Source organism: Rhinoderma darwinii, unplaced genomic scaffold (genome assembly GCF_050947455.1).
Source record: "Rhinoderma darwinii isolate aRhiDar2 unplaced genomic scaffold, aRhiDar2.hap1 Scaffold_41, whole genome shotgun sequence".
In the NCBI taxonomy this organism is placed as follows: Eukaryota; Metazoa; Chordata; class Amphibia; order Anura; family Rhinodermatidae; genus Rhinoderma; species Rhinoderma darwinii.
In genome coordinates, this window is record NW_027463673.1 from 346,496 (window position 1) to 418,584 (window position 72,089).

A 72,089-nucleotide genomic window follows, 5' to 3' on the forward strand; every position below is an offset into this window, starting at 1 on the left:
TGTATATAGATCTGCCTGTATATAGATCTGCCTGTATATAGATCTGCCTGTATATAGATCTGCCTGTATATAGATACATCTGTATATAGATCTGCCTGTATATACATCTGCCTGTATATAGATCTGCCTGTATATAGATCTGCCTGTATATAGATCTGCCTGTATATAGATCTGCCTGTATATAGATCTGCCTGTATATAGATCTGCCTGTATATAGATCTGCCTGTATATAGATCTGCCTGTATATAGATCTGCCTGTATATAGATCTGTCTGTATATAGATCTGCCTGTATATAGATACGCCTGTATATAGATCTGCCTGTATATAGATCTGTCTGTATATAGATACGCCTGTATATAGATCTGCCTGTATATAGATCTGCCTGTATATAGATCTGCCTGTATATAGATCTGCCTGTATATAGATCTGCCTGTATATAGATACATCTGTATATAGATCTGCCTGTATATAGATCTGTCTGTATATAGATCTGCCTGTATATAGATCTGCCTGTATATAGATCTGCCTGTATATAGATACGTCTGTATATAGATCTGCCTGTATATAGATCTGTCTGTATATAGATCTGCCTGTATATAGATCTGCCTGTATATAGATCTGTCTGTATATAGATCTGCCTGTATATAGATCTGCCTGTATATAGATCTGCCTGTATATAGATCTGCCTGTATATAGATCTGCCTGTATATAGATCTGCCTGTATATAGATCTGCCTGTATATAGATACATCTGTATATAGATCTGCCTGTATATAGATCTGCCTGTATATAGATACATCTGTATATAGATCTGCCTGTATATAGATCTGCCTGTATATAGATCTGCCTGTATATACATCTGCCTGTATATAGATCTGTCTGTATATAGATCTGCCTGTATATAGATCTGCCTGTATATAGATCTGTCTGTATATAGATCTGCCTGTATATAGATCTGTCTGTATATAGATCTGCCTGTATATAGATCTGTCTGTATATAGATCTGCCTGTATATAGATCTGCCTGTATATAGATATGTCTGTATATAGATCTGCCTGTATATAGATCTGCCTGTATATTGATCTGCCTGTATATAGATCTGTCTGTATATAGATCTGCCTGTATATAGATATGTCTGTATATAGATCTGCCTGTATATAGATCTGCCTGTATATAGATCTGCCTGTATATAGATCTGCCTGTATATAGATACATCTGTATATAGATCTGCCTGTATATACATCTGCCTGTATATAGATCTGCCTGTATATAGATCTGCCTGTATATAGATCTGCCTGTATATAGATCTGCCTGTATATAGATCTGCCTGTATATAGATCTGCCTGTATATAGATCTGCCTGTATATAGATCTGCCTGTATATAGATCTGCCTGTATATAGATCTGCCTGTATATAGATCTGTCTGTATATAGATCTGCCTGTATATAGATACGCCTGTATATAGATCTGCCTGTATATAGATCTGTCTGTATATAGATACGCCTGTATATAGATCTGCCTGTATATAGATCTGCCTGTATATAGATCTGCCTGTATATAGATCTGCCTGTATATAGATCTGTCTGTATATAGATACGCCTGTATATAGATCTGCCTGTATATAGATCTGCCTGTATATAGATCTGCCTGTATATAGATCTGCCTGTATATAGATCTGCCTGTATATAGATACGTCTGTATATAGATCTGCCTGTATATAGATCTGCCTGTATATACATCTGCCTGTATATAGATCTGCCTGTATATAGATACGTCTGTATATAGATCTGCCTGTATATACATCTGCCTGTATATACATCTGCCTGTATATAGATACATCTGTATATAGATCTGCCTGTATATAGATCTGCCTGTATATAGATCTGCCTGTATATAGATCTGCCTGTATATAGATCTGCCTGTATATAGATACGCCTGTATATAGATCTGCCTGTATATAGATCTGCCTGTATATAGATCTGCCTGTATATAGATACGCCTGTATATAGATCTGCCTGTATATAGATCTGTCTGTATATAGATCTGCCTGTATATAGATCTGCCTGTATATAGATCTGCCTGTATATAGATCTGCCTGTATATAGATCTGTATGTATATAGATCTGCCTGTATATACATCTGCCTGTATATAGATCTGCCTGTATATAGATACGTCTGTATATAGATCTGCCTGTATATAGATCTGCCTGTATATAGATCTGCCTGTATATAGATACGTCTGTATATAGATCTGCCTGTATATAGATCTGCCTGTATATAGATCTGTCTGTATATAGATCTGCCTGTATATAGATCTGCCTGTATATACATCTGCCTGTATATACATCTGCCTGTATATAGATCTGTCTGTATATAGATACGTCTGTATATAGATATGTCTGTATATAGATCTCCCTGTATATAGATACGCCTGTATATAGATCTGCCTGTATATAGATCTGCCTGTATATAGATCTGTCTGTATATAGATCTGTCTGTATATAGATCTGCCTGTATATAGATCTGCCTGTATATACATCTGCCTGTATATACATCTGCCTGTATATAGATCTGTCTGTATATAGATACGTCTGTATATAGATATGTCTGTATATAGATCTCCCTGTATATAGATACGCCTGTATATAGATCTGCCTGTATATAGATCTGCCTGTATATAGATCTGCCTGTATATAGATCTGTCTGTATATAGATCTGCCTGTATATAGATCTGCCTGTATATAGATCTGCCTGTATATAGATCTGCCTGTATATAGATCTGTCTGTATATAGATCTGCCTGTATATAGATACACCTGTATATAGATCTGTCTGTATATAGATCTGTCTGTATATAGATCTGTCTGTATATAGATCTGCCTGTATATAGATCTGCCTGTATATAGATCTGCCTGTATATAGATACGCCTGTATATAGATCTGCCTGTATATAGATACGCCTGTATATAGATCTGTCTGTATATAGATCTGTCTGTATATAGATCTGCCTGTATATAGATCTGCCTGTATATAGATACGCCTGTATATAGATCTGCCTGTATATAGATACGCCTGTATATAGATCTGTCTGTATATAGATCTGCCTGTATATAGATCTGCCTGTATATAGATCTGCCTGTATATAGATCTGCCTGTATATAGATCTGCCTGTATATAGATACGCCTGTATATAGATCTGCCTGTATATAGATACGCCTGTATATAGATCTGTCTGTATATAGATCTGCCTGTATATAGATCTGCCTGTATATAGATCTGCCTGTATATAGATCTGCCTGTATATAGATCTGCCTGTATATAGATACGCCTGTATATAGATACGCCTGTATATAGATCTGTCTGTATATAGATCTGTCTGTATATAGATCTGTCTGTATATAGATCTGCCTGTATATAGATACATCTGTATATAGATCTGCCTGTATATAGATACGCCTGTATATAGATCTGCCTGTATATAGATCTGCCTGTATATAGATCTGCCTGTATATAGATCTGTCTGTATATAGATCTGCCTGTATATAGATCTGCCTGTATATAGATCTGCCTGTATATAGATCTGCCTGTATATAGATCTGCCTGTATATAGATCTGCCTGTATATAGATCTGCCTGTATATAGATCTGCCTGTATATAGATCTGCCTGTATATAGATCTGCCTGTATATAGATCTGTCTGTATATAGATCTGTCTTTATATAGATCTGCCTGTATATAGATCTGCCTGTATATAGATCTGTCTGTATATAGATCTGCCTGTATATAGATCTGCCTGTATATAGATCTGTCTGTATATAGATCTGCCTGTATATAGATCTGCCTGTATATAGATACGCCTGTATATAGATACGTCTGTATATAGATCTGTCTGTATATAGATCTGCCTGTATATAGATCTGCCTGTATATAGATCTGCCTGTATATAGATCTGCCTGTATATAGATCTGCCTGTATATAGATCTGCCTGTATATAGATCTGTCTGTATATAGATCTGCATGTATATAGATCTGCCTGTATATAGATCTGTCTGTATATAGATCTGCCTGTATATAGATCTGCCTGTATATAGATACGTCTGTATATAGATCTGCCTGTATATAGATCTGCCTGTATATAGATACGTCTGTATATAGATCTGCCTGTATATACATCTGCCTGTATATAGATACATCTGTATATAGATCTGCCTGTATATAGATACATCTGTATATAGATCTGCCTGTATATAGATCTGTCTGTATATAGATCTGCCTGTATATAGATCTGCCTGTATATAGATCTGCCTGTATATAGATACGCCTGTATATAGATCTGCCTGTATATAGATCTGCCTGTATATAGATACGTCTGTATATAGATCTGCCTGTATAAAGATCTGTCTGTATATAGATCTGCCTGTATATAGATACGCCTGTATATAGATACGTCTGTATATAGATCTGTCTGTATATAGATCTGCCTGTATATATCTCTGCCTGTATATAGATCTGCCTGTATATAGATACGCCTGTATATAGATCCGTCTGTATATAGATCTGCCTGTATATAGATCTGCCTGTATATAGATCTGCCTGTATATAGATACGCCTGTATATAGATCTGCCTGTATATAGATCTGCCTGTATATAGATCTGCCTGTATATAGATCTGCCTGTATATAGATCTGCCTGTATATAGATCTGCCTGTATATAGATCTGCCTGTATATAGATACGTCTGTATATAGATCTGCCTGTATATAGATCTGCCTGTATATAGATCTGCCTGTATATAGATCTGCCTGTATATAGATACGTCTGTATATAGATCTGTCTGTATATAGATCTGCCTGTATATAGATCTGCCTGTATATAGATCTGCCTGTATATAGATCTGCCTGTATATATCTCTGCCTGTATATAGATCTGCCTGTATATAGATACGCCTGTATATAGATCCGTCTGTATATAGATCCGCCTGTATATAGATCCGCCTGTATATAGATCCGCCTGTATATAGATACGCCTGTATATAGATCTGCCTGTATATAGATCTGTCTGTATATAGATCTGCCTGTATATAGATCTGCCTGTATATAGATCTGTCTGTATATAGATCTGCCTGTATATAGATCTGCCTGTATATAGATCTGCCTGTATATAGATCTGCCTGTATATAGATCTGCCTGTATATAGATCTGCCTGTATATACATCTGCCTGTATATAGATCTGCCTGTATATAGATCTGCCTGTATATAGATCTGCCTGTATATAGATCTGCCTGTATATAGATCTGTCTGTATATAGATCTGCCTGTATATAGATCTGTCTGTATATAGATCTGCCTGTATATAGATCTGCCTGTATATAGATCTGCCTGTATATAGATCTGCCTGTATATAGATCTGCCTGTATATAGATCTGCCTGTATATAGATACGCCTGTATATAGATCTGCCTGTATATAGATCTGCCTGTATATAGATCTGTCTGTATATAGATCTGTCTGTATATAGATCTGCCTGTATATTGATCTGCCTGTATATAGATCTGCCTGTATATAGATCTGCCTGTATATAGATCTGTCTGTATATAGATCTGCCTGTATATAGATCTGCCTGTATATAGATCTGTCTGTATATAGATCTGCCTGTATATAGATCTGCCTGTATATAGATCTGTCTGTATATAGATCTGCCTGTATATAGATCTGCCTGTATATACATCTGCCTGTATATACATCTGCCTGTATATACATCTGCCTGTATATACATCTGCCTGTATATACATCTGCCTGTATATACATCTGCCTGTATATACATCTGCCTGTATATAGATACGCCTGTATATAGATCTGCCTGTATATAGATCTGCCTGTATATAGATCTGCCTGTATATAGATCTGCCTGTATATAGATACGCCTGTATATAGATCTGCCTGTATATAGATACGCCTGTATATACATCTGCCTGTATATACATCTGCCTGTATATACATCTGCCTGTATATAGATCTGCCTGTATATAGATCTGCCTGTATATAGATCTGCCTGTATATAGATCTGCCTGTATATAGATCTGCCTGTATATAGATCTGCCTGTATATAGATCTGCCTGTATATAGATACGCCTGTATATAGATCTGCCTGTATATAGATACGCCTGTATACTCCACAATACTTTATTTTCACCGCTGTCGGGTCCTCAGTTCAACTTTTCTTTGCCTCCTGCGTTTTTTTGACTTTCCCGGGGATTCAGGCGACCTCCTCTGATCTCTGCGCGTCTGGTTCCGGGGAGGACGGATCGTGGGATTTCGCTCCAGTTCTCCGCTCTCCGGGCCGGACGTCACCGATTTGTTGTGCTCAGACTGAAGCCTCTACTACCATCTAGTGGCCAGCTTTGTGAACTGCGTCCTCCTAGTATTCAGCTCGCTGTGTATACAGTCATGTCTTTAGATCCAGATGTCCAGTGCGGATTCTGCTCCTAAAAAGACTTCTCAGATGGTTCAAAAAGTTCCCTCAAATGGTGGAAAAATCCTCCAAACCTTTCAGATCCTTTGCCCCATTCATTGCCGCATAATAACTAGAGATGCCTCCCAGCCGGACTCGGGGCTTATCGGGCAACCTCATGGTTCACGGCTCCTGGTCCCCTATAGAGAACATGATGTCCTCCCATTACAGGGAATAAGGAGCGTCATTTTCTTCCTATAATAGGAGAATCAGTGACAGTCACAAAATACTACGGCGACCTCCGACATCAGGCGTTACGGTCAGACCAGTCCGCAGAGTTAATCAGAGCAGCGTCCCAGCTTCTTCTGTCGGCTGAGGAACATCTTCTCCTCCTCTCGGCCGTATATTCTGTCCAGCAGGTGGAGCGGAGGCCGGACAGGACCAGGAGAAAGGTCTCCGCAATGTTTCAGACCATCAGATGTTTGGGCGGCCCCGGGAATAGAGCTCCTGATGACGAAACCGAACACCGGAGGTCCGATATGCTGCTCCCTATGTGGGAGGACGTCGTCTTGCAGTGGACGCCGCCATGTCGATTCCTTGGGAACTCCGTACGTGTTCCCTCCTGTTGCGATGATCCAGAGAGTTTTGAACAAGATTTTGAGTGGATCAGGTCCCTGCCATTGTGATAATTGCATATTGGCCCCAGGGGGCCCCGGGGAGTCCGGTTCTCCCAGCTCATACAGACGAGTCGGGGTCAGGTCCCCCTAAGAGACGGGATCACGACCATCTCTGCCCGGAACGTCCCAGACTGATGAGACCCCCATATATTCCTCTCCGCCAATCTGGAGGCTCGGCATGAATACGATCATTGCTGCAGTGGAGAAAGATTTCCGGAGTCTCAGGTTTCATCCTCTTATTCTAAGGCCTTGTTTACACGAGCGTGATATACCATGATTTCCACGCGTGTCGTACGGACCTATGTGAGTCTATGGGGCCGGGCAGACTGTCCGCTGAAAAAACCTCACGACATGTCCTATATTTGTGCGCTGTTCTCGCATCACGCACAAGTTGAAGTCAATGGGTGCGAGAACTTCACGCAGGTCACATGGAAGCAGTTCTGATTCGCACAACAGCAGGAAAACTCTGAATGTAAACAGAAAAGCTCCACGTGCTGCAAACATCCAAACGGAGTGTCATAATGATGGCGGCTGCGCGAAAATCACCCAAACACGCATCATATGGGGATGACACACGGAGCGCGCAAAATGCACACACTCGTGTAAACCCGGCCTTAGACTTCATCAATCTCCTCCGGGAGAAAGTCTCATAAAGTCTCATCATCCCCTCCAGCAGTTTAGTGTCGGCCTCCTGTCAGCTCGGACTCTCTCTTTCTTAAAACTATTCCCAACTTAAGACCCAGAGAATTATAAGCGGTGTCCCCCCAGACTCCCCCCCCCCGGACCCCCCCAGACCCCCCCCCCGGACCCCCCCCCCCCCCCCGGATCCCCCTCACCCAGGTGATTCTGACAGGCCGGAGGCAACGCTTTTTTTATATGTTATTTCTTTTAGTTTGATATCAAAATACATCTTATTTATTTGTGTTCTCGTGTTCTACTTTTCACTTCTCTATGAGGGCTGCCATTTTTTTTCCATCTCTCTAGGTGTCGATTAACGACACTTAGGGTTTGTTCACACGTACACGTCCAATACGCCTGAAAATACGGAGCTGTTGGAGGCGTATTTACGTAAATCGAGGTTAAAACACCCGAATTACGTCCGTAAATGGAGTGTGTGAACCCAGCCATACAGAGATGGAATACAACACATACAGAGATGGAATACGGCACATACAGAGATGGAATACGGCACATACAGAGATGGAATACGGCACATACAGGGATGGAATACGGCACATACAGAGATGGAATACGGCACATACAGAGATGGAATACGACACATACAGAGATGGAATACGGCACATACAGACATGGAATACGACACATACAGAGATGGAATACGGCACATACAGAGATGGAATACGGCACATACAGAGATGGAATACGGCACATACAGAGATGGAATACGGCACATACAGAGATGGAATACGGCACATACAGAGATGGAATACGACACATACAGAGATGGAATACGGCACATACAGACATGGAATACGGCACATACAGAGATGGAATACGGCACATACAGACATGGAATACGGCACATACAGAGATGGAATACGGCACATACAGAGACGGAATACGGCACATACAGAGACGGAATACGGCACATACAGACATGGAATACGGCACATACAGACATGGAATACGGCACATACAGAGATGGAATACGACACATACAGAGACGGAATACGACACATACAGAGACGGAATACGGCACATACAGAGACGGAATACGGCACATACAGAGACGGAATACGGCACATACAGAGACGGAATACGGCACATACAGAGATGGAATACGGCACATACAGAGATGGAATACGGCACATACAGAGACGGAATACGGCACATACAGAGACGGAATACGGCACATACAGAGACGGAATACGGCACATACAGAGATGGAATACGACACATACAGAGACGGAATACGACACATACAGAGACGGAATACGGCACATACAGAGACGGAATACGGCACATACAGAGACGGAATACGGCACATACAGAGACGGAATACGGCACATACAGAGACGGAATACGGCACATACAGAGATGGAATACGGCACATACAGGGATGGAATACGGCACATACAGAGATGGAATACGGCACATACAGAGATGGAATACGACACATACAGAGATGGAATACGGCACATACAGAGACGGAATACGGCACATACAGAGACGGAATACGGCACATACAGACATGGAATACGGCACATACAGAGATGGAATACGACACATACAGAGATGGAATACGGCACATACAGAGACGGAATACGGCACATACAGAGATGGAATACGGCACATACAGGGATGGAATACGACACATACAGAGATGGAATACGACACATACAGAGATGGAATACGACACATACAGAGACGGAATACGGCACATACAGAGACGGAATACGGCACATACAGACATGGAATACGACACATACAGAGATGGAATACGGCACATACAGACATGGAATACGGCACATACAGAGATGGAATACGGCACATACAGAGATGGAATACGGCACATACAGAGATGGAATACGGCACATACAGAGACGGAATACGGCACATACAGACATGGAATACGACACATACAGAGATGGAATACGGCACATACAGACATGGAATACGGCACATACAGAGATGGAATACGGCACATACCGAGATGGAATACGGCACATACAGGGATGGAATACGGCACATACAGACATGGAATACGGCACATACAGAGACGGAATACGACACATACAGACATGGAATACGGCACATACAGAGATGGAATACGGCACATACAGAGATGGAATACGACACATACAGAGATGGAATACGACACATACAGAGACGGAATACGGCACATACAGAGACGGAATACGGCACATACAGACATGGAATACGGCACATACAGACATGGAATACGGCACATACAGACATGGAATACGGCACATACAGAGATGGAATACGACACATACAGACATGGAATACGGCACATACAGAGATGGAATACGACACATACAGAGACGGAATACGGCACATACAGAGACGGAATACGGCACATACAGAGATGGAATACGGCACATACAGAGATGGAATACGGCACATACAGAGATGGAATACGACACATACAGAGATGGAATACAGCACATACAGAGACGGAATACGGCACATACAGAGATGGAATACGGCACATACAGGGATGGAATACGGCACATACAACCCCATAGAGAACGCGAACAGGAGCCGTTCCATTCTCTGCAGCGTACGCCGTCTGTGTGGGAATGGTGCATGCGCCACTCCCACACAGACCAAAAGGAAGGTCTTTGGCAGAGCAAAATCCGGCGCCATTTTCATGTGGACCGGAAGCCGCTGCCGGACAGTAAGATGACGACTTCGGATTGCGGCAACCGGCCATATGTTCAAGGCAGCGAAGACGCGAAGAATAGGAGCGGAGGCGGCAGCGGCGGCGGCAGCGGCGGCAGGAGCAGGTAAGTTATGTTTGTGTATGTGATGGTTGTTATGTTGGTGTGATACTGTCTGCTGAGCCCTGTATCTAATCCTCCTACACTGGGCAGTCACTCAGAAAATGGCGGCACACAGTGTAGGAGGTTTGAAGATTCAACCCCCTCCTTTCTCCTGGCACTAGCCAGAATAAGAGAGGGGGGATTATGTGAGGACACTAGAGCGAGTGTCTACCCCAAATTTGCAGCATAAAGCAAGGAGGTTGCTTTACCACATTGACCATGCTGCAATTTTGGGAATTGCTCCATCTAGTGACCAGCACATGGAAATGTTATAAATTAGAATCTAAATATATAATATTTCCTGACTTGTGAAAAAATGAAAAAAATTAAAACAATGTGTAATCACTTATATACTAACAGTTTAACTGAAAAAAAAAATAATTCTAGCGACACATTCCCTTTAATAGGAGCACAAAGATGGCGGACCTGGGGGCCTTCATTAGACCCCCAGGCAGCCATAGCAACCATCGCCCCCCCCCCCACGATTGCGTTGCGGGGGTCACAATGAGCTGTTAGAGGGGGTCGCCCCCCTCTTTCTAATGTTTTAAAGGCTGCAGTCGCTATTAACCGTGGCATTTAGCGAGTTAAACGAGCGGGGTTCGCGCTCGTTACTCTGAAGTGTCGGCTGTAAAATAGAGTGACACCGGCATCGCATGGAGCGGGATCGCACTCGTTACACCGGCATCGCATGGAGCGGGATCGCGCTCGTTACACCGGCATCGCATGGAGCGGGATCGCGCTCGTTACATCGGCATCGCATGGAGCAGGATCGCGCTCGTTACACCGGCATCGCATGGAGCGGGATCGCACTCGTTACACCGGCATCGCATGGAGCGGGATCGCGCTCGTTACATCTGCATCGCATGGAGCAGGATCGCGCACTTTACACCGGCATCGTATGGAGCGGGATCCCTCTGTGAGAACGTTCCATACTTCCGCTACCCGGCTTTGGCGTATGGATACGTGACATGTCAGGAAGGGGTTAAGTTGATTTTTACTTGATCTTTGGCCAATGGAATCAGTTGATTGTTCTGTCACCTCTTCATTCTGTTCCCTCGGTGAAGAACTCGGGGATTTGTTGCGCTCGTATCCGGCTAGAAGTATCTCCATATTCTCTGTATAGCAGTTACTGGAGGGGGCAGCAGGGGGCAGTATCTCCATAGTCTCTGTATAGCAGTTACTGGAGAGGGCAGCAGGGGGCAGTATCTCCATAGTCTCTGTATTGCAGTTACTGGAGAGGGCAGCAGGGGGCAGTATCTCCATATTCTCTGTATAGCAGTTACTGGAGGAGCCAGCAGGGGGCAGTATCTCCATATTCTCTGTATAGCAGTTACTGGAGAGGGCAGCAGGGGGCAGTATCTCCATAGTCTGTATAGCAGTTACTGGAGAGGGCAGCAGGGGGCAGTATCTCCATATTCTCTGTATAGCAGTTACTGGAGGAGGCAGCAGGGGGCAGTAACTCCATATTCTCTGTGTAGCAGTTACTGGAGAGGGCAGCAGGGGGCAGTATCTCCATATTCTCTGTATAGCAGTTACTGGAGAGGGCAGCAGGGGGCAGTATCTCCATAGTCTCTGTATAGCAGTTACTGGAGAGGGCAGCAGGGGGCAGTATCTCCATAGTCTCTGTATAGCAGTTACTGGAGAGGGCAGCAGGGGGCAGTATCTCCATAGTCTCTGTATTGCAGTTACTGGAGAGGGCAGCAGGGGGCAGTATCTCCATATTCTCTGTAGCAGTTACTGGAGGAGGCAGCAGGGGGCAGTATCTCCATAGTCTCTGTATAGCAGTTACTGGAGAGGGCAGCAGGGGGCAGTATCTCCATATTCTCTGTATTGCAGTTACTGGAGAGGGCATCAGGGGGCAGTATCTCCATATTCTCTGTATAGCAGTTACTGGAGAGGGCAGCAGGGGGCAGTATCTCCATATTCTCTGTATAGCAGTTACTGGAGAGGGCAGCAGGGGGCAGTATCTCCATAGTCTCTGTGTAGCAGTTACTGGAGGAGGCAGCAGGGGGCAGTATCTCCATAGTCTCTGTATAGCAGTTACTGGAGGAGGCAGCAGGGGGCAGTATCTCCATATTCTCTGTATAGCAGTTACTGGAGAGGGCATCAGGGGGAAGTATCTCCATATTCTCTGTGTAGCAGTAACTGGAGGAGGCAGCAGGGGGCAGTATCTCCATAGTCTCTGTATAGCAGTTACTGGAGGAGCCAGCAGGGGGCAGTATCTCCATATTCTCTGTATAGCAGTTACTGGAGGACGCAGCAGGGGGCAGTATCTCCATATTCTCTGTGTAGCAGTTACTGGAGGAGGCATCAGGGGGCAGTATCTCCATATTCTCTGTATAGCAGTTACTGGAGGAGGCAGCAGGGGGCAGTATCTCCATATTCTCTGTGTAGCAGTTACTGGAGGAGGCATCAGGGGGCAGTATCTCCATATTCTCTGTATAGCAGTTACTGGAGGAGGCAGCAGGGGGCAGTATCTCCATATTCTCTGTGTAGCAGTTACTGGAGGAGGCATCAGGGGGCAGTATCTCCATAGTCTCTGTGTAGCAGTTACTGGAGGAGGCAGCAGGGGGCAGTATCTCCATATTCTCTGTACAGCAGTTACTGGAGAGGGCATCAGGGGGAAGTATCTCCATATTCTCTGTGTAGCAGTAACTGGAGGAGGCAGCAGGGGGCAGTATCTCCATATTCTCTGTGTAGCAGTTACTGGAGGAGGCATCAGGGGGCAGTATCTCCATAGTCTCTGTATAGCAGTTACTGGAGGAGCCAGCAGGGGGCAGTATCTCCATATTCTCTGTATAGCAGTTACTGGAGGAGGCAGCAGGGGGCAGTATCTCCATATTCTCTGTGTAGCAGTTACTGGAGGAGGCATCAGGGGGCAGTATCTCCATAGTCTCTGTATAGCAGTTACTGGAGGAGGCAGCAGGGGGCAGTATCTCCATATTCTCTGTGTAGCAGTAACTGGAGGAGGCAGCAGGGGGCAGTATCTCCATATTCTCTGTACAGCAGTTACTGGAGAGGGCATCAGGGGAAGTATCTCCATATTCTCTGTGTAGCAGTTACTGGAGAGGGCAGCAGGGGGCAGTATCTCCATATTCTCTGTATAGCAGTTACTGGAGGAGGCAGCAGGGGGCAGTATCTCTATATTCTCTGTGTAGCAGTTACTGGAGGAGGCAGCAGGGGGCAGTATCTCCATATTCTCTGTGTAGCAGTTACTGGAGGAGGCATCAGGGGGCAGTATCTCCATATTCTCTGTGTAGCAGTTACTGGAGAGGGCAGCAGGGGGCAGTATCTCCATATTCTCTGTATAGCAGTTACTGGAGAGGGCATCAGGGGGAAGTATCTCCATATTCTCTGTGTAGCAGTTACTGGAGAGGGCAGCAAGGGGCAGTATCTCCATATTCTCTTTATAGCAGTTACTGGAGAGGGCAGCAGGGGGCAGTATCTCCATATTCTCTGTATAGCAGTTACTGGAGAGGGCATCAGGGGGAAGTATCTCCATATTCTCTGTGTAGCAGTTACTGGAGAGGGCAGCAGGGGGCAGTATCTCCATATTCTCTTTATAGCAGTTACTGGAGAGGGCAGCAGGGGGCAGTATCTCCATATTCTCTGTATAGCAGTTACTGGAGGAGGCAGCAGGGGGCAGTATCTCCATATTCTCTTTATAGCAGTTACTGCCCCCTGCTGCCTTATTCCCTTGGAGCCGCAGGTGGAGTAGCCTCTGTTTCTGCAGTGAATTAGTTGGAATAACCCCAGACGAGCGCCTTTGTGGGGTGGGGTCATGGAGGTCACACAAGAACGAGGCGGAGACTCCTTTTGTTTCTTGCAGTTTATTGGTCACGTTCAATAAAGACATAAACTATAATAAAATCAAAAAATAGATATAATATATAATAAATTCTCTATAGATTGTACGTCCACCACGAGCACAGGGACTACGCGCACGGCAGCCCCTCCCCCTCGCCTGTTTGGGAAGGTGCGATCAGGATCAGTGGTCCAGACATTAGGGGTCCTGACCATGAATGTGAGCGCTCCTCATGGGGGTCCGCCGGTGTCCAGTGGCTTTTCCCAGCCTCGTGGACTGTTCACATGGACGGAGCCGACACGCGGCCGGTGTTCTCCACGCTGTAGGTGCCATGGCTGTCTGGACCGTATAGGAGGATGTCAGGAGACGGAGCAGAGAACGTGGAGGACGGGCCTCTAGTGAAATGTGACAACTCCTCCTCATCTCTGCTCAGAGCGCTGGAAGTTTCAGGCTCTGTTCACACGCAGTGACCAGAAACGTCTGAAAATACGGAGGAGCTTCACGCCAAAACAGCTCCTGATTCTCAGACGTTTTTTTAAGCCACTCGCGTTTTTTGCGGCATTTTTTACGGACGTTTTTGGAGCTGTTTTTTATAAGGTCAATGAAAAACACCTCCAAAAACGTCCCAAGAAATGTCCTGCACTTCTTTTGACGAGCCGTCATTTTACGCGCCGTATTTTGACAGCGACGCGTAAAATAAAGGCTCGTGGGAACAGAACATCGTAATATCCATTGAAAGCAACGGCCAGATATTTGTAGGCGTATTAGGGGCGTTTTTTCTGGCGTAATTCTAGGCGTAAAACCCGAATTACACCTGAAACTAGTGCGTGTGAACAGAGCCTTAGGCCCAAATAGTGAGGCTGCACCACTGAGACATTCACCATCAATGTCCACACGTCAGAGCTGGATGTAGATATTGATGTAGATGGCTATCTGGATCCCTATGACAACACTGCCGCTGACAGGAATGAGAGGGGAGGTGTCATCAGGTTCCTTACATTTCTTCTGGTCGGTCTGCTGACACCCTCCCCGTCTCCACAGAGCGGCAGAACGATGGCTGCACCGCGGTCCTGCTCCGTCATGCACTCAGTCCTGGGAGAGGACGGCAGGATCCAGCGCATTTCATGGCCTCAGGATATATAGATTTGTATATAAATACTTCCATATATAAAAATATATATAGCATCAAAAATATATTGTGAACTATCTGTATACACAGGGGCCACAGCTGTGCATGGAGCCGCCCGCCGCCATATACATCCTCATACAAATACGACAGATATACAATGGAGTGCACACTGTATACAGTCTCATCATATATGGGCAGAGCTATAGGTGCGGGGGTGGAGGCTGATATACAGTGACAAACCAAGCAGAGTCTATGACATCAAACACCCAACAGAGGGTGACAACAGCGTCCGGAACCTTCCATCAGAACATGATCTGCTCGCTATTCTCTCCTCTCACAGTAGAAGGGAAGTCGTTATAGGCTCAGCAGCAGCGCCCCTGACAGAAGAGAGGTCAGATGGTGTACTGCACTCAGTATCCGGCAACCCTTCCTGCATGCCCCCGACATCCCATATCACAGCAATGGTCGTAGAGATCCTGGTCCTGGGCTGGTCGTTAAAGTGGAATGTAGATGGCGAAATTTTCTTGACTGCGCTCAGCCCACCGCACACTTCCGAGAGGGGGAGGGGCAATGAAATGAGCTTCCAATGCGCCACCGCCACCCAAAAGACCAGAGGGAGCATCACGCCCCTAGAAGAGCAAAGCATGATGGAAATAATGTGGAGCAGAACAAGCACAAATATAACAAAGGAAGCAGAAGAGGAGCAGATGGAATAAACGGAGGAGGAGGTTATGTCTCAGAGTGCCAGGAGTGAGGGTGAGGGGAGGAGGAGGTTATGTCTCAGAGTGCCAGGGGTGAGGGTGAGGGGAGGAGGAGGTGATGTCTCAGAGCTCCAGGAGTGAGGGTGAGGGGAGGAGGAGGTTAAGTCTCAGAGCGCCAGGAGTGAGGGTGAGGGGAGGAGGAGGTTATGTCTCAGAGTGCCAGGAGTGAGGGGAGGAGGAGGTGATGTCTCAGAGCGCCAGGAGTGAGGGTGAGGGGAGGAGGAGGTTAAGTCTCAGAGTGCCAGGAGTGAGGGTGAGGGGAGGAGGAGGTGATGTCTCAGAGCGCCAGGAGTGAGGGTGAGGGGAGGAGGAGGTTAAGTCTCAGAGTGCCAGGAGTGAAGGTGAGGGGAGGAGGAGGTTATGTCTCAGAGTGCCAGGAGTGAGGGTGAGGGGAGGAGGAGGTGATGTCTCAGAGCGCCAGGAGTGAGGGTGAGGGGAGGAGGAGGTTAAGTCTCAGAGCGCAAGGAGTGAGGGTGAGGGGAGGAGGAGGTTAAGTCTCAGAGCGCCAGGAGTGAGGGTGAGGGGAGGAGGAGGTTATGTCTCAGAGTGCCAGGGGTGAGGGGAGGAGGAGGTTATGTCTCAGAGCGCCAGGAGTGAGGGTGAGGGGAGGAGGAGGTGATGTCTCAGAGCGCCAGGAGTGAGGGGTGGAAGTTATGTCACAGAGTGCCAGGAGAGAGGGTGAGGGGAGGAGGAGGTTATGTCTCAGAGCGTCAGGAGTGAGGGTGAGGGGAGGAGGAAGTTATGTCTCAGAGCGCCAGGAGTGAGGGTGAGGGGAGGAGGAAGTTATGTCTCAGAGGGCCAGGAGTGAGGGTGAGGGGAGGAGGAAGTTATGTCTCATAGCGCCAGGAGTGAGGGTGAGGGGGGGAGGAGGTTATGTCTCAGAGCACCAGGAGTGAGTGGAGGAGGAGGTGAGGCCTCAGAGCGCCAGGAGTGAGAGGCGGAGGTTATGTCTCAGAGTGCCAGGAGTGAGGGTGAGCTGAGCGAGTCAGAGGACGAGCGGTCACTTCCGCTGCTGCGCTGGTAGTGGCTTCCACAGGCTCCTCCCTCTGGGGAGGTGAACACAAATGAAGATGTGTAAGATCCAGCGCTGGTGGTACAGTCTGAGTCCGGGAGTGGGGGCAAACAGACAGGGAATGATACCTCCGGCTGGGGTGGATACGAGGGCAGCAGTCCGCCGTGAGGGAAGGATGTGGCTGGCTCTGTCTGGGGAGGGTCAGGCTCCTCATAGGGCAGTTTGCATCCTGATCGGTGGGAGAGAAGTGCAAATTCCAGCTGCTCCTTCTGTCTGCGCAGCTCGTCAATCTCCGCCTCAAGGTTGGACTTTTCCTCCTCTAAGAGGTCCGTCTCCTGCAAGATGGAGGGAATCATTCCACATGTGCAAACTAACAACGGAACAATTCGCTGTCTTTTCTTACGTTGTAGGGAGACGTCGCCCCGCACCGGCCGTTCATTATAAGAATTATATCGGCTCTGATTATGGAATCTGCCCCATTGTTAGAGTAAATGATCCAATTATCCAGGTAGCAGAATACAAGGGACCAAATTTCCAGCATCCACCCTCCACGATGGGGGTCATCTCTTTGCGTTTGACCCTTTCCTAATGAGCATTCCAGCATACATAGAACGGACACTCGCCACATTGCGGAGAATCTTCCCATCTATGGCGCCAGCGTTACACGCTCAGGGGGCAACCACAATGGCGGCCACGAGTCTAGAGAATGAACATAGAGAGGATCGCTCCGCCTAGTGGGCACTTTGCTAAATACCATTAGACCCACCTGCAGGGTCATCACCTCAGTCTATTGTCGTGTGGAAAAGTTAGTACCCCCCATGGAGGCTCCTTTATTCTTTTCCATCTCAGTCACAGAATATAAAGAGAACAAACTGACGGTACAATAATAATAAACTTCACAGATCGCCCCTCTCCTGTGGAATAAGTAAGTGCCCCCCAAATTCATCACGACCTCAACCACTTAAGGCCCAGCGTTTTGTTTTTTTCATCAGACGTAACTGGGGGCTTGTTTTTATGTCTCCATTTTGTGGTAGAGATAATGTATCGAGTAAGTTTATAAAAAGTTTTGAGTGGGGATTTATAAACAAAAAATATATATAAAGCAATTCCGCCACTGTTTTGGGGATTTACTTTTACAGCGTTCACTGTGCGGTATAAATGACTTGTTAACTTTATTCTCTGGGTCGATACAATTACAGCGATACCACATTTCTATTTCTAATAAAATACGTTTTTAGAAAATAATTTGTTTTTATGTCGCCGGACTTCAAGATCTAGAACTTTCTTTCTGTTGATGCCACTGTGAAGGCTTGTTTTTTGCGGAATAGAGTGCAGTATTCACTGCTAACATTTTAAGGTACATACATCCTTTTAATTCCTTTTTAGGGATGCGGGTTGAATAGTGTAGATAGAGAGAAGAGCACACAGGCTGTCAGCATCATAGTGTAGATAGAGAGGAGAGCACACAGGCTGTCAGCATCATAGTGTAGATAGGGAGGAGAGCACACAGGCTGTCAGCATCATAGTGTAGATAGAGAGGAGAGCACACAGGCTGTCAGCATCATAGTGTAGATAGAGAGGAGAGCACACAGGCTGTCAGTATCATAGTGTAGATAGAGAGGAGAGCACACAGGCTGTCAGCATCATAGTGTAGATAGAGAGGAGAGCACACAGGCTGTCAGCATCATAGTGTAGATAGAGAGGAGAGCACACAGGCTGTCAGCATCATAGTGTAGATAGGGAGGAGAGCACACAGGCTGTCAGTATCATAGTGTAGATAGAGAGGAGAGCACACAGGCTGTCAGTATCATAGTGTAGATAGAGAGAAGAGCACACAGGCTGTCAGCATCATAGTGTAGATAGAGAGGAGAGCACACAGGCTGTCAGTATCATAGTGTAGATAGGGAGGAGAGCACACAAGCTGTCAGTATCATAGTGTAGATAGGGAGGAGAGCACACAGGCTGTCAGCATCATAGTGTAGATAGAGAGGAGAGCACACAGGCTGTCAGCATCATAGTGTAGATAGAGAGGAGAGCACACAGGCTGTCAGCATCATAGTGTAGATAGGGAGGAGAGCACACAGGCTGTCAGTATCATAGTGTAGATAGAGAGGAGAGCACACAGGCTGTCAGCATCATAGTGTAGATAGGGAGGAGAGCACACAGGCTGTCAGTATCATAGTGTAGATAGAGAGGAGAGCACACAGGCTGTCAGCATCATAGTGTAGATAGGGAGGAGAGCACACAGGCTGTCAGTATCGTAGTGTAGATAGGGAGGAGAGTACACAGGCTGTCAGCATCATAGTGTAGATAGAGAGAAGAGCACACAGGCTGTCAGTATCATAGTGTAGATAGAGAGGAGAGCACACAGGCTGTCAGCATCATAGTGTAGATAGAGAGGAGAGCACACAGGCTGTCAGTATCATAGTGTAGATGGGGAGGAGAGCACACAAGCTGTCAGTATCATAGTGTAGATAGGGAGGAGAGCACACAAGCTGTCAGTATCATAGTGTAGATAGGGAGGAGAGCACACAGGCTGTCAGCATCATAGTGTAGATAGAGAGGAGAGCACACAGGCTGTCAGCATCATAGTGTAGATAGAGAGAAGAGCACACAGGCTGTCAGTATCATAGTGTAGATAGAGAGGAGAGCACACAGGCTGTCAGCATCATAGTGTAGATAGAGAGGAGAGCACACAGGCTGTCAGCATCATAGTGTAGATAGAGAGGAGAGCACACAGGCTGTCAGTATCATAGTGTAGATAGAGAGGAGAGCACACAGGCTGTCAGCATCATAGTGTAGATAGAGAGGAGAGCACACAGGCTGTCAGCATCATAGTGTAGATAGAGAGGAGAGCACACAGGCTGTCAGTATCATAGTGTAGATAGGGAGGAGAGCACACAGGCTGTCAGCATCATAGTGTAGATAGAGAGGAGAGCACACAGGCTGTCAGTATCATAGTGTAGATAGGGAGGAGAGCACACAGGCTGTCAGTATCATAGTGTAGATAGGGAGGAGAGCACACAAGCTGTCAGTATCATAGTGTAGATAGGGAAGAGAGCACACAAGCTGTCAGTATCATAGTGTAGATAGGGAGGAGAGCACACAGGCTGTCAGTATCATAGTGTAGATAGAGAGGAGAGCACACAGGCTGTCAGTATCATAGTGTAGATAGGGAGGAGAGCACACAAGCTGTCAGCATCATAGTGTAGATAGAGAGGAGAGCACACAGGCTGTCAGTATCATAGTGTAGATAGAGAGGAGAGCACACAGGCTGTCAGTATCATAGTGTAGATAGGGAGGAGAGCACACAAGCTGTCAGCATCATAGTGTAGATAGAGAGGAGAGCACACAGGCTGTCAGTATCATAGTGTAGATAGGGAGGAGAGCACACAGGCTGTCAGTATCATAGTGTAGATAGGGAGGAGAGCACACAAGCTGTCAGTATCATAGTGTAGATAGGGAGGAGAGCACACAGGCTGTCAGTATCATAGTGTAGATAGGGAGGAGAGCACACAGGCTGTCAGTATCATAGTGTAGATAGGGAGGAGAGCACACAGGCTGTCAGTATCATAGTGTAGATAGGGAGGAGAGCACACAGGCTGTCAGTATCATAGTGTAGATAGAGAGGAGAGCACACAGGCTGTCAGTGGACACAGCAGGACTTCTGGAACAATGTGCTCTAGACAGAAGAGGAAAGTCATGTGGCCCCAGGACCAGGAGGCATGTGAGAACCACAGGCAGCATTTAACCAGAAGAACCTCACACCTGCAGTGTAAAGCATGGTGGTGAACGAGTCATGTAACCACAGGACCAGGAGACATGCGAGAGCCACAGACAGCATTTCACCAGAAGAACCTCACACCTGCAGTGTAAACCATGGTGGTGAACAAGTCATGTAACCACAGGACCAAGAGGCATGTGAGAACCACAGGCAGCATTTCACCAGAAGAACCTGACACCTGCAGTGTAAAGCATGGTGGTGAACGAGTAATGTGGCCCCAGGACCAAGAGGCATGTGAGAACCACAGGCAGCATTTCACCAGAAGAACCTGACACCTACAGTGTAAAGCATGGTGGTAAACGTGTCACGTAACCACATGACCAGGAGACATGTGAGAGCCACAGGCAGCCTTTCACCAGAAGAACCTCACACCTGGAGTGTAAAGCATGGTGGTGAATGAGTCACGTAACCACAGAACCAGGAGACGTGAGAGCCACAGACAGCATTTCACCAGAAGAACCTGACACCTGGAGTGTAAAGCATTGTGGTGAACGTATCACGTAACCACAGGAGACGTGAGAGCCACAGACAGCACTTCACCAGAAGAACCTGACACCTGCAGTGTAAAGCATGGTGGTGAATGAGTAACGTAACCACAGAACCAGGAGACGTGAGATCCACAGACAGCATTTCACCAGAAGAACCTGACACCTGCAGTGTAATGCATGGTGGTGAACGTGTCACGTAACCACAGGACGAGGAGACATGTGAGAGCCACAGACAGCATTTCACCAGAAGAACCTGACACCTGCAGTGTAAAGCATGGTGGTGAACGTGTCACGTAACCACAGGACCAGGAGACATGTGAGAGCCACAGACAGCATTTCACCAGAAGAACCTCACACCTGCAGTGTAAAGCATGGTGGTGAATGTGTCACGTAACCACAGGACCAGGAGACATGTGAGAGCCACAGACAGCATTTCACCAGAAGAACCTGACACCTGCAGTATAAAGCATGGTGGTGAACGTGTCACGTAACCACAGGACCAGGAGACATGTAAGAGCCACAGACAGCACTTCACCAGAAGAACCTGACACCTGCAGTGTAAAGCATGGTGGTGAACGTGTGACTTAACCACAGGACCAGGAGACGTGAGAGCCACAGACAGCACTTCACCAGAAGAACCTGACACCTGCAGTGTAAAGCATGGTGGTGAACGAGTCATGTGGCCCCAGGACCAAGAGGCATGTGAGAACCACAGGCAGCATTTCACCAGAAGAACCTGACACCTACAGTGTAAAGCATGGTGGTAAACGTGTCACGTAACCACATGACCAGGAGACATGTGAGAGCCACAGGCAGCCTTTCACCAGAAGAACCTCACACCTGGAGTGTAAAGCATGGTGGTGAACGAGTCACGTAACCACAGAACCAGGAGACGTGAGAGCCACAGACAGCATTTCACCAGAAGAACCTGACACCTGGAGTGTAAAGCATGGTGGTGAACGTATCACGTAACCACAGGACCAGGAGACGTGAGAGCCACAGACAGCACTTCACCAGAAGAACCTGACACCTGCAGTGTAAAGCATGGTGGTGAATGAGTCACGTAACCACAGAACCAGGAGACGTGAGATCCACAGACAGCATTTCACCAGAAGAACCTGACACCTGCAGTGTAAAGAATGGTGGTGAACGTGTCACGTAACCACAGGACGAGGAGACATGTGAGAGCCACAGACAGCATTTCACCAGAAGAACCTGACACCTGCAGTGTAAAGCATGGTGGTGAATGTGTCACGTAACCACAGGACCAGGAGACATGTGAGAGCCACAGACAGCACTTCACCAGAAGAACCTGACACCTGCAGTGTAAAGTATGGTGGTGAACGAGTCACGTAACCACAGGACCAGGAGACATGTGAGAGCCACAGACAGCATTTCACCAGAAGAACCTGACACCTGCAGTGTAAAGCATGGTGGTGAACGTGTCACGTAACCACAGGACCAGGAGACGTGAGAACCACAGACAGCATTTCACCAGAAGAACCTGACACCTGCAGTGTAAAGCATGGTGGTGAACGTGTCACGTAACCACAGGACCAGGAGACGTGAGAACCACAGACAGCATTTCACCAGAAGAACCTGACACCTGCAGTGTAAAGCATGGTGGTGAACGTGTCACGTAACCACAGGACCAGGAGACGTGAGAACCACAGACAGCATTTCACCAGAAGAACCTGACACCTGCAGTGTAAAGCATGGTGGTGAACGTGTCACGTAACCACAGGACCAGGAGACGTGAGAACCACAGACAGCATTTCACCAGAAGAACCTGACACCTGCAGTGTAAAGCATGGTGGTGAACGTGTCACGTAACCACAGGACCAGGAGACGTGAGAACCACAGACAGCATTTCACCAGAAGAACCTGACACCTGCAGTGTAAAGCATGGTGGTGAACGTGTCACGTAACCACAGGACCAGGAGACGTGAGAACCACAGACAGCATTTCACCAGAAGAACCTGACACCTGCAGTGTAAAGCATGGCGGTGATCGTGTCACGTAACCACAGGACCAGGAGACGTGAGAACCACAGACAGCATTTCACCAGAAGAACCTGACACCTGCAGTGTAAAGCATGGCGGTGATCGTGTCACGTAACCACAGGACCAGGAGACGTGAGAACAACAGACAGCATTTCACCAGAAGAACCTGATACTACACCTCGTTTTGCACTTATTTAGCTTTGTGCGTCTGACATTCAACAAGCTCAGTGCAAATGTACCAAAGGGTAAAGTCAATGCCTCCCGCCCTGGAACTCCGTGCCGGCACAGGACAGCGCCACTCGCCGCTCGTACTCTACATCTCGCTATCAGCCGCCGACATGCATCGCTCCCGCCCTGGAACTCCGTGCCGGCTCAGGACAGCGCCACTCGCCGCTCGTACTCTACATCTCGCTATCAGCCGCCGACATGCATCGCTCCCGCCCTGGAACTCCGTGCCGGCTCAGGACAGCGCCACTCGCCGCTCGTACTCTACATCTCGCTATCAGCCGCCGACATGCATCGCTCCCGCCCTGGAACTCCGTGCCGGCACAGGACAGCGCCACTCGCCGCTCGTACTCTACATCTCGCTATCAGCCGCCGACATGCATCGCTCCCGCCCTGGAACTCTGTGCCGGCACAGGACAGCGCCACTCGCCGCTCGTACTCTACATCTCGCTATCAGCCGCCGACATGCATCGCTCCCGCCCTGGAACTCTGTGCCGGCTCAGGACAGCGCCACTCGCCGCTCGTACTCTACATCTCGCTATCAGCCGCCGACATGCATCGCTCCCGCCCTGGAACTCTGTGCCGGCACAGGACAGCGCCACTCGCCGCTCGTACTCTACATCTCGCTATCAGCCGCCGACATGCATCGCTCCCGCCCTGGAACTCCGTGCCGGCTCAGGACAGCGCCACTCGCCGCTCGTACTCTACATCTCGCTATCAGCCGCCGACATGCATCGCTCCCGCCCTGGAACTCTGTGCCGGCTCAGGACAGCGCCACTCGCCGCTCGTACTCTACATCTCGCTATCAGCCGCCGACATGCATCGCTCCCGCCCTGGAACTCTGTGCCGGCACAGGACAGCGCCACTCGCCGCTCGTACTCTACATCTCGCTATCAGCCGCCGACATGCATCGCTCCCGCCCTGGAACTCTGTGCCGGCTCAGGACAGCGCCACTCGCCGCTCGTACTCTACATCTCGCTATCAGCCGCCGACATGCATCGCTCCCGCCCTGGAACTCTGTGCCGGCACAGGACAGCGCCACTCGCCGCTCGTACTCTACATCTCGCTATCAGCCGCCGACATGCATCGCTCCCGCCCTGGAACTCCGTGCCGGCTCAGGACAGCGCCACTCGTACTCTACATCTCGCTATCAGCCGCCGACATGCATCGCTCCCGCCCTGGAACTCCGTGCCGGCTCAGGACAGCGCCACTCGCCCCATTCTTTTCATATCTTTATTTTCCCTTTAATGCAACTCCAAAACAAGACATTAAATGCGGGGTTGGCAGGGCCCCTCCCTGAGATCCGACAGACGGACGTTTTGCGTTGATGTGCCGTGCTATTTACTCCTCTCGGACATACTAGAAGATGCTAATACCTGCAGTGTAAAGCATGGTGGTGATGTTCTAGTTTGGGTTAATTGGTGTAATAATATTGTCCAGTGTTTGTTCTTGATTTTAGTCATTTCATCTCCTTTATCTTTATATTTTGTGACTGAGGAGCAGATACTGAGATGAGATTGACGTGGGGGCTCTTACGTTTTCATGTGACTTTATATCATAAGATTACTAAACAAAGGCTCTACAGACCCCATAATGGCTGTAAACTAAGCTTAATCTCCAATAATGACATGTACATACGAGACTTAGGTTTCCATTTCTCATCATTTTCAAGATCTCTGCTTCCTGTCTGAAAACAGAAATAGTCATTGTTTATATTTATCGGCTTGAAACCCATCCTGACCAAGTTCTGCTCACTGCTGTTGGATTTGTTACAATAAATATAGCCGCTCCACAAATATCTCCCTGCTCCAGAACTCCAGTCGTACCTGCATTGACACATTGTAACAAACCCTCAGCTGTGTCAGGACTAGATGAGCACAGGTATGAGCCTCTGGACGGAAACAATAGATGTATTCATTCAAAAACAGGAAAGTTCTTGAATGTGGTGAGAAACGGCCTCCTTAGGGGTCACACATGTAGGTAAAGTGGGGGAACCTGGCTCGCAGTAAATAAATCGTTGTCTCTTACATTCTGCAATCTGTCCGTCAGCTCTCGTCTCCTGTTTCTGCATTTGGCAGCAGCTAATTTGTTCCTCTCCCGCCGCACTCGCCTCTTTTCCTCTTCCTCTGGGGTCAGCTGTACATAGAGAGATGTCTTGTAAATGGGGTCATACAAATATTTTATAGATGACTATTCTATATATATATGCTACTTACTGCTTCTTCTCTAGGTCTTTTCCTAGGTCTTGTAGGTCGAGTTTCCTCCTGTCCAGAGGAGGAAGCAGCAGGCTGAGCAGTACCATACAATGACCCAGAAGGCGAGGCGTAGCTGGGGCCCGGCAGGTCATAAGGGTCAATTGATGGTCCAGGTGTTGGTTGGGATTGAGCCATGGAGGAGATAAGAGCAGGAGTGACCAGCCACTGGAGGTCCTGACTACTGGTGATAGCCGTAACAGTGGGGACAAATGAGGACGGGACATCACATAGGGCAACACACTCCTGGTCCAAAGAGAGAAAAGCATATTTATACACATGGAAAATATGGCTACAAAATGGAGGAATGAGAAAGTACAGGAGATCGAAGATGGAGAAAAGAGGAAGAAAGGATGATCAAAGAACGGAGGAGGGAGACCGGAAGAAGAGAAGAACAGAGAATGGAGGAGACAGGAAGAAGAGAAGATCAGAAAATGGAGGAGTCAGGAAGAAGAGAAGATCAGAGAATGGAGGAGACAGGAAGAAGAGAAGATCAGAGAATGGAGGAGACAGGAAGAAGAAGATCAGAGAATGGAGGAGGGAGACCGGAAGAAGAGAAGAACAGAGAATGGAGGAGACAGGAAGATGATGAGAGAATGGAGGAGTCAGGAAGATGATGAGAGAATGGAGGAGACAGAAGGAAGAGAAGATCAGAAAATGGAGGAGACAGGAAGAAGAGAAGATCAGAGAATGGAGGAGACAGGAAGAAGAGAAGATCAGAGAATGGAGGAGACAGGAAGAAGAGAAGATCAGAGAATGGAGGAGACAGGAAGAAGATCAGAGAATGGAAGAGACAGGAAGAAGAGAAGATCAGAGAATGGAGGAGTCAGGAAGAAGAGAAGATCAGAGAATGGAGGAGTCAGGAAGAAGAAGATCAGAGAATGGAGGAGACAGGAAGAAGAAGATCAGAGAATGGAGGAGACAGGAAGAAGAAGATCAGAGTATGGAGGAGACAGGAAGAAGAGAAGATCAGAGAATGGAGGAGACAGGAAGAAGAGAAGATCAGAGAATGGAGGAGACAGGAAGAAGAGAAGACCAGAGAATGGAGGAGACAGGAAGAAGAAGATCAGAGAATGGAGGAGACAGGAAGAAGAAGATCAGAGAATGGAGGAGTCAGGAAGAAGAGAAGATCAGAGAATGGAGGAGACAGGAAGAAGAGAAGATCAGAGAATGGAGGAGACAGGAAGAAGAGAAGATCAGAGAATGGAGGAGACAGGAAGAAGAGAAGATCAGAGAATGGAGGAGACAGGAAGAAGAAGATCAGAGAATGGAGGAGACAGGAAGAAGAAGATCAGAGAATGGAGGAGACAGGAAGAAGAAGATCAGAGTATGGAGGAGACAGGAAGAAGAGAAGATCAGAGAATGGAGGAGACAGGAAGAAGAGAAGATCAGAGAATGGAGGAGACAGGAAGAAGAGAAGACCAGAGAATGGAGGAGACAGGAAGAAGAAGATCAGAGAATGGAGGAGACAGGAAGAAGAAGATCAGAGAATGGAGGAGTCAGGAAGAAGAGAAGATCAGAGAATGGAGGAGACAGGAAGAAGAAGATCAGAGAATGGAGGAGACAGGAAGATAATCAGAGAATGGAGGAGACAGAAGGAAGAGAAGATCAGAAAATGGAGGAGACAGGAAGAAGAGAAGATCAGAGAATGGAGGAGACAGGAAGATGATCAGAGAATGGAGGAGACAGGAAGAAGAGAAGATCAGAGAATGGAGGAGACAGGAAGAAGAGAAGATCAGAGAATGGAGGAGACAGGAAGAAGATCAGAGAATGGAGGAGACAGGAAGAAGATCAGAGAATGGAGGAGACAGGAAGAAGAGAAGATCAGAGAATGGAGGAGACAGGAAGAAGAGAAGATCAGAGAATGGAGGAGACAGGAAGAAGAGAAGATCAGAGAATGGAGGAGACAGGAAGAAGATCAGAGAATGGAAGAGACAGGAAGAAGAGAAGATCAGAGAATGGAGGAGTCAGGAAGAAGAGAAGATCAGAGAATGGAGGAGTCAGGAAGAAGAAGATCAGAGAATGGAGGAGACAGGAAGAAGAAGATCAGAGAATGGAGGAGACAGGAAGAAGAAGATCAGAGTATGGAGGAGACAGGAAGAAGAGAAGATCAGAGAATGGAGGAGACAGGAAGAAGAGAAGATCAGAGAATGGAGGAGACAGTAAGAAGAGAAGACCAGAGAATGGAGGAGACAGGAAGAAGAAGATCAGAGAATGGAGGAGTCAGGAAGAAGAGAAGATCAGAGAATGGAGGAGACAGGAAGAAGAGAAGACCAGAGAATGGAGGAGACAGGAAGAAGAAGATCAGAGAATGGAGGAGACAGGAAGAAGATGAGAGAATGGAGGAGACAGAAGGAAGAGAAGATCAGAAAATGGAGGAGACAGGAAGAAGAGAAGATCAGAGAATGGAGGAGACAGGAAGAAGAAGAACAGAGAATGGAGGAGACAGGAAGATGATGAGAGAATGGAGGAGACAGAAGGAAGAGAAGATCAGAAAATGGAGGAGACAGGAAGAAGAGAAGATCAGAGAATGGAGGGGACAGGAAGAAGAGAAGATCAGAGAATGGAGGAGACAGGAAGAAGATCAGAGAATGGAGGAGACAGGAAGAAGATCAGAGAATGGAAGAGACAGGAAGAAGAGAAGATCAGAGAATGGAGGAGTCAGGAAGAAGAGAAGATCAGAGAATGGAGGAGACAGGAAGAAGAAGATCAGAGAATGGAGGAGACAGGAAGAAGAAGATCAGAGTATGGAGGAGACAGGAAGAAGATCAGAGAATGGAGGAGACAGGAAGAAGAAGATCAGAGTATGGAGGAGACAGGAAGAAGATCAGAGAATGGAGGAGACAGGAAGAAGAGAAGATCAGAGAATGGAGGAGACAGGAAGAAGAGAAGATCAAAAAATGGAGGAGACAGTAAGAAGAGAAGACCAGAGAATGGAGGAGACAGGAAGAAGAAGATCAGAGAATGGAGGAGTCAGGAAGAAGAGAAGATCAGAGAATGGAGGAGACTGGAAGAAGAGAAGACCAGAGAATGGAGGAGACAGGAAGAAGAAGATCAGAGAATGGAGGAGTCAGGAAGAAGAAGATCAGAGAATGGAGGAGACAGGAAGAAGATCAGAGAATGGAGGAGACGGGAAGAAGAGAAGATCAGAGAATGGAGGAGTCAGGAAGAAGAGAAGATTAGAGAATGGAGGAGACAGGAAGAAGAGAAGATCAGAGAATGGAGGAGACAGGAAGAAGAGAAGATCAGAGAATGGAGGAGACAGGAAGAAGAGAAGATCAGAGAATGGAGGAGTCAGGAAGAAGAGAAGATTAGAGAATGGAGGAGACAGGAAGAAGAGAAGGTCAGAGAATGGAGGAGACAGGAAGAAGAGAAGACCAGAGAATGGAGGAGACAGGAAGAAGAAGATCAGAGAATGGAGGAGACAGGAAGAAGATCAGAGAATGGAGGAGACGGGAAGAAGAGAAGATCAGAGAATGGAGGAGACAGGAAGATGATCAGAGAATGGAGGAGACAGGAAGAATAGAAGATCAGAGAATGGAGGAGACAGGAAGAAGAGAAGATCAGAGAATGGAGGAGACAGGAAGAAGAGAAGATCAGAGAATGGAGGAGTCAGGAAGAAGAGAAGATCAGAGAATGGAGGAGACAGGAAGAAGAAGATCAGAGAATGGAGGAGACAGGAAGATGATCAGAGAATGGAGGAGACAGGAAGAATAGAAGATCAGAGAATGGAGGAGACAGGAAGAAGAGAAGATCAGAGAATGGAGGAGACAGGAAGAAGAGAAGACCAGAGAATGGAGGAGACAGGAAGAAGAAGATCAGAGAATGGAGGAGTCAGGAAGAAGAGAAGATCAGAGAATGGAGGAGTCAGGAAGAAGATCAGAGAATGGAGGAGTCAGGAAGAAGATCAGAGAATGGAGGAGTCAGGAAGAAGAGAAGATCAGAGAATGGAGGAGTCAGGAAGAAGAGAAGATCAGAGAATGGAGGAGTCAGGAAGAAGATCAGAGAATGGAGGAGTCAGGAAGAAGATCAGAGAATGGAGGAGACAGGAAGAAGATCAGAGAATGGAGGAGTCAGGAAGAAGAAGATCAGAGAATGGAGGAGACAGGAAGAAGAAGATCAGAGAATGGAGGAGACAGGAAGATGATCAGAGAATGGAGGAGACAGGAAGAAGAGAAGATCAGAGAATGGAGGAGACAGGAAGAAGAGAAGATCAGAGAATGGAGGAGTCAGGAAGAAGAGAAGATCAGAGAATGGAGGAGACAGGAAGAAGAAGATCAGAGAATGGAGGAGACAGGAAGATGATCAGAGAATGGAGGAGACAGGAAGAAGAAGATCAGAGAATGGAGGAGACAGGAAGAAGAGAAGATCAGAGAATGGAGGAGACAGGAAGAAGAGAAGATCAGAGAATGGAGGAGACAGGAAGAAGAAGATCAGAGAATGGAGGAGACAGGAAGAAGAAGATCAGAGAATGGAGGAGACAGGAAGAAGAAGATCAGAGAATGGAGGAGGCAGGAAGAAGATCAGAGAATGGAGGAGACAGGAAGAAGAAGATCAGAGAATGGAGGAGACAGGAAGAAGATCAGAGAATGGAGGAGACAGGAAGAAGAGATGATCAGAGAATGGAGGAGACAGGAAGAAGAGAAGATCAGAGAATGGAGGAGACAGGAAGAAGAGAAGATCAGAGAATGGAGGAGACAGGAAGAAGAGAAGATCAGAGAATGGAGGAGACAGGAAGAAGAGAAGATCAGAGAATGGAGGAGTCAGGAAGAAGAGAAGATCAGAGAATGGAGGAGACAGGAAGAAGAGAAGATCAGAGAATGGAGGAGACAGGAAGAAGAGAAGACCAGAGAATGGAGGAGACAGGAAGAAGAGAAGATCAGAGAATGGAGGAGACAGGAAGAAGAGAAGATCAGAGAATGGAGGAGACAGGAAGATGATCAGAGAATGGAGGAGACAGGAAGAAGAGAAGATCAGAGAATGGAGGAGACAGGAAGAAGAGAAGATCAGAGAATGGAGGAGACAGGAAGAAGATCAGAGAATGGAGGAGACAGGAAGAAGATCAGAGAATGGAGGAGACAGGAAGAAGAGAAGACCAGAGAATGGAGGAGACAGGAAGAAGAGAAGATCAGAGAATGGAGGAGACAGGAAGAAGAGAAGACCAGAGAATGGAGGAGACAGGAAGAAGAAGATCAGAGAATGGAGGAGACAGGAAGAAGATCAGAGAATGGAGGAGACAGGAAGAAGAGATGATCAGAGAATGGAGGAGACAGGAAGAAGAGAAGATCAGAGAATGGAGGAGACAGGAAGAAGAGAAGATCAGAGAATGGAGGAGACAGGAAGAAGAAGATCAGAGAATGGAGGAGACAGGAAGAAGAAGATCAGAGAATGGAGGAGACAGGAAGAAGAGAAGATCAGAGAATGGAGGAGACAGGAAGAAGATCAGAGAATGGAGGAGACGGGAAGAAGAGAAGATCAGAGAATGGAGGAGTCAGGAAGAAGAGAAGATCAGAGAATGGAGGAGACAGGAAGGAGAGAAGATCAGAGAATGGAGGAGACAGGAAGAAGAGAAGATCAGAGAATGGAGGAGACAGGAAGAAGATCAGAGAATGGAGGAGACAGGAAGAAGAGAAGATCAGAGAATGGAGGAGACAGGAAGAAGATCAGAGAATGGAGGAGACGGGAAGAAGAGAAGATCAGAGAATGGAGGAGTCAGGAAGAAGAGAAGATCAGAGAATGGAGGAGACAGGAAGGAGAGAAGATCAGAGAATGGAGGAGACAGGAAGAAGAGAAGATCAGAGAATGGAGGAGACAGGAAGAAGAGAAGATCAGAGAATGGAGGAGACAGGAAGAAGAGAAGACCAGAGAATGGAGGAGACAGGAAGAAGAAGATCAGAGAATGGAGGAGTCAGGAAGAAGAGAAGATCAGAGAATGGAGGAGACAGGAAGAAGAGAAGATCAGAGAATGGAGGAGTCAGGAAGAAGAGAAGATCAGAGAATGGAGGAGACAGGAAGAAGAAGATCAGAGAATGGAGGAGACAGGAAGAAGAAGATCAGAGAATGGAGGAGTCAGGAAGAAGAGAAGATCAGAGAATGGAGGAGACAGGAAGAAGAGAAGATCAGAGAATGGAGGAGACAGGAAGAAGAAGATCAGAGAATGGAGGAGACAGGAAGAAGAAGAGATGTTTAAGCTTGGTAACACAAGTATCTTTCGAGTGCCATGAAAAGTATTTGCCCCATCAAACGTGTGAAGTGTGTTTTTTGACTGGGTATCTGGTTGCTCCGCCTCCAGCACCAATAATTATGACCAATCATGGTACTAGATATGGGAGAATCCATTCACCAGGTCCTCTACTTCCTGTAATGTGACCTCCATCTTCCCTGTGTCTGTTGGGGGTTTTCCTCTTCCCTCAAGTTTTTTGCATGAGGTTGTCCACACCGTGTCCTGTGACTACTGAGGTTATCGTGCCTACACTGTACAGATCTGTAAGGGGGCAGATACTTTTGGTGATCTGTGGGTTTATGGCTTTGCTGGAGTGATTTCTCAGGTTGCACGGTGTGTAAAGATTAGACACGGTGACAGATATGTAATAATGGGAACATCTGGGAACTGAATACATTTTCACAGCTCTAGGGGTCTTAAACATGAATGAGCCCGGTCCCTGAATATTGGTCATGTATCTGGGGTGTGAGGACTTTTTAGTAGGTGGCGGTTCTTCTGATTGGGATAACTGGGTGAACCCCGGGGTTCGTGCCCTGATCACGCTAAACACAGAGAGAACACACAGTAATAAAACGGGCACAAACCAAGAGTGTCAATGTCACCCCCAGAAACCAGAGGAGGTGTGGCCTGAATATTGTACAGTCACGCCCCTTTTACATGGAAATCAAGTCATATTATTGATCCAGGTGGTGTGTTAACTCTGGAGGCAATTTACATATCTGCTGCTTCACTGCTGTCTGTGGGCCATCAAGCCACTAATCGCCCCTCCAGTACAGGTAACAGCTCCTCTCTGGACTAACTTCTCACTGATCCACCCTCCTGTACAGGTAACAGCTCCTCTCTGGAGCATCTCCTCACTGATCCACCCTCCTGTACAGGTAACAGCTCCTCTCTGGAGCATCTCCTCACTGATCCACCCTCCTGTACAGGTAACAGCTCCTCTCTGGAGCATCTCCTCACTGATCCACCCTCCTGTACAGGTAACAGCTCCTCTCTGGACTAACTTCTCACTGATCCCCCCTCCTGTACAGGTAGCAGCTCCTCTCTGGACTAACTTCTCACTGATCCCCCCTCCTGTACAGGTAACAGCTCCTCTCTGGAGCATCTTCTCACTGATCCACCCTCCTGTACAGGTAACAGCTCCTCTCTGGACTAACTTCTCACTGATCCACCCTCCTGTACAGGTAACAGCTCCTCTCTGGACTAACTTCTCACTGATCCCCCTCCTGTACAGGTAACAGCTCCTTTCTGGAGCATCATCTCACTGATCCACCCTCAAGTACAGGTAACAGCTCCTCTCTAGAGCATCTCCTCACTGATCCACCCTCCTGTACAGGTAACAGCTCCTCTCTGGAGCATCTTCTCACTGATCCTCCCTCCTGTACAGGTAACAGCTCCTCTCTGGAGCATCTTCTCACTGATCCACCCTCAAGTACAGGTAACAGCTCCTCTCTGGAGCATCTTCTCACTGATCCCCCCTCCTGTACAGGTAACAGCTCCTCTCTGGAGCATCTTCTCACTGATCCTTCCTCCTGTACAGGTAACAGCTCCTCTCTGGAGCATCTTCTCACTGATCCTCCCTCCTGTACAGGTAACAGCTCCACTCTGGAGCATCTTCTCACTGATCCTCCCTCCTGTACAGGTAACAGCTCCTCTCTGGAGCATCTTCTTACTGATCCCCCCTCCTGTACAGGTAACAGCTCCTCTCTGTAGCATCTTCTCACTGATCCCCCCTCCTGTACAGGTAACAGCTCCTCTCTGGAGCATCTTCTCACTGATCCCCCCTTCTGTACAGGTAACAGCTCCTCTCTGGAGCATCTTCTCACTGATCCTCCCTCCTGTACAGGTAACAGCTCCTCTCTGGAGCATCTTCTCACTGATCCTCCCTCCTGTACAGGTAACAGCTCCTCTCTGGAGCATCTTCTCACTGATCCTCCCTCCTGTACAGGTAACAGCTCCTCTCTGGAGCATCTTCTCACTGATCCACCCTCCTGTACAGGTAACAGCTCCTCTCTGGAGCATCTTCTCACTGATCCCCCCTCCTGTACAGGTAACAGCTCCTCTCTGGAGCATCTTCTCACTGATCCCCCCTCCTGTACAGGTAACAGCTCCTCTCTGGAGCATCTTCTCACTGATCCCCCCCTTCTGTACAGGTAACAGCTCCTCTCTGGAGCATCTTCTCACTGATCCCCCCTCCTGTACAGGTAACAGCTCCTCTCTGGAGCATCTTCTCACTGATCCCCCCTCCTGTACAGGTAACAGCTCCTCTCTGGAGCATCTTCTCACTGATCCCCCCTCCTGTACATCTCCTGTTCTGCGACTCTTCTCTGTAGTCTCAATAGTGCCCGAGGTGCTAGGGGCGTGCCTTAATATCTCCACGCCCTTTGTGTCCTTGACGTTGGCAGCGTCTGCAATTACGTCCTTGCGCTCTCTACGCTGCGTTTCAAAATAGCAAGCCAGCGTCACTGCCTGTCAGCCCCGCCCACCCGCACTATGATTGACAGGTGACGGGGGAGGGAGCGGCTGTTCTGAGGAACAATCAGGACGGACATGGAGCCAGAACAAACTACAAGTCCCAGCATCCACCTGACCATCAGTCACGTGCTGTACAACTACAAGTCCCAGCACCTACTTGCTATAGTAAAACAATCACTACCCAGACTCCTGAATAGATGCTGGGAGTTGTAGTAAACAGCGAGAAATGTTAATAACAAAAGATATAACCACCCCAAAAAAAACATAATCAAACCAATCATCTGCTGTCTCCCTGATCTCTCCTACCTGACTACTGTCTCCCTGCTCTCCCCTACCTGACTACTGTCTCCCTGCTCTCCCCTACCTGACTACTGTCTCCCTGCTCTCTCCTACCTGACTACTGTCTCCCTGCTCTCCCCTACCTGACTACTGTCTCCCTGCTCTCCCCTACCTGACTACTGTCTCCCTGCTCTCTCCTACCTGACTACTGTCTCCCTGCTCTCCCCTACCTGACTACTGTCTCCCTGCTCTCTCCTACCTGACTACTGTCTCCCTGCTCTCTCCTACCTGACTGCTGTCTCCTTGCTCTCTCTCTCTTTTCCTCCCTGACTGCTGTCTCCTTGCTCTCTCTTTTCCTCCCTGACTGCTGTCTCCTTGCTCTCTCTTTTCCTCCCTGACTGCTGTCTCCTTGCTCTCTCTTTTCCTTCCTGACTACTGTCTCCTTGCTCTCTCTTTTCCTCCCTGACTGCTGTCTCCTTGCTCTCTCTCTTTTCCTTCCTGACTACTGTCTCCTTGCTCTCTCTTTTCCTCCCTGACTACTGTCTCCTTACTCTCTCTTTTCCTCCCTGACTGCTGTCTCCTTGCTCTCTCTTTTCCTCCCTGACTGCGGTCTCCTTGCTCTCTCTCTTTTCCTTCCTGACTACTGTCTCCTTGCTCTCTCTTTTCCTCCCTGACTACTGTCTCCTTACTCTCTCTTTTCCTCCCTGACTGCTGTCTCCTTGCTCTCTCTTTTCCTCCCTGACTGCTGTCTCCTTGCTCTCTCTCTTTTCCTTCCTGACTACTGTCTCCTTGCTTTCTCTTTTCCTCCCTGACTGCTGTCTCCTTGCTCTCTCTTTTCCTCCCTGACTGCTGTCTCCCTGCTCTCTCTTTTGCTCCCTGACGGCTATTTCCTTGCTCTCTCTTTTGCTCCCTGACTGCGGTCTCCTTGCTCTCTCTTTTGCTCCCTGACTGCGGTCTCCTTGCTCTCTCTTTTCCTCCCTGACTACTGTCTCCTTGCTCTCTCTCTTTTCCTTCCTGACTACTGTCTCCTTGCTTTCTCTTTTCCTCCCTGACTGCTGTCTCCTTGCTCTCTCTTTTCCTCCCTGACTGCGGTCTCCTTGCTCTCTCTTTTGCTCCCTGACTGCTGTCTCCTTGCTCTCTCTTGTCCTCCCTGACTGTTGTCTCCTTGCTCTCTCTTTTGCTCCCTGACTGCTGTCTTCTTGCTCTCTCTTTTGCTCCCCGACTGCTGTCTCCCTGCTCTCTCTTTTGCTCCCTGACTACTGTCTCCCTGCTCTCTCTTGTCCTTCCTGACTGCTGTCTCCTTGCTCTCTCTTTTCCTTCCTCACTGCTGTCTCCTTGCTCTCTCTTTTCCTCCCTGACTACTGTCTCCTTGCTCTCTCTTTTCCTTCCTGACTGCTGTCTCCTTGCTTTCTCTTTTCCTCCCTGACTGCTGTCTCCTTGCTCTCTCTTTTCCTCCCTGACTACTATCTCCTTGCTCTCTCTTTTCCTCCCTGACTACTGTCTCCTTGCTCTCTCTTTTCCTCCCTGACTACTGTCTCCTTGCTCTCTCTTTTCCTTCCTGACTGCTGTCTCCTTGCTTTCTCTTTTCCTCCCTGACTGCTGTCTCCTTGCTCTCTCTTTTCCTCCCTGACTACTGTCTCCTTGCTCTCTCTTTTCCTCCCTGACTACTGTCTCCTTGTTCTCCCTTTTCCTCCCTGACTACTGTCTACTTGCTCTCTCTTTTCCTCCCTGACTACTGTCTCCTTGCTCTCTCTTTTCCTTCCTGACTGCTGTCTCCTTGCTTTCTCTTTTCCTCCCTGACTGCTGTCTCCTTGTTCTCCCTTTTCCTCCCTGACTACTGTCTACTTGCTCTCTCTTTTCCTCCCTGACTGCGGTCTCCTTGCTCTCTCTTTTCCTTCCTCACTGCTGTCTCCTTGCTCTCTCTTTTACTCCATGACTGCTGTCTCCTTGCTTTCTCTTTTCCTCCCTGACTACTGTCTCCTTGCTCTCTCTTGTCCTCCCTGACTGCTGTCTCCTTGCTCTCTCTTTTCTTCCCTGACTACTGTCTCCTTGTTCTCCCTTTTCCTCCCTGATTGCTGTCTCGTTGCTCTCTCTTGTCCTCCCTGACTGCTGTCGCCTTGCTCTCTCTTTTCCTCCCTGACCGCTGTCTTCTTGCTCTCTCTTGTCCTCCCTGACTGCTGTCTCCTTGCTCTCTCTTTTCTTCCCTGACTACTGTCTCCTTGTTCTCCCTTTTCCTCCCTGACTGCTGTCTCCTTGCTCTCTCTTTTCCTCCCTGACTGCTGTCTCCTTGCTCTCTCTTTTCCTTCCTGACTGCTGTCTCCTTGCTCTCTCTTTTCCTTCCTGACTACTGTCTCCTTGCTCTCTCTCTCTCTCTTTTCCTTCCTGACTACTGTCTCCTTGCTTTCTCTTTTCCTCCCTGACTACTGTCTCCTTGCTCTCCCTTTTCATCCCTGACTGCTGTCTCCTTGCTCTCTCTTTTCCTCCCTGACTGCTGTCTCCTTGCTCTCTCTTGTCCTCCCTGACTGCTGTCTCCCTGCTCTCTCTTTTGCTCCCTGACTACTGTCTCCCTGCTCTCTCTTTTGCTCCCTGACTGCGGTCTCCTTGCTCTCTCCTTTGCTCCCTGACTGCGGTCTCCTTGCTCTCTCTTTTGCTCCCTGACTGCTGTCTCCTTGCTCTCTCTTTTGCTCCCTGACTGCTGTCTTCTTGCTCTCTCTTTTGCTCCCCGACTGCTGTCTCCCTGCTCTCTCTTTTGCTCCCTGACTACTGTCTCCTTGCTCTCTCTTTTCCTTCCTCACTGCTGTCTCCTTGCTCTCTCTTTTCCTCCCTGACTACTGTCTCCTTGCTCTCTCTTTTCCTTCCTGACTGCTGTCTCCTTGCTTTCTCTTTTCCTCCCTGACTGCTGTCTCCTTGCTCTCTCTTTTCCTCCCTGACTACTGTCTCCTTGCTCTCTCTTTTCCTCCCTGACTACTGTCTCCTTGTTCTCCCTTTTCCTCCCTGACTACTGTCTCCTTGCTCTCTCTTTTCCTCCCTGACTACTGTCTCCTTGCTCTCTCTTTTCCTTCCTCACTGCTGTCTCCTTGCTCTCTCTTTTCCTCCATGACTGCTGTCTCCTTGCTTTCTCTTTTCCTCCCTGACTACTGTCTCCTTGCTCTCTCTTGTCCTCCCTGACTGATGTCTCCTTGCTCTCTCTTTTCCTCCCTGACCGTTGTCTTCTTGCTCTCTCTTGTCCTCCCTGACTGCTGTCTCCTTGCTCTCTCTTTTCTTCCCTGACTACTGTCTCCTTGTTCTCCCTTTTCCTCCCTGACTGCTGTCTCCTTGCTCTCTCTTTTCCTCCCTGACTGCTGTCTCCTTGCTCTCTCTTGTCCTCCCTGACTGCGGTCTCCTTGCTCTCTCTTTTCCTCCCTGACTACTGTCTCCTTGCTCTCTCTTTTCCTCCCTGACTGCTGTCTCCTTGCTCTCTCTTTTCCTCCCTGACTACTGTCTACTTGTTCTCCCTTTTCCTCCCTGACAACTGTCTCCTTGCTCTCTCTTTTCCTCCCTGACTGCTGTCTCCTTGCTCTCTCTTGTCCTTCCTGACTACTTTCTCCTTGCTCTCTCTTTTCCTTCCTGACTGCTGTCTCCTTGTTCACTCTTTTCCTCCCTGACTGCTGTCTCCTTGTTCACTCTTTTCCTCCCTGACTGCGGTCTCCTTGCTCTCTCTTTTCCTCCCTGACTACTGTCTCCTTGCTCTCTCTTTTCCTCCCTGACTGCTGTCTCCTTGCTCTCTCTTGTCCTCCCTGACTACTGTCTCCTTGTTCTCCCTTTTCCTCCCTGACTGCTGTCTCCTTGCTCTCTCTTTTCCTCCCTGACTACTGTCTACTTGTTCTCCCTTTTCCTCCCTGACAACTGTCTCCTTGCTCTCTCTTTTCCTCCCCGACTGCTGTCTCCTTGCTCTCTCTTGTCCTTCCTGACTACTGTCTCCTTGCTCTCTCTTTTCCTCCCTGACTACTTTCTCCTTGCTCTCTCTTTTCCTTCCTGACTGCTGTCTCCTTGTTCACTCTTTTCCTCCCTGACTGCTGTCTCCTTGTTCACTCTTTTCCTCCCTGACTGCGGTCTCCTTGCTCTCTCTTTTCCTCCCTGACTGCTGTCTCCTTGCTCTCTCTTTTCCTTCCTGACTGCTGTCTCTTTGCTTTCTGTTTACCTCCCTGACTGCTGTCTCCTTGCTCTCTCTTTTCCTCCCTGACCGCTGTCTTCTTGCTCTCTCTTGTCCTCCCTGACTGCTGTCTCCTTGCTCTCTCTTTTCCTCCCTGACTACTGTCTCCTTGCTCTCTCTTGTCCTCCCTGACTGCTGTCTCCTTGCTCTCTCTTTTCTTCCCTGACTACTGTCTCCTTGTTCTCCCTTTTCCTCCCTGACTGCGGTCTCCTTGCTCTCTCTTTTCCTCCCTGACTGCGGTCTCCTTGCTCTCTCTTTTCCTCCCTGACTGCGGTCTCCTTGTTCTCCCTTTTCCTCCCTGACTGCTGTCTCCTTGCTCTCTCTTTTCCTCCCTGACTACTGTCTACTTGTTCTCCCTTTTCCTCCCTGACAACTGTCTCCTTGCTCTCTCTTTTCCTCCCTGACTGCTGTCTCCTTGCTCTCTCTTTTCCTTCCTGACTGCTGTCTCCTTGTTCACTCTTTTCCTCCCTGACTGCTGTCTCCTTGCTCTCTCTTTTCCTCCCTGACTACTGTCTCCTTGCTCTCTCTTTTCCTCCCTGACTACTGTCTCCTTGCTCTCTCTTTTCCTCCCTGACTACTGTCTCCTTGCTCTCACTTTTCCTCCCTGACTACTGTCTCCTTGTTCTCCCTTTTCCTCCCTGACAACTGTCTCCTTGCTCTCTCTTTTCCTTCCTGACTGCTGTCTCTTGCTTTCTGTTTACCTCCCTGACTGCTGTCTCCTTGCTCTCTCTTTTCCTCCCTGAATGCTGTCTCCTTGCTCTCTCTTTTCCTCCCTGACTACTGTCTCCTTGTTCTCCCTTTTCCTCCCTGACAACTGTCTCCTTGCTCTCTCTTTTCCTTCCTGACTGCTGTCTCTTTGCTTTCTGTTTACCTCCCTGACTGCTGTCTCCTTGCTCTCTCTTTTCCTCCCTGAATGCTGTCTCCTTGCTCTCTCTTTTGCTTCCTGAATGCTGTCTCCTTGCTCTCTCTTTTCCTCCCTGACTGCTGTCTCCTTGCTCTCTCTTTTCCTTCTCACTGCTGTCTCCTTGCTCTCTCTTTTCCTCCCTGACTGCGGTCTCCTTGCGCTCTCTTGTCCTCCCTGACTACTGTCTCCTTGCTCTCTCTTGTCCTCCCTGACTGCTGTCTCTTTGCTCTCTCTTTTCCTTCCTGACTGCTGTCTCCTTGCTCTCTCTTTTCCTTCCTGACTACGGTCTCCTTGCTCTCTCTTTTCCTTCCTGACTGCTGTCTCTTTGCTTTCTGTTTACCTCCCTGACTGCTGTCTCCTTGCTCTCTCTTTTCCTCCCTGACTGTTGTCTCCTTGCTCTCTTTTTTTCTTCCTGAATGCTGTCTCCTTGCTCTCTCTTTTCCTCCCTGACTGCTGTCTCCTTGCTCTCTCTTTTCCTTCCTCACTGCTGTCTCCTTGCGCTCTCTTGTCCTCTCTGACTGCTGTCTCCTTGCTCTCTCTTTTCCTCCCTGACTGCTGTCTCCTTGCTCTCTCTTTTCCTCCCTGACTGCTGTCTCCTTACTCTCTCTTTTCCTCCCTGACTGCTGTCTCCTTGCTCTCTCTTTTCCTCCCTGACTACTGTCTACTTGCTCTCTCTTTTGCTCCCTGACTGCGGTCTCCTTGCTCTCTCTTGTCCTCCCTAACAACTGTCTCTTTGCTCTCTGTTTCCTCCCTGACTACTGTCTCCTTGCTCTCTCTTTTCCTCCCTGACTGCGGTCTCCTTGCTCTCTCTTTTCCTTCCTGACTGCTGTCTTCTTGCTCTCTCTTTTCCTCCCTGACTGCGGTCTCCTTGCTCTCTCTTTTCCTTCCTGACTGCTGTCTCCTTGCTCTCTCTTTTCCTCCCTGACTGCTGTCTACTTGCTCTCTCTTGTCCTCCCTGACTGCTGTCTCCTTGCTCTCTCTTTTGCTCCCTGACTGCTGTCTCCTTGCTCTCTCTTTTCCTCCCTGACTACTGTCTCCTTGCTCTCTCTTTTCCTCCCTGACTGCTGTCTCCTTGCTCTTTCTTTTCCTTCCTGACTGCTGTCTACTTGTTCTCTCTTTTCCTCCCTGACTGCTGTCTCCTTGCTCTCTCTTTTCCTGCCTGACTGCTGTCTCCTTGCTCTCTCTTTTCCTCCCTGACTGCGGTTGCCTTGCTCTCTCTTTTCCTTCCTGACTGCGGTCTCCTTGCTCTTTCTTTTCCTCCCTGAATGTTGTCTCCTTGCTCTCTCTTTTCCTCCCTGACTGCGGTCTCCTTGCTCTCTCTTTTCCTCCCTGACTGCTGTCTCCTTGCTCTCTCTTTTCCTCACTGACTGCGGTCTCCTTGCTTTCTCTTTTCCTTCCTGACTGCTGTCTCCTTGCTCTCTCTTGTCCTCCCTGACTGCTGTGTCCTTGTTTTCTCTTTTCCTCCCTGACTACTGTCTCCTTGCTCTCTCTTTTCCTCCCTGACTGCTGTCTCCTTGCTCTCTCTTGTCCTTCCTGACTACTGTCTCCTTGCTCTCTCTTGTCCTCCCTGACTGCTGTCTTCTTGCTCTTTCTTTTCCTCCCTGACTGCTGTCTCCTTGCTTTCTATTTTCCTCCCTGACTGCTGTCTCCTTGCTCTCTCTTTTCCTCCCTGACTACTGTCTCCTTGCTCTCTCTTTTCGTCCCTGGCTGCTGTCTCCTTGCTCTCTCTTGTCCTCCCTGGCTGCTGTCTCCTTGCTTTCTATTTTCCTCCCTGACTGCTGTGTCCTTGCTCTCTCTTTTCCTCCCTGACTGCGGTTTCCTTGCTCTCTCTTTTCCTCCCTGACTACTGTCTCCTTGCTCTTTCTTTTCCTTCCTGACTGCTGTCTCCTTGCTCTTTCTTTTCCTCCCTGAATGCTGTCTCCTTGCTCTCTCTTTTCCTCCCTGACTGCGGTCTCCTTGCTCTCTCTTTTCCTCCCTGACTGCTGTCTCCTTGCTCTCTCTTTTCCTCCCTGACTGCGGTCTCCTTGCTCTCTCTTTTCCTCCCTGACTGCTGTCTCCTTGCTCTCTTTTCCTCCCTGACTGCGGTCTCCTTGCTCTCTCTTGTCCTCCCTGACTGCTGTCTCCTTGCTTTCTCTCTTCCTCCCTGACTGCTGTCTCCTTGCTTTCTCTTTTCCTTCCTGACTGCTCTCTCCTTGCTCTCTCTTGTCCTCCCTGACAACTGTGTCCTTGTTTTCTCTTTTCCTCCCTGACTGCTGTCTCCTTGCTCTCTCTTTTCCTCCCTCACTGCTGTCTCCTTGCTCTCTCTTGTCCTCCCTGACTGCTGTCTTCTTGCTCTCTCTTTTCCTCCCTGACTGCTGTCTCCTTGCTCTCTCTTTTCCTCCCTGACTACTGTCTCCTTGCTCTCTCTTTTCGTCCCTGGCTGCTGTCTCCTTGCTCTCTCTTGTCCTCCCTGACTGCGGTCTCCTTGCTTTCTATTTTCCTCCCTGACTGCTGTGTCCTTGCTGTCTCTTTTCCTCCCTGACTGCTGTCTACTTGCTCTCTCTTTTCCTCCCTGGCTGCTGTCTCCTTGCTCTCTCTTGTCCTCCCTGACTGCTGTGTCCTTGCTGTCTCTTTTCCTTCCTGACTGCTGTCTCCTTGCTCTCTCTTTTCCTCCCTGACTACTGTCTCCTTGCTCTCTCTTTTCCTCCCTGACTACTGTCTCCTTGCTCTCTTTTGTCCTTCCTGACTGCTGTCTCCTTGCTATATCTTTTCCTCCCTGACTACTGTCTCCTTGCTCTCTTTTGTCCTTCCTGACTGCTGTCTCCTTGCTATATCTTTTCCTCCATGACTGCTGTCTCCTTGCTTTCTCTTTTCCTCCCTTGCTGCTGTCTCCTTGCTCTCTCTTTTAATCCCTGACTACTGTCTCCTTGCTCTCTCTTTTCCTCCCTGACTACTGTCTCCTTGCTCTCTCTTTTCCTCCCTGACTACTGTCTCCTCGCTCTCTCTTGTCCTCCCTGACTACTGTCTCCTTGCTCTCTCTTTTCCTCCCTGACGTCTTTCTCCTTGCTCTCTCTTTTCCTCCCTGACTACTGTCTCCTTGCTCTCTCTTTTCCTCCCTGACTGCGGTCTCCTTGCTCTCTCTTTTCCTCCCTGACTGCTGTCTCCTTGCTCTCTCTTTTCCTCCCTGACTGCGGTCTCCTTGCTTTCTCTTTTCCTCCCTGACTGCTGTCTCCTTGCTTTCTCTTTTCCTTCCTGACTGCTGTCTCCTTGCTCTCTCTTGTCCTCCCTGACTGCTGTGTCCTTGTTTTCTCTTTTCCTCCCTGACTGCTGTCTCCTTGCTCTCTCTTTTCCTCCCTGACTGCTGTCTCCTTGCTCTCTCTTGTCCTTCCTGACTACTGTCTCCTTGCTCTCTCTTGTCCTCCCTGACTGCTGTGTCCTTGTTTTCTCTTTTCCTCCCTGACTGCTGTCTCCTTGCTCTCTCTTTTCCTCCCTGACTGCTGTCTCGTTGCTCTCTCTTGTCCTCCCTGACTGTGGTCTCCTTGCTCTCTCTTTTCCTCCCTCACTGCTGTCTCCTTGCTCTCTCTTGTCCTCCCTGACTGCTGTCTTCTTGCTCTTTCTTTTCCTCCCTGACTGCTGTCTCCTTGCTTTCTATTTTCCTCCCTGACTGCTGTCTCCTTGCTCTCTCTTTTCCTCCCTGACTACTGTCTCCTTGTTCTCTCTTGTCCTTCCTGGCTGCTGTCTCCTTGCTTTCTATTTTCCTCCCTGACTGCTGTGTCCTTGCTCTCTCTTTTCCTTCCTGACTGCGGTCTCCTTGCTCTTTCTTTTCCTTCCTGACTGCTGTCTCCTTGCTCTTTCTTTTCCTCCCTGAATGCTGTCTCCTTGCTCTCTCTTTTCCTCCCTGACTGCGGTCTCCTTGCTCTCTCTTTTCCTCCCTGACTGCTGTCTCCTTGCTCTCTCTTTTCCTCCCTGACTGCAGTCTCCTTGCTCTCTCTTTTCCTCCCTGACTGCTGTCTCCTTGCTCTCTTTTCCTCCCTGACTGCGGTCTCCTTGCTCTCTCTTTACCGCCCTATCTGCTGTCCCTTTGCTCTCTCTTTTCCTCCCTGACTGCTGTCTTCTTTCTCTCCGTTGTCCTCCCTGATTGCTGTCTCCTTGCTCTCTCTTTTCCTCCCTGACTGCTGTCTCCTTGCTCTCTCTTTTCCTCCCTGACTGCAGTCTCCTTGCTCTCTCTTTTCCTCCCTGACTGCTGTCTCCTTGCTCTCTTTTCCTCCCTGACTGCGGTCTCCTTGCTCTCTCTTTACCGCCCTATCTGCTGTCCCTTTGCTCTCTCTTTTCCTCCCTGACTGCTGTCTTCTTTCTCTCCGTTGTCCTCCCTGATTGCTGTCTCCTTGCTCTCTCTTTTCCTCCCTGACTGCTATCTCCTTGCTCTCTCTTGTCCTCCCTGACTGCTGTCTCCTTGCTCTCTCTTTTCCTCCCTGACTGCTGTCTCCTTGCTCTCTCTTGTCCTCCCTGACTGCTGTCTCCTTGCTCTCTCTTGTCCTCCCTGACTACTGTCTCCTTGCTCTCTCTTTTCCTCCCTGACTGCTGTCTCTCTGCTCTCTCTTTTCCTCTCTGACTGCTGCCTCCTTGCTCTCTCTTGTCCTCCCTGACTGCGGTCTCCTTGCTCTCTCTTTTCCTCCCTGAATGCTGTCTCCTTACTCTCTCTTTTCCTCCCTGACTGCTGTCTCCTTGCTCTCTCTTTTCCTTCCTGACTACTGTCTCCTTGCTCTCTCTTTTCCTCCCTGGCTGCTGTCTCCTTGCTTTCTCTTGTCCTCCCTGACTGCTGTCTCCTTGCTCTCTCTTTTCCTCCCTCACTACTCTCTCCTTGCTCTCTCTTTTCCTTCCTGACTACTGTCTCCTTGCTCTCTCTTTTCCTCCCTGACTGCTGTCTACTTGTTCTCTCTTTTCCTCCCTGACTGCTGTCTCATTGCTCTCTCTTTTCCTCCCTCACTACTCTCTCCTTGCTCTCTCTTTACCTTCCTGACTACTGTCTCCTTGCTCTCTGTTTTCCTCCCTGACTGCTGTCTTCTTGCTCTCTTTTTTCCTCTCTGACTGCTGTCTCCTTGCTCTCTCTTTATCTCCCTGACTGCTGTCTTCTTGCTCTCTCTCTTTTCCTCCCTGACTGCTGTCTCCTTGCTCTCTCTTGTCCTCGCTGACTGCTGTCTCCTTGCTCTCTCTTGTCCTCCCTGACTATTGTCTCCTTGCTCTCTCTTTTCCTCCCTCACTGCTGTCTCTTTGCTTTCTCTTTTCCTCTCTGACTGCTGTCTCGTTGCTCTCTCTGTTCCTTCCTGACTGCTGTCTCCTTGCTCTCTCTTGTCCTCCCTGACTGCTGTCTCCTTGCTCTCTCTTGTCTTCCCTGACTGCGGTCTTCTTGCTCTCTCTTTTCCTTCCTGACTACTGTCTCCTTGCTCTCTCTTTTCCTCCCTGGCTGCTGTCTCCTTGCTTTCTCTTGTCCTCCCTGACTGCTGTCTCCTTGCTCTCTCTTTTCCTCCCTCACTACTCTCTCCTTGCTCTCTCTTTTCCTTCCTGACTACTGTCTCCTTGCTCTCTCTTTTCCTCCCTGACTGCTGTCTACTTGTTCTCTCTTTTCCTCCCTGACTGCTGTCTCATTGCTCTCTCTTTTCCTCCCTCACTACTCTCTCCTTGCTCTCTCTTTACCTTCCTGACTACTGTCTCCTTGCTCTCTGTTTTCCTCCCTGACTGCTGTCTTCTTGCTCTCTTTTTTCCTCTCTGACTGCTGTCTCCTTGCTCTCTCTTTATCTCCCTGACTGCTGTCTTCTTGCTCTCTCTCTTTTCCTCCCTGACTGCTGTCTCCTTGCTCTCTCTTGTCCTCGCTGACTGCTGTCTCCTTGCTCTCTCTTGTCCTCCCTGACTATTGTCTCCTTGCTCTCTCTTTTCCTCCCTCACTGCTGTCTCTTTGCTTTCTCTTTTCCTCTCTGACTGCTGTCTCGTTGCTCTCTCTGTTCCTTCCTGACTGCTGTCTCCTTGCTCTCTCTTGTCCTCCCTGACTGCTGTCTCCTTGCTCTCTCTTGTCTTCCCTGACTGCGGTCTTCTTGCTCTCTCTTTTCCTCCCTGACTGCTGTCTCCTTGCTCTCTCTTTTCCTCCCTCACTACTCTCTCCTTGCTTTCTCTTGTCCTCCCTGACTACTGTCTCCTTGCTCTCTCTTTTCCTCCCTGACTACTGTCTTCTTGCTCTCTCTTTTCCTTCCTGACTGCTGTCTCCTTGCTCTCTCTTTTCCTTCCTGACTACTGTCTCCTTGCTCTCTTTTTTCCTCCCTGACTGCTGTCTCCTTGCTCTTTCTTGTCCTCCCTGACTGCTGTCTCCTTGCTCTCTCTTTTCCTCCCTGACTGCTGTCTCCTTGCTCTCTCTTTTCCTCCCTGACTACTGTCTCCTTGCTTTCTCTTGTCCTCCCTGACTGCTGTCTCATTGCTCTCTCTTTTCCTCCCTGACTGCTGTCTCCTTGCTCTCTCTTTTCCTTCCTGACTATTTTCTCCTTGCTCTCTCTTTTCCTTCCTGACTACTCTCTCCTTGCTCTCTGTTTCCTCCCTGACTGCTGTCTCCTTGCTCTCTCTTTACCTTCCTGACTACTGTCTCCTTGCTCTCTCTTGTCCTCCCTGACTGCTGTCTTCTTGCTCTCTCTTTTCGTCCCTGACTGCTGTCTCCTTGCTCTCTCTTGTCCTCCTGACTGCGGTCTCCTTGCTCTCTCTTTACATCCCTATCTGCTGTCCCTTTGCTCTCTCTTTTCCTTCCTGACTACTGTCTTCTTGCTCTCTCTTGTCCTCCCTGACTGCTGTCTCCTTTCTCTCTCTTTTCCTCCCTGACTACTGTCTCCTTGCTCTCGCTTTTCCTCCCTGACTACTGTCTCCTTGCTCTCTCTTGTCCTCCCTGACTGCGGTCTCCTTGCTCTCTCTTTTCCTCCCTGACTGATGGCTCCTTGCTCTCTCTTTTCCTCCCTGACTGCTGTCTCCTTGCTCTCTCTTTTCCTCCCTGACTGCTGTCTCCTTGCTCTCTCTTTTCCTCCCTGACTGCGGTCTCCTTGCTCTCTCTTTTCCTCTCTGACTGCTGTCTCCTTGCACTCTCTTGTCCTTCCTGACTGCTGTCTACTTGCTCTCTCTTTTCCTCCCTGACTGCTGCCTCCTTGCTTTCTCTTTTCCTTCTTGACTGACGGCTCCTTGCTCTCTCTTTTCCTCCCTGACTGCTGTCTCCTTGCTCTCTCTTTTCCTCCCTGACTGCTGTCTCCTTGCTCTCTCTTTTCCTTCCTGACTGCTGTCTACTTGCTCTCTCTTGTCCTCCCTGACTGCGGTCTCCTTGCTCTCTCTTTTCCTCCCTGACTGCTGCCTCCTTGCTTTCTCTTTTCCTTCCTGACTGCTGTCTCCTTGCTCTCTCTTTTTCTCCCTGGCTGCGGTCTCCTTGCTCTCTCTTTTCCTTCGAGACTGCGGTCTCCTTGCTCTCTCTTGTCCTTACAGACCTCTCTTGTCCTCCCTGACTACTGTCTCCTTGCTCTCTCTTTTCCTCCCTGACTGCTGTCTCTTTGCTCTCTGTTTCCTCCCTGACTGCTGTTTCCTTGCTCTCTCTTGTCCTCCCTGACTACTGTCTCTTTGTTCTCTGTTTCCTCCCTAACTGCTGTCTCCTTGCTCTCTCTTTTCCTCCCTGACTACTGCCTCCTGGCTCTCTCTTTTCCTCCCTGACTGCTGTCTCCTTGCTCTCTCTTGTCCTTCCTGACTGCTGTCTCCTTGCTCTCTCTTGTCCTCCCTGACTGCTGTCTCCTTGCTCTCTCTTTTCCTCCCTGACTGCTGTCTCCTTGCTCTCTCTTGTCCTCCCTGACTGCGGTCTCCTTGCTCTCTCTTTTCCTCCCTGACTGCTGTCTCCTTGCTCTCTCTTTTCCTCCCTGACTACTGTCTCCTTGCTCTCTCTTTTCCTCCCTGACTACTGTCTCCTTGCTTTCTCTTTTCCTCCCTGACTGCTGTCTCCTTGCTCTCTCTTTTCCTCCCTCACTACTCTCTCCTTGCTTTCTCTTGTCCTCCCTGACTACTGTCTCCTTGCTCTCTCTTTTCCTTCCTGACTACTGTCTCCTTGCTCTCTCTTTTCCTCCCTGACTGCTGTCTCCTTGCTCTTTCTTGTCCTCCTTGACTGCTGTCTCCTTGCTTTCTCTTTTCCTCCCTAACTGCTGTCTCCTTGCTCTTTCTTTTCCTCCCTGACTACTCTCTCCTTGCTCTCTCTTATCCTCCCTGACTACTGTGTCCTTGCTCTCTCTTTTCCTTCCTGACTACTGTCTCCTTGCTCTCTCTTGTCCTCCCTGACCGCTGTCTCCTTGCTCTCTCTTTTCCTCCCTGACTACTATCTCCTTGCTCTCTCTTTTCCTCCCTGACTACTGTCTCCTTGCTCTCTCTTTTCCTCCCTGATTACTGTCTCCTTGCTCTCTCTTTTCCTCCCTGACTACTGTCTCCTTGCTCTCTCTTGTCCTCCCTGACTGCGGTCTCCTTGCTCTCTCTTTTCCTCCCTGACTGCTGTCTCCTTGCTCTCTCTTTTTCTCCCTGACTGCAGTCTCCTTGCTCTCTCTTTTCCTTCCTGACTACTGTCTCCTTGTCTCTCTTGTCCTCCCTGACTACTGTCTACATGCTCTCTCTTTTCCTCCCTGACTGCTGTCTTCTTGCTCTCTCTTTTCCTCCCTTACTGCTGTCTCCTTGCTCTCTCTTGTCCTCCCTGACTACTGTCTCCTTGTCTCTCTTGTCCTCCCTGACTACTGTCTACATGCTCTCTCTTTTCCTCCCTGACTGCTGTCTTCTTGCTCTCTCTTTTCCTCCCTGACTGCTGTCTCCTTGCTCTCTCTTTTCCTCCCTGACTGCTGTCTCCTTGCTCTCTCTTGTCCTCCCTGACTACTGTCTACATGCTCTCTCTTGTCCTCCCTGACTACTGTCTACATGCTCTCTCTTTTCCTCCCTGACTGCTGTCTTCTTGCTCTCTTTTCGTCCCTGTCTGCTGTCTCCTTGCTCTCTCTTGTCCTCCTGACTGCTGTCTCCTTGCTATCTCTTTTCCTCCCTATCTGCGGTCTCTTTGCTCTCTCTTTTCCTCCCTGACTGCTTCCTGCTTGCTTTCTCTTTTCCTCCCTGACTGCTGTCTCCTTGCTCTCTCTTTTTCTCCCTGGCTGCGGTCTCCTTGCTCTCTCTTTTCCTTCCTGACTGCTGTCTACTTGCTCTCTATTTTACTCCCTGACTGCTGTCTCCTTGCTCTCTCTTGTCCTCCCTGACTGCTGTCTCTTTGCTCTCTCTTTGCCTCCCTGACTGCTGTCTCCTTGCTCTCTCTTGTCCTTCCTGACTGCTGTCTACTTGCTCTCTCTTTGCCTCCCTGACTGCTGTCTCTTTGCTCTCTCTTTTCCTCCCTGACTGCGGTCTCCTTGTTCTCTCTTTTCCTGCCTGACTGCTGTCTCCTTGCTTTCTCTTTTCCTTCCTGACTGCTGTCTCCTTTCTCTTTCTTGTCCTCCCTGACTGCTGTCTCCTTGCTCTCTCTTGTCCTCCCTGACTGCGGTCTTCTTGCTCTCTCTTTTCCTTCCTGACTACTCTCTCCTTGCTCTCTCTTGTCCTCCCTGACTGCTGTCTCCTTGCTCTCTCTTTTCCTCCCTGACTGCGGTCTCCTTGTTCTCTCTTTTCCTCCCTGACTGCTGTCTCCTTGCTCTCTCTTTTCCTTCCCGACTGCTGTCTCCTTGCTCTTTCTTTTCCTCCCTGACTGCTGTCTCCTTGCTCTCTCTTGTCCTCCCTGACTACTGTCTACTTGCTTTCTCTTTTCCTCTCTGACTGCTGTCTCCTTGCTTTCTCTTTTCCTTCCTGACTGCTGTCTCCTTGCTCTCTCTTTTCCTCCCTGACTGCGGTCTCCTTGTTCTCTCTTTTCCTCCCTGACTGCTGTGTCCTTGTTCTCTCTTTTCCTCCCTGACTGCGGTCTCCTTGTTCTCTCTTTTCCTGCCTGACTGCTGTCTCCTTGCTCTCTCTTTTCCTTCCTGACTGCTGTCTCTTTGCTCTCTCTTTGCCTCCCTGACTGCTGTCTCTTTGCTCTCTCTTTTCCTCCCTGACTGCTGTCTCCTTGCTCTCTCTTTTCCTCCCTGACTGCTGTCTCCTTGCTCTCTCTTTTCCTCCCTGACTGCGGTCTCCTTGTTCTCTCTTTTCCTCCCTGACTGCGGTCTCCTTGTTCTCTCTTTTCCTGCCTGACTGCTGTCTCCTTGCTCTCTCTTTTCCTTCCTGACTGCTGTCTCCTTTCTCTTTCTTTTCCTCCCTGACTGCTGTCTCCTTGCTCTCTCTTGTCCTCCCTGACTGCTGTCTTCTTGCTCTCTCTTTTCCTTCCTGACTACTCTCTTCTTGCTCTCTCTTGTCCTCCCTGACTGCTGTCTCCTTGCTCTCTCTTTTCCTTCCCGACTGCTGTCTCCTTGCTCTTTCTTTTCCTCCCTGACTGCTGTCTCCTTGCTCTCTCTTGTCCTCCCTGACTACTGTCTACTTTCTTTCTCTTTTCCTCTCTGACTGCTATCTCCTTGCTCTCTCTTTTCCTCCCTGACTGCTGTCTCCTTGCTTTCTCTTTTCCTTCCTGACTACTCTCTCCTTGCTCTCTCTTGTCCTCCCTGACTGCTGTCTCCTTGCTCTCTCTTTACCTTCCTGACTACTGTCTCCTTGCTCTCTCTTTTGCTCCCTGACTGCTGTCTTCTTGCTCTCTCTTTTCTTCCCTGACTGCTGTCTCCTTGCTCTCTCTTGTCCTCCCTGACTGCTGTCTTCTTGCTCTCTCTGTTCCTCCCTGACTGCTGTCTTCTTGCTCTCTCTTTTCCTCCCTGACTGCTGTCTTCTTGCTCTCTCTTTTCGTCCCTGACTGCTGTCTCCTTGCTCTCTCTTGTCCTCCTGACTGCGGTCTCCTTGCTCTCTCTTTTCCTCCCTATCTGCTGTCTCTTTGCTCTCTCTTTTCCTCCCTGACTGCTGTCTCCTTGCTCTCTCTTGTCCTCCCTGACTGCTGTCTCCTTGCTCTCTCTTTTCCTCCCTGACTGCTGTCTCCTTGTTCTCTCTTTTCCTCCCTGACTGCTGTCTCCTTGCTCTCTCTTTTCCTTCCCGACTGCTGTCTCCTTGCTCTTTCTTTTCCTCCCTGACTGCTGTCTCCTTGCTCTCTCTTGTCCTCCCTGACTACTGTCTACTTGCTTTCTCTTTTCCTCTCTGACTGCTGTCTCCTTGCTCTCTCTTTTCCTTCCTGACTGCTGTCTCCTTGCTCTCTCTTTTCCTCCCTGACTGCGGTCTCCTTGTTCTCTCTTTTCCTCCCTGACTGCTGTGTCCTTGTTCTCTCTTTTCCTCCCTGACTGCTGTCTCTTTGCTCTCTCTTTTCCTCCCTGACTGCTGTCTCCTTGCTCTCTCTTTTCCTCCCTGACTGCTGTCTCCTTGCTCTCTCTTTTCCTCCCTGACTGCGGTCTCCTTGTTCTCTCTTTTCCTCCCTGACTGCGGTCTCCTTGTTCTCTCTTTTCCTGCCTGACTGCTGTCTCCTTGCTCTCTCTTTTCCTTCCTGACTGCTGTCTCCTTTCTCTTTCTTTTCCTCCCTGACTGCTGTCTCCTTGCTCTCTCTTGTCCTCCCTGACTGCTGTCTTCTTGCTCTCTCTTTTCCTTCCTGACTACTCTCTTCTTGCTCTCTCTTGTCCTCCCTGACTGCTGTCTCCTTGCTCTCTCTTTTCCTTCCCGACTGCTGTCTCCTTGCTCTTTCTTTTCCTCCCTGACTGCTGTCTCCTTGCTCTCTCTTGTCCTCCCTGACTACTGTCTACTTTCTTTCTCTTTTCCTCTCTGACTGCTATCTCCTTGCTCTCTCTTTTCCTCCCTGACTGCTGTCTCCTTGCTTTCTCTTTTCCTTCCTGACTACTGTCTCCTTGCTCTCTCTTTTGCTCCCTGACTGCTGTCTTCTTGCTCTCTCTGTTCCTCCCTGACTGCTGTCTTCTTGCTCTCTCTTTTCCTCCCTGACTGCTGTCTTCTTGCTCTCTCTTTTCGTCCCTGACTGCGGTCTCCTTGCTCTCTCTTGTCCTCCTGACTGCGGTCTCCTTGCTCTCTCTTTTCCTCCCTATCTGCTGTCTCTTTGCTCTCTCTTTTCCTCCCTGACTGCTGTCTCCTTGCTCTCTCTTGTCCTCCCTGACTGCTGTCTCCTTGCTCTCTCTTGTCCTCCCTGACTGCTGTCTCCTTGCTCTCTCTTTTCCTCCCTGACTGCGGTCTCCTTTCTCTCTCTTTTCCTCCCTGACTGCGGTCTCCTTGCTCTCTCTTTTCCTCCCTGACTGCTGTCTCCTTGCTTTCTCTTTTCCTTCCTGACTGATGGCTCCTTGCTCTCTCTTTTCCTCCCTGACTGCTGTCTCCTTGCTCTCTCTTTTCCTCCCTGACTGCTGCCTCCTTGCTTTCTCTTTTCCTTCCTGACTGCTGTCTCCTTGCTCTCTCTTTTCCTCCCTGACTGCTGCCTCCTTGCTTTCTCTTTTCCTTCCTGACTGCTGTCTCCTTGCTCTCTCTTTTCCTTCCCGACTGCTGTCTACTTGCTCTCTCTTGTCCTTCCTGACTACTGTCTCCTTGCTCTCTTTTCCTTCGAGACTGCGGTCTCCTTGCTCTCTCTTGTCCTTCCAGACCTCTCTTGTCCTCCCTGACTACTGTCTCCTTGCTCTCTCTTTTCCTCCCTGACTGCTGTCTCTTTGCTCTCTGTTTCCTCCCTGACTGCTGTCTCCTTGCTCTCTCTAGTCCTCCCTGACTGCTGTCCCTTTGCTCTCTGTTTCCTCCCTGACTGCTGTCTCCTGGCTCTCTCTTTTCCTCCCTGACTACTGTCTCCTTGCTCTCTCTTGTCCTTCCTGACTGCTGTCTCCTTGCTCTCTCTTTGCCTCCTTGACTGCTGTCTCTTTGCTCTCTCTTTTCCTCCCTGACTGCTGTCTCCTTGCTCTCTCTTTTCCTCCCTGACTGCTGTCTCCATGCTCTCTCTTTCCCTCCTTGACTGCTGTCTCCTTGCTCTCTCTTGTCCTCCCTGACTGCTGTCTCCTTGCTCTCTCTTTGCCTCCCTGACTGCTGTCTCTTTGCTCTCTTTTCCTCCCTGACTACTGTCTCCTTGCTCTCTCTTTTTCTCCCTGACTGCTGTCTCCTTGCTCTCTCTTGTCCTCCCTGACTGCTGTCTCCTTGCTCTCTCTTTTCCTTCCTGACTACTGTCTCCTTGCTCTCTCTCTCTTTTCCTCCCTAAATGCTGTCTCCTTGCTCTCTCTTTTCCTTCCTGACTACTGTCTCCTTGCTCTCTCTTGTCCTCCCTGACTGCTGTCTACTTGCTCTCTTTTCCTCCCTGACTGCTGTCTCTTTGCTCTCTTTTCCTCACTGACTACTGTCTCCTTGCTTTCTCTTTTCCTCCCTGACTACTGTCTCCTTGCTCTCTCTTTTCCTCCCTGACTACTGTCTACTTGCTCTCTTTTCCTCCCTGACTGCTGTCTCTTTGCTCTCTTTTCCTCCCTGACTGCTGTCTCCTTGCTCTCTCTTGTCCTTCCTGACTACTGTCTCCTTGCTCTCTCTTTTCCTCCCTGACTACTGTCTCCTTGCTCTCTCTTTTTCTCCCTGACTGCTGTCTCCTTGCTCTCTCTTGTCCTCCCTGACTGCTGTCTCCTTGCTCTCTCTTTTCCTTCCTGACTACTGTCTCCTTGCTCTCTCTCTTTTCCTCCCTGAATGCTGTCTCCTTGCTCTCTCTTCTCCTTCCTGACTACTGTCTCCTTGCTCTCTCTTGTCCTCCCTGACTGCTGTCTACTTGCTCTCTTTTCCTCCCTGACTGCTGTCTCTTTGCTCTCTTTTCCTCACTGACTACTGTCTCCTTGCTTTCTCTTTTCCTCCCTGACTACTGTCTCCTTGCTCTCTCTTTTCCTCCCTGACTACTGTCTACTTGCTCTCTTTTCCTCCCTGACTGCTGTCTCTTTGCTCTCTTTTCCTCCCTGACTGCTGTCTCCTTGCTCTCTCTTGTCCTCCCTGACTACTGTCTCCTTGCTCTCTTTTCTTTCCTGACTGCTGTCTCGTTGCTCTCTCTTGTCCTCCCTGACTGCTGTCTCCTTGCTCTCTCTTGTCCTCCCTGACTGCTGTCTCGTTGCTCTCTCTTGTCCTCCCTGACTGCTGTCTCCTTGCTCTCTCTTTTCCTTCCTGACTACTGTCTCCTTGCTCTTTCTCTTTTCCTCCCTGAATGCTGTCTCCTTGCTCTCTCTTTTCCTTCCTGACTACTGTCTCCTAGCTCTCTCTTGTCCTCCCTGACTGCTGTCTACTTGCTCTCTTTTCCTCCCTGACTGCGGTCTCTTTGCTCTCTCTTTTCCTCCCTGACTGCTGTCTCCTTGCTCTCTCTTGTCCTCCCTGACTACTGTCTCCTTGCTCTCTCTTTTCTTTCCTGACTGCTGTCTCGTTGCTCTCTCTTGTCCTCCCTGACTGCTGTCTCCTTGCTCTCTCTTGTCCTCCCTGACTGCTGTCTCGTTGCTCTCTCTTGTCCTCCCTGACTGTGGTCTCCTTGCTCTCTCTTGTCCTCCCTGACTACTGTCTCCTTGCTCTCTCTTGTCCTCCCTGACTACTGTCTCCTTGCTCTCTCTTGTCCTCCCTGACTACTGTCTACCTGCTTTGTAGTGAGGTAATTAGTGCTTGGGGACTATTTCAGCAGATAACATGATGCGCCCCCTACAGGCCAGGTGTACAGGGAGATGAAGAGCGCTGTCCTGACTGACGCTCCATGATGTCACCTCCTCTATGACGTGGCTCCTGCACAGTGACGTCACACTCACCTGCGGGGCAGCGGATATGGACGGGCTCCCAAAAGAATCCACAGATGAGAGATACTGAGACTCAGCCGAGGGGGAGGAGCTGGAGGAGTCGTAGCCCTGGTACATGTCCCCCCAGGATCCAATGTCAAGTAAAAATAAATCCCAGATGGCCCGACTACGGGTGATAATCAGAACAGAGATCTCCTCAGCCTTATCTAGGGATCAGCGGTGGGATCTCAGATTTGCGAAGGGATCAATGGTGGGATCTCCTCCTGTGTAGGGATCAATGGTGGGATCTCTTTAAAATTGTGTAGGGATCAATGGTGGAATATCCTCCTGTGTAGGAGTCGATGGTGAGATCTCCTCCTGTGTAGAGATCAATGGTGGGATCTCCTCAGAATTGTGTAGGGATCAATGGTAGGATCTCCTCCTGTTTAGGGATCAATGGTGGGGTCTCCTCATATATAGAGATCAATGGTGGGATCTCCTCCTATGTAGGGATCAATGGTGGGATCTCCTCAGAATTGTGAAGGGATCAATGGTGGGATCTCCTCATATATAGGGATCAATGGTGGGATCTCCTGTGTAGGTATCAATGGTGGGATCTCCTCCTGTGTAGGGATCAATGGTGGGATATCCTCCTGTGTAGGAGTCGATGGTGAGATCTCCTCCTGTGTAGGAATCAATGGTGGGATCTCCTCAGAATTGTGTAGGGATCAATGGTAGGATCTCCTCCTGTTTAGGGATCAATGGTGGGGTCTCCTCATATATAGGGATCAATGGTGGGATCTCCTCCTGTGTAGGGAGGGATCAATGGTGGGATCTCATCAGAATTGTGAAGGGATCAATGGTGGGATCTCCTCAAATATAGGGATCAAAGATGGGATCTCCTCTGTAGGGATCAATTACAAGATCTCCTCAGAATTGTAAAGGGATCAATGATGGGATCTCCTCCTGTGTAGGGATCAATGATGGGATATCCTCAGAATTGTGACAGGATCAATGGTGGTATCTCCTCCTGTGTAGGGATCAATGGTGGGATCTCCTCAGAATTGTGAAGGGATCAATGATGAATGGGATCTCCTCCTGTGTAGGGATCAATGATGGGAAGTCCTCCTGTGTAGGGATCAATGATGGGATCTCCTCAGAATTGTGAAGGGATCAATGGTGGGATCTCCTCCTGTGTAGGGATGAATGGTGGGATCTCTTCAGAATTGTGACGAGATCAATGGTGGTATCTCATCCTTGCTTAGGAATCAATATTGAGATCTCCTCATATATAGGGATCAATGATGGATCTCCGCAGAATTGTGTAGGGATCAATTGTGGGATCTCATGTGTAGGGATCAATGGTGGGATTTCCTTATATATAGGGATCAATCATGGGATCTCCTCCTGTGTATGGATCAATCATGGGATCTCCTCAGAATTGTAAAGGGATCAATGGTGGGATCTCCTCCTGTGCAGTTATCACTGCTGGGATCTCCTCCTGTGCTGGGATCTCCTCCGGTATCGCACGGTGCTCCTGTGCGGCAGTGCTCTGATGCTGTAGTCAGGGCGCCCCCCAGTGGCCGGGCTGGTGGCACAGCGTGTCGGGGCAGCAGCGTCCGTCCGTGCGCTCCGCTTCTCCTCACATTTATGAATGAATCTCTCTGCTCGCAGCTATTTATACCGCCGGATCCCGCCCCCTCCGCACACGTCACAGCCCCGTAACTACTCTACGGCCGATATCTTCACATCCCCGGCACCCAGAGACCCCAAACTCGTCCGTGTGAAGCCCCGGAGCCCCCCGCCTGCCCCTCCCGACTCCCGGCCCCGCGGCTGCCCGGGAAACCGAGATTTCAAGGAGAAGCAGACACGGCGGGCGGCTCCGCCCACCCGGAGTTCCTGTGACGTACATAACCATATAAGGTGTTGTCTTTGCTATGTTTATCTGGTTACCAAGCAGTGACGTCAGAGGGAATCCCTGTTCTCAGCTCGAAAGAGAGGAGTATTAATAGCATTATAATGTTACTACAGCGAGGACTGAGCGACCGGGGGCACTTATATATGTACAGAATACAGACAGCTTATATATATATATACAGAATACAGACAGCTTATATATATATATATACAGAATACAGACAGCTTATATATATATACAGAATACAGACAGCTTATATATATATACAGAATACAGACAGCTTATATATATATATACAGAATACAGACAGCTTATATATATATATACACAGAATACAGACAGCTTATATATATATATACACAGAATACAGACAGCTTATATATATATACAGAATACAGACAGCTTATATATATATATACAGAATACAGACAGCTTATATATATATATACACAGAATACAGACAGCTTATATATATATATACACAGAATACAGACAGCTTATATATATATATACAGAATACAGACAGCTTATATATATATACAGAATACAGACAGCTTATATATATACAGAATACAGACAGCTTATATATATATACAGAATACAGACAGCTTATATATATATATACAGAATACAGACAGCTTATATATATATATACACAGAATACAGACAGCTTATATATATATATATATACAGAATACAGACAGCTTATATATATACAGAATACAGACAGCTTATATATATATACAGAATACAGACAGCTTATATATATATATACAGAATACAGACAGCTTATATATATATATACACAGAATACAGACAGCTTATATATATATATACAGAATACAGACAGCTTATATATATATATACAGAATACAGACAGCTTATATATATATATACAGAATACAGACAGCTTATATATATATATACAGAATACAGACAGCTTATATATATATATACAGAATACAGACAGCTTATATATATATATACAGAATACAGACAGCTTATATATATACAGAATACAGACAGCTTATATATATATACAGAATACAGACAGCTTATATATATATATACAGAATACAGACAGCTTATATATATATATACAGAATACAGACAGCTTATATATATATATACAGAATACAGACAGCTTATATATATATATACAGAATACAGACAGCTTATATATATATATACAGAATACAGACAGCTTATATATATACAGAATACAGACAGCTTATATATATATATACAGAATACAGACAGCTTATATATATATACAGAATACAGACAGCTTATATATATATATACACAGAATACAGACAGCTTATATATATATATATACAGAATACAGACAGCTTATATATATACAGAATACAGACAGCTTATATATATATACAGAATACAGACAGCTTATATATATATATATACAGAATACAGACAGCTTATATATATATATACACAGAATACAGACAGCTTATATATATATACACAGAATACAGACAGCTTATATATATATACAGAATACAGACAGCTTATATATATATACAGAATACAGACAGCTTATATATATATACAGAATACAGACAGCTTATATATATATATACAGAATACAGACAGCTTATATATATACACAGAATACAGACAGCTTATATATATATATACAGAATACAGACAGCTTATATATATATATACAGAATACAGACAGCTTATATATATATACACAGAATACAGACAGCTTATATATATATACAGAATACAGACAGCTTATATATATATACAGAATACAGACAGCTTATATATATATACAGAATACAGACAGCTTATATATATATATACAGAATACAGACAGCTTATATATATACACAGAATACAGACAGCTTATATATATATATACAGAATACAGACAGCTTATATATATATACACAGAATACAGACAGCTTATATATATATATACAGAATACAGACAGCTTATATATATATATATACACAGAATACAGACAGCTTATATATATATACAGAATACAGACAGCTTATATATATATATACAGAATACAGACAGCTTATATATATATATACAGAATACAGACAGCTTATATATATACAGAATACAGACAGCTTATATATATATATATATACAGAATACAGACAGCTTATATATATATACAGAATACAGACAGCTTATATATATATACAGAATACAGACAGCTTATATATATATACACAGAATACAGACAGCTTATATATATACAGAATACAGACAGCTTATATATATATACACAGAATACAGACAGCTTATATATATACACAGAATACAGACAGCTTATATATATATACAGAATACAGACAGCTTATATATGTACAGAATACAGACAGCTTATATATATATATACAGAATACAAACAGCTTATATATATATATACAGAATACAGACAGCTTATATATATATATACAGAATACAGACAGCTTATATATATACAGAATACAGACAGCTTATATATATATACAGAATACAGACAGCTTATATATATATATACAGAATACAGACAGCTTATATATGTACAGAATACAGACAGCTTATATATATATACAGAATACAGACAGCTTATATATATATATACACAGAATACAGACAGCTTATATATATATATACAGAATACAGACAGCTTATATATATATATACAGAATACAGACAGCTTATATATGTACAGAATACAGACAGCTTATATATATATACAGAATACAGACAGCTTATATATATATATACACAGAATACAGACAGCTTATTTATATATACAGAATACAGACAGCTTATATATATATATACAGAATACAGACAGCTTATATATATATATACAGAATACAGACAGCTTATATATATATACAGAATACAGACAGCTTATATATATATATACAGAATACAGACAGCTTATATATATATATACAGAATACAGACAGCTTATATATATACACAGAATACAGACAGCTTATATATATATACAGAATACAGACAGCTTATATATATATATACAGAATACAGACAGCTTATATATATATACACAGAATACAGACAGCTTATATATATACACAGAATACAGACAGCTACAGACATATATATATATATATATATACAAAATACAGACAGCTTATATATATATATATATATACACAGAATACAGACAGCTTATTATATATATATATATATATATATATACAGAATACAGACAGCTTATATATGTACAGAATACAGACAGCTTATATATATATACAGAATACAGACAGCTTATATATATATATACAGAATACAGACAGCTTATATATATATACAGAATACAGACAGCTTATATATATATACACAGAATACAGACAGCTTATATATATATACAGAATACAGACAGCTTATATATATATATACAGAATACAGACAGCTTATATATATATACAGAATACAGAACAGCTTATATATATATACACAGAATACAGACAGCTTATATATATATATATACAGAATACAGACAGCTTATATATATATATACAGAATACAGACAGCTTATATATATATATACAGAATACAGACAGCTTATATATATATATACAGAATACAGACAGCTTATATATATATATACAGAATACAGACAGCTTATATATATATACAGAATACAGACAGCTTATATATATATACAGAATACAGACAGCTTATATATATATATACAGAATACAGACAGCTTATATATATATATATACAGAATACAGACAGCTTATATATATATACAGAATACAGACAGCTTATATATATATACAGAATACAGACAGCTTATATATATATACAGAATAAAGACAGCTTATATATATATATACAGAATACAGACAGCTTATATATATATACAGAATAAAGACAGCTTATATATATATATACAGAATACAGACAGCTTATATATATACAGAATACAGACAGCTTATATATATATATACAGAATACAGACAGCTTATATATATATACAGAATACAGACAGCTTATATATATATATATATATATATATATATACAGAATACAGACAGCTTATATATATATATACAGAATACAGACAGCTTATATATATATACAGAATACAGACAGCTTATATATATATACAGAATACAGACAGCTTATATATATATATACAGAATACAGACAGCTTATATATATATATATACACAGAATACAGACAGCTTATATATATATATACAGAATACAGACAGCTTATATATATATACAGAATACAGACAGCTTATATATATATATACAGAATACAGACAGCTTATATATATATACAGAATACAGACAGCTTATATATATATATACAGAATACAGACAGCTTATATATATATATATACAGAATACAGACAGCTTATATATATATATATACACAGAATACAGACAGCTTATATATATATACAGAATACAGACAGCTTATATATATATATACAGAATACAGACAGCTTATATATGTACAGAATACAGACAGCTTATATATATATACAGAATACAGACAGCTTATATATATATATACACAGAATACAGACAGCTTATATATATATACAGAATACAGACAGCTTATATATATATATATACAGAATACAGACAGCTTATATATATATATACAGAATACAGACAGCTTATATATATATACAGAATACAGACAGCTTATATATATATATACAGAATACAGACAGCTTATATATATATACAGAATACAGACAGCTTATATATATATATACAGAATACAGACAGCTTATATATATATATACAGAATACAGACAGATTATATATATATACAGAATACAGACAGCTTATATATATATATACAGAATACAGACAGCTTATATATATATATACAGAATACAGACAGCTTATATATATATACAGAATACAGACAGCTTATATATATATATATATACAGAATACAGACAGCTTATATATATATATATATATATATACAGAATACAGACAGCTTATATATATATACAGAATACAGACAGCTTATATATATATACAGAATACAGACAGCTTATATATATATATACAGAATACAGACAGCTTATATATATATACAGAATACAGACAGCTTATATATATATATACAGAATACAGACAGCTTATATATATATACAGAATACAGACAGCTTATATATATATATACAGAATACAGACAGCTTATATATATATATATACAGAATACAGACAGCTTATATATATATATACAGACAGCTTATATATATATACAGAATACAGACAGCTTATATATATATACAGAATACAGACAGCTTATATATATATATATATATACAGAATACAGACAGCTTATATATATATACAGAATACAGACAGCTTATATATATATACAGAATACAGACAGCTTATATATATATATACAGAATACAGACAGCTTATATATATATACAGAATACAGACAGCTTATATATATATATACACAGAATACAGACAGCTTATATATATATATATATACAGAATACAGACAGCTTATATATATACAGAATACAGACAGCTTATATATATATATACAGAATACAGACAGCTTATATATATATACAGAATACAGACAGCTTATATATATATACAGAATACAGACAGATTATATATATATACAGAATACAGACAGCTTATATATATATATACAGAATACAGACAGCTTATATATATATACAGAATACAGACAGCTTATATATATATACAGAATACAGACAGCTTATATATATATATATATACAGAATACAGACAGCTTATATATATATATATATATATACAGAATACAGACAGCTTATATATATATATACAGAATACAGACAGCTTATATATATATACAGAATACAGACAGCTTATATATATATATACAGAATACAGACAGCTTATATATATACAGAATACAGACAGCTTATATATATATACACAGAATACAGACAGCTTATATATATATACAGAATACAGACAGCTTATATATGTATATACAGAATACAGACAGCTTATATATATATACAGAATACAGACAGCTTATATATATACAGAATACAGACAGCTTATATATATATATATATATATATATATACAGAATACAGACAGCTTATATATATACAGAATACAGACAGCTTATATATATATATATATATATATACAGAATACAGACAGCTTATATATATATACAGAATACAGACAGCTTATATATATATACAGAATACAGACAGCTTATATATATATATATACACAGAATACAGACAGCTTATATATATATACAGAATACAGACAGCTTATATATATATATACAGAATACAGACAGCTTATATATATATACAGAATACAGACAGCTTATATATATATACACAGAATACAGAAAGCTTATATATATACAGAATACAGACAGCTTATATATATATATACAGAATACAGACAGCTTATATATATATACACAGAATACAGACAGCTTATATATATATATATATACAGAATACAGACAGCTTATATATATATATATATACAGAATACAGACAGCTTATATATATACAGAATACAGACAGCTTATATATATATATATATACAGAATACAGACAGCTTATATATATATACAGAATACAGACAGCTTATATATATATACAGAATACAGACAGCTTATATATATATATACAGAATACAGACAGCTTATATATATACAGAATACAGACAGCTTATATATATATACAGAATACAGACAGCTTATATATATACAGAATACAGACAGCTTATATATATATATACAGAATACAGACAGCTTATATATATATATACAGAATACAGACAGCTTATATATATATATACAGAATACAGACAGCTTATATATATATACAGAATACAGACAGCTTATATATATATACAGAATACAGACAGCTTATATATATATACACAGAATACAGACAGCTTATATATATATATATACAGAATACAGACAGCTTATATATATATATACAGACAGCTTATATATATATACAGAATACAGACAGCTTAATATATATACAGAATACAGACAGCTTATATATATATATACAGAATACAGACAGCTTATATATATACACAGAATACAGACAGCTTATATATATATACAGAATACAGACAGCTTATATATATATACAGAATACAGACAGCTTATATATATATATATATATAGAATACAGACAGCTTATATATATATATACAGAATACAGACAGCTTATATATATACAGAATACAGACAGCTTATATATATATTATACAGAATACAGACAGCTTATATATATATACACAGAATACAGACAGCTTATATATATATACACAGAATACAGACAGCTTATATATATATACAGAATACAGACAGCTATATATATATATATACAGAATACAGACAGCTTATATATATACACAGAATACAGACAGCTTATATATATACACAGAATACAGACAGCTTATATATATATACAGAATACAGACAGCTTATATATATATACAGAATACAGACAGCTTATATATATATACAGAATACAGACAGCTTATATATATATACAGAATACAGACAGCTTATATATATATACAGAATACAGACAGCTTATATATATATATATATATAGAATACAGACAGCTTATATATATATATACAGAATACAGACAGCTTATATATATACAGAATACAGACAGCTTATATATATATATACAGAATACAGACAGCTTATATATGTATACAGAATACAGACAGCTTATATATATATATATACAGAATACAGACAGCTTATATATATATACAGAATACAGACAGCTTATATATATATACAGAATACAGACAGCTTATATATATATATACAGAATACAGACAGCTTATATATATATATACAGAATACAGACAGCTTATATATATATACAGAATACAGACAGCTTATATATATATATATATACAGAATACAGACAGCTTATATATATATACACAGAATACAGACAGCTTATATATATATATACAGAATACAGACAGCTTATATATATATACAGAATACAGACAGCTTATATATATATATACAGAATACAGACAGCTTCTATATATATACAGAATACAGACAGCTTATATATATATATACAGAATACAGACAGCTTATATATATATATACAGAATACAGACAGCTTATATATATACAGAATACAGACAGCTATATATATATATATATATATATACAGAATACAGACAGCTTATATATATATACAGAATACAGACAGCTTATATATATACAGAATACAGACAGCTATATATATATATATACAGAATACAGACAGCTTATATATATATATACAGAATACAGACAGCTTATATATATACAGAATACAGACAGCTTATATATATATATATATATATATATACAGAATACAGACAGCTTATATATACACAGAATACAGACAGCTTATATATATATATACAGAATACAGACAGCTTATATATATATATACAGAATACAGACAGCTTATATATATATACAGAATACAGACAGCTTATATATATATACACACAGAATACAGACAGCTTATATATATACAGAATACAGACAGCTATATATATATATATATACAGAATACAGACAGCTTATATATATATACAGAATACAGACAGCTTATATATATATATACAGAATACAGACAGCTTATATATATATATATATACAGAATACAGACAGCTTATATATATATATACAGAATACAGACAGCTTATATATATACAGAATACAGACAGCTTATATATATATACACAGAATACAGACAGCTTATATATATATATATATACAGAATACAGACAGCTTATATATATATATACAGAATACAGACAGCTTATATATATACAGAATACAGACAGCTTATATATATATACACAGAATACAGACAGCTTATATATATATACAGAATACAGACAGCTTATATATATATATACAGAATACAGACAGCTTATATATATATATACAGAATACAGACAGCTTATATATATACAGAATACAGACAGCTTATATATATATATACAGAATACAGACAGCTTATATATATACAGAATACAGACAGCTTATATATATATACAGAATACAGACAGCTTATATATATACAGAATACAGACAGCTTATATATATATACAGAATACAGACAGCTATATATATATATACAGAATACAGACAGCTTATATATATATATACAGAATACAGACAGCTTATATATATATACAGAATACAGACAGCTTATATATATATATACACAGAATACAGACAGCTATATATATATATATACAGAATACAGACAGCTTATATATATATATACAGACAGCTTATATATATATACAGAATACAGACAGCTTATATATATATACAGAATACAGACAGCTTATATATATATATATATATACAGAATACAGACAGCTTATATATATATACAGAATACAGACAGCTTATATATATATACAGAATACAGACAGCTTATATATATATATACAGAATACAGACAGCTTATATATATATATACAGAATACAGACAGCTTATATATATATACAGAATACAGACAGCTTATATATATATACAGAATACAGACAGCTTATATATATATACAGAATACAGACAGCTTATATATATATATACACAGAATACAGACAGCTTATATATATATATACAGAATACAGACAGCTTATATATATATACAGAATACAGACAGCTTATATATATATATACACAGAATACAGACAGCTTATATATATATATATACAGAATACAGACAGCTTATATATATATACAGAATACAGACAGCTTATATATATATACAGAATACAGACAGCTTATATATATATACAGAATACAGACAGCATATATATATATATATACAGAATACAGACAGCTTATATATATATACAGAATACAGACAGCTTATATATATATACAGAATACAGACAGCTTATATATATATATACAGAATACAGACAGCTTATATATATATATACAGAATACAGACAGCTTATATATATATACAGAATACAGACAGCTTATATATATATACAGAATACAGACAGCTTATATATATATACAGAATACAGACAGCTTATATATATACAGAATACAGACAGCTATATATATATACAGAATACAGACAGCTTATATATATATACAGAATACAGACAGCTTATATATATATATACAGAATACAGACAGCTTATATATATATACAGAATACAGACAGCTTATATATATATATATATATATACAGAATACAGACAGCTTATATATATATATACAGAATACAGACAGCTTATATATATATATACACAGAATACAGACAGCTTATATATATATATATACAGAATACAGACAGCTTATATATATACAGAATACAGACAGCTTATATATATATACAGAATACAGACAGCTTATATATATATACAGAATACAGACAGCATATATATATATATATACAGAATACAGACAGCTTATATATATATACAGAATACAGACAGCTTATATATATATATACAGAATACAGACAGCTTATATATATATACAGAATACAGACAGCTTATATATATATATACAGAATACAGACAGCTTATATATATATACAGAATACAGACAGCTTATATATATATACAGAATACAGACAGCTTATATATATATACAGAATACAGACAGCTTATATATATACAGAATACAGACAGCTTATATATATATACAGAATACAGACAGCTTATATATATATACAGAATACAGACAGCTATATATATATATACAGAATACAGACAGCTTATATATATATACAGAATACAGACAGCTTATATATATATATATATACAGAATACAGACAGCTATATATATATATACAGAATACAGACAGCTTATATATATATACAGAATACAGACAGCTTATATATATATATATATATACAGAATACAGACAGCTTATATATATATACAGAATACAGACAGCTTATATATATACAGAATACAGACAGCTTATATATATATACAGAATACAGACAGCTTATATATATATACAGAATACAGACAGCTTATATATATATATACAGAATACAGACAGCTTATATATATATACAGAATACAGACAGCTTATATATATATATATATATACAGAATACAGACAGCTTATATATATATACAGAATACAGACAGATTATATATATATACAGAATACAGACAGCTTATATATATATATACAGAATACAGACAGCTTATATATATATACAGAATACAGACAGCTTATATATATATATACAGAATACAGACAGCTTATATATATATACAGAATACAGACAGCTTATATATATATATATATATACAGAATACAGACAGCTTATATATATATACAGAATACAGACAGATTATATATATATACAGAATACAGACAGCTTATATATATATATATATATACAGAATACAGACAGCTTATATATATATACAGAATACAGACATCTTATATATATACACAGAATACAGACAGCTTTATATATATACAGAATACAGACAGCTTATATATATATATACAGAATACAGACAGCTTATATATATATATATACACAGAATACAGACAGCTTATATATATATATACAGAATACAGACAGCTTATATATATACACAGAATACAGACAGCTTATATATATATATACAGAATACAGACAGCTTATATATATATATATACAGAATACAGACAGCTTATATATATATACAGAATACAGACAGCTTATATATATACAGAATACAGACAGCTTATATATATATACAGAATACAGACAGCTTATATATATATATACACAGAATACAGACAGCTTATATATATATACAGAATACAGACAGCTTATATATATATATACAGAATACAGACAGCTTATATATATATATACAGAATACAGACAGCTTATATATATATATATACACAGAATACAGACAGCTTATATATATATACAGAATACAGACAGCTTATATATATACACAGAATACAGACAGCTTATATATATATATACAGAATACAGACAGCTTATATATATACACAGAATACAGACAGCTTATATATATATACAGAATACAGACAGCTTATATATATATATATACAGAATACAGACAGCTTATATATATATATACAGAATACAGACAGCTTATATATATACAGAATACAGACAGCTTATATATATATACACAGAATACAGACAGCTTATATATATACAGAATACAGACAGCTTATATATATATACAGAATACAGACAGCTTATATATATATACAGAATACAGACAGCTTATATATATATACAGAATACAGACAGCTTATATATATATATACAGAATACAGACAGCTTATATATATATACAGAATACAGACAGCTTATATATATATACAGAATACAGACAGCTTATATATATACACACAGAATACAGACAGCTTATATATATATATACAGAATACAGACAGCTTATATATATATATACAGAATACAGACAGCTTATATATATATACAGAATACAGACAGCTTATATATATACACACAGAATACAGACAGCTTATATATATATATATACAGAATACAGACAGCTTATATATATATATATACAGAATACAGACAGCTTATATATATATATACAGAATACAGACAGCTTATATATATATATATATACAGAATACAGACAGCTTATATATATATATATATACAGAATACAGACAGCTTATATATATATATATATATATATATACAGAATACAGACAGCTTATATATATATATATATATATACAGAATACAGACAGCTTATATATATACAGAATACAGACAGCTTATATATATATATATATATACAGAATACAGACAGCTTATATATATATACAGAATACAGACAGCTTATATATATATACAGAATACAGACAGCTTATATATATATATATACAGAATACAGACAGCTTATATATATATACAGAATACAGACAGCTTATATATATATACAGAATACAGACAGCTTATATATATATATATATACAGAATACAGACAGCTTTATATATATATACAGAATACAGACAGCTTATATATATATACAGAATACAGACAGCTTATATATATATATATACAGAATACAGACAGCTTATATATATATACAGAATACAGACAGCTTATATATATATACAGAATACAGACAGCTTATATATATATATACAGAATACAGACAGCTTATATATATATATACAGAATACAGACAGCTTATATATATATATATACAGAATACAGACAGCTTATATATATATATATACACAGAATACAGACAGCTTATATATATATATACACAGAATACAGACAGCTTATATATATATATACACAGAATACAGACAGCTTATATATATATACAGAATACAGACAGCTTATATATATATATATATACAGAATACAGACAGCTTATATATATATATACAGAATACAGACAGCTTATATATATATACAGAATACAGACAGCTTATATATATATATATATATACAGAATACAGACAGCTTATATATATATACAGAATACAGACAGCTTATATATATATATATATACAGAATACAGACAGCTTATATATATATACAGAATACAGACAGCTTATATATATATATATACACAGAATACAGACAGCTTATATATATATACAGAATACAGACAGCTTATATATATATATATACAGAATACAGACAGCTTATATATATATATACAGAATACAGACAGCTTATATATATATACAGAATACAGACAGCTTATATATATATATATACAGAATACAGACAGCTTATATATATATATACAGAATACAGACAGCTTATATATATATATACAGAATACAGACAGCTTATATATATATACAGAATACAGACAGCTTATATATATATATACAGAATACAGACAGCTTATATATATATACAGAATACAGACAGCTTATATATATATATATATACACAGAATACAGACAGCTTATATATATATACAGAATACAGACAGCTTATATATATATATATATACAGAATACAGACAGCTTATATATATACAGAATACAGACAGTTTATATATATATATACAGAATACAGACAGCTTATATATATATACAGAATACAGACAGCTTATATATATATACAGAATACAGACAGCTTATATATATATACAGAATACAGACAGCTTATATATATATATATACAGAATACAGACAGCTTATATATATATATACAGAATACAGACAGCTTATATATATATACAGAATACAGACAGCTTATATATATATATATATATATATACAGAATACAGACAGCTTATATATATATACAGAATACAGACAGCTATATATATATATACAGAATACAGACAGCTTATATATACACAGAATACAGACAGCTTATATATATATACAGAATACAGACAGCTTATATATATATATACAGAATACAGACAGTTTATATATATATACACAGAATACAGACAGCTTATATATATATACAGAATACAGACAGCTTATATATATATATACAGAATACAGACAGCTTATATATATATACAGAATACAGACAGCTTATATATATATATATATACACAGAATACAGACAGCTTATATATATATACAGAATACAGACAGCTTATATATATATATATATACAGAATACAGACAGCTTATATATATACAGAATACAGACAGTTTATATATATATATACAGAATACAGACAGCTTATATATATATACAGAATACAGACAGCTTATATATATATACAGAATACAGACAGCTTATATATATATACAGAATACAGACAGCTTATATATATATATATACAGAATACAGACAGCTTATATATATATATACAGAATACAGACAGCTTATATATATATACAGAATACAGACAGCTTATATATATATATATATATATATATACAGAATACAGACAGCTTATATATATATACAGAATACAGACAGCTTATATATATATATACAGAATACAGACAGCTTATATATATACACAGAATACAGACAGCTTATATATATATACAGAATACAGACAGCTTATATATATATATACAGAATACAGACAGTTTATATATATATACACAGAATACAGACAGCTTATATATATATACAGAATACAGACAGCTTATATATATACAGAATACAGACAGCTTATATATATACAGAATACAGACAGCTTATATATATATATACACAGAATACAGACAGCTTATAT

General features: G+C 43.6%; 1 protein-coding gene across 1 annotated transcript; it reads right to left on the minus strand.

The window, feature by feature from the left end:
• Positions 1–14,478: 14,478 nt before the first annotated feature.
• On the minus strand, positions 14,479–56,599 carry FOSB (FosB proto-oncogene, AP-1 transcription factor subunit). The gene is made up of 4 exons (XM_075848478.1): positions 54,960–56,599; positions 26,074–26,355; positions 25,886–25,993; positions 14,479–17,692 (listed from the first exon to the last, which is right to left on the minus strand). Exons 1-4 carry the CDS (start codon positions 55,062–55,064, stop codon positions 17,297–17,299), a joined length of 891 nt encoding a protein of 296 aa, XP_075704593.1. The 5' UTR covers positions 55,065–56,599; the 3' UTR covers positions 14,479–17,296.
• Positions 56,600–72,089: the final 15,490 nt, after the last annotated feature.

Bases quoted from the DNA above. Each gene is read 5' to 3' on its own strand.
- FOSB (XM_075848478.1), bottom strand. From the start codon at position 55,064: ATGTACCAGGGCTACGACTCCTCCAGCTCCTCCCCCTCGGCTGAGTCT. The intron at 26,356-54,959 runs GTGAGTGTGACG...TCTTTGGACCAG, and splicing joins CCATATCCGCTGCCCCGCAG to GAGTGTGTTGCCCTATGTGA. The intron at 17,693-25,885 runs GTAAGAGACAAC...TCCATCTTGCAG, and splicing joins TGACGGACAGATTGCAGAAT to GAGACGGACCTCTTAGAGGA.